General features: G+C 40.5%; 1 long non-coding RNA gene across 9 annotated transcripts; it reads right to left on the bottom strand.

The window, feature by feature from the left end:
• Positions 1-15175: 15175 nt before the first annotated feature.
• LOC148874640 (uncharacterized) lies at positions 15176-42285 on the bottom strand. Of its 9 annotated transcripts, none has more exons than XR_016105872.1 (11): positions 41976-42187; positions 41680-41853; positions 41293-41533; positions 41023-41190; positions 40477-40694; positions 40156-40372; positions 39959-40067; positions 39747-39862; positions 37596-37845; positions 15759-16237; positions 15189-15662 (listed from the first exon to the last, which is right to left on the bottom strand). It is a non-coding gene; the product is annotated as an uncharacterized LOC148874640 (long non-coding RNA). The 9 variants fall into 9 exon arrangements; XR_016105875.1 differs by having other exon boundaries at positions 15759-16233; XR_016105874.1 differs by lacking the exon at positions 15759-16237 and having other exon boundaries at positions 15176-15662.
• Positions 42286-72089: the final 29804 nt, after the last annotated feature.

The following is a 72089-nucleotide window of genomic DNA, read 5'->3' as shown; positions in this document are numbered from 1 at the left end:
TCAGTATCTGATTATCTGTCCAAAAAATCCGAATTATCCAACGGTAACGTAATCATGCAATAATATGGGGAGCTCTTTTTTTTTCTTTGGAACGATGAGAAATTAGAAAAAAAAAAAAAAAATCGCACATGATCGACGTGTATGGACGTCATGTGGGTCTCAAATTTGGGTCTACACGAGATTCCTTGTACGTTATGCTTCATGACTTTCGTTTTTTTTTTTTTTTTTTTCTGCAGAAATGCTTCATGACTTAATTCATCAATGCTTGCGCCATCCGAATGAACCGGTAATTGTGCATAATTTCATTAATAGTTAAAAAAATGATAATTTCAGTATTTTTATCTAAACTCATTATAAAAATATAAATAACCAAAGTATTGTGTGTTTGTAGATTTAAATTTTTTATTTTCATTTTCATTGTCAATACATGTCCATTAGTGTTTAATATGATAAATGTATGGTATTGGATATGTGCACAATTTTTTTGTATTTTCTATTCTTTTGTTTTTATCAATTTGTTTAGTTTTTATCGTATAATAATGACATCATTTGTTAACCATTTGATTTGAAAGAAAAAATATCTCATTTTAGTCCAACTTTAAAATTTTTATTATATTCTTGTAATTTATTTAAAAAATAGTTATTGTTTATAACACTTATCTTTTGTTTAATGTGATAAATTTATATATTTTTAATAGTTATTATTTAAATATGACACACCATTGGTTGACCCATTTTAACCGAATAGTTGAATCATTAGGAGTGCAAGTTGGGTGGGTTTGGGTTGGATTTAAATTCAACGCAAGCCCAACCCCTAAGCCTAATTTGTCAAACCCAAATCCAACCAGATTGGAAGTTGATGCACTTAGGTTGGGCTTAAGCCAAGACCAAACTCATGTTGCTAAATCAGCCCATACTATGAATAGGAAAGGTCAAGGCGCTCGCACATGTATATGAATAGGAAATGAGCAAAAATGTAGCTGATCCGTCTCTTACAACTCAAATCCATCATTTGTTGGACTGTATCGTCCATTTGTTCGTATAAATACCCCAAGAATATAGATTCCAACGGAAGTTGATGACCGTTGGCAGGGAGCATGGCAAGCGAAACCAATGTCGTGCACTAGCCATAATCGGGCAACTCGGGGAAGAGAAAATGGGATGCAATGTACAAAATGAAAGCAGCAAGATGGCACTGGCTATCTGCCCCCTATACCATCACATCCCCCTACCATGGGTCTCAAACCAATACTCCACCCATGCCTCGAGTGGCATCTTACCCCGGGCGGTTGACTAATCGACTTGGGCTTTGAACGTGGGAAACTGTAGGTGGTGGGCAAACATTGACCCACCAACGGGTAATGCCAACAAGGCAACAACGTCTTCTACGGTGATAGTGAATTCACTAGATGCCCCCACGAATGTATAGGTCTAGCAACACCAATACTCGAGAAGGGGCATCACATACTTTACCCCCTCTTTGCCGGGAATATCCATGTAGCAATCCACAAAATAGAGGAGCTCGGCATCTTGCAGTAGACGGCAGTATATTGGATTTTCCAACACATAGTGTGCCCAATTTGAATAACTCACCAGGGACTTTGAGGTATCGGTCCTTGGTTCCTGACACTTGAATGACATCGACTGATCCAAGCATCTGTAGAGGCACATCAGTCACTACCGTCAACGACATCAAAAACCCCACCCACACCCCTTGTTACTGGCATAGGGGGCCAAAAACCCTTCCCACTGTTGGCCACCCTGGCCACCTCTCGCTCGAATAGCATCTCCGTTTTATCAACAACTCTAACGAATTCCACGAACGGGCACTCAGTGTTCTTTTGGTGAGGAGCCATGGTCAAAGGATGAATGAGCAAGGAGTAGAATAAGGAAGGAAACTGATAGAGAAAGAAAGCTAAAGACAGAAACAGAGAAAGCGAAATGATCGAAAATAACTGAGAATATAAAGGGGAACTATAGAATGCGTATCACCCTTTTATAAAACCCTCACAAGTGTAGGGAATGCCAAACGGCACTAGGGAAGACTAATAGACATGATTACAATCTTTCAGCCAATGCTTAATGGAAAAGCAAGGTATATAAATTTATGACTATACCCTCAAAAGGGCGGGACAAAACAACACATTAATTTAAAGGAGGCACAACGTTAGGAACTGCTACTTTAAATGTTTAATCTCTTATCTGAGCCACACACGCGGACAATTTGCATTTATGAAGATACGACAGTGAGGAAACGTTCTAATGATGACTACCACGTCATCGACACATAACATCTTTCCCGTCCCATTCAACGGTAATTGAATGCGAAAAGTCACAAAGTGAAAAATTACCAATTCACACTGTATATCCACAACAAACACCACTTCGACAAACACAGGGGGTTGAACGCCTATACTTCACTATTTTTGCTTGTCTTTCGACAATTTCCTTCCTGTCATTAGGTAGGGGGCTTAGAACTTTGCTAACAAACCAAGCATAGAATTGCCTACCGATAGAAAGAAAATTGTCGAAAGATAAGGGGGATAAATCATAGAATGGATGAAAAACTAACCCAAAATGAACACCCAAAATCCCCATCCGAAGTTATCAATAAGCCAAATACATGACTGCTTATTGACTAGCTCGTAGTTTGTTAACAAGTACGGGGCTAACAAAAGATCCAAACAAATTTTCCCTTACCCGCAAAAGATCCAATCAAAACAGGAACAATCACCAGGCCCAACGCACAAAAAATTAGCATGTCACTGACCCCTCTTTACATTGATCCATCACAAAACCTTAAGGAAAATCTGAAGGCAAAATGCTTATCAGTAAGATTCCACTTACTAATGATAAGTAGGGGGTTAATGTAGGTACATATTGATCGCTCAGACCATCAAAGTACAAAGGATACCAAATTGATACCACATGGACGCTTGCGATGAGTTCATAACTCATCAATGCCTTGCGATGAGCTTATAACTCATCGGACATTTGCGATGAATAATACATGACATCACACGATTGTGACAAATTCGTACTTGAGATGGGTTATGATGAACTATGGCTAGCATGAACTGGCGATGAACTTTAAACGCGTGCAGTTCTACGACGATATTCGGACACGTGAGGAATTGCAATGAATTTGAGACCATTACAGAACTACGGGATCACTGTAGACAGTGAATAAATATCGGTTACACGTGCGTCTTTAAGTTACACACGTGATAAGGCACCATGTGGATCTAATAAAAGTGCGCCTGCTAAATGTTGATGTCACCAATGCCATGTTGGTTAAATGGGTCACGAAAGGAAGTAGCATACACGGATTATGAGAATCCTCAGACAAAAGGAAAGTTCATCCTTAAGAGGTCTCATAAGACAAGTGGCGAAACCCTAGCAGTGCTCCTTAATAACTGACAACAAATCCAATATTCCCTTTCCTAATGGGAATCAAATACTTTTGTCTCCTTCCTTTCGGGACCTCAAGATCCCTCCTTATAAATGAGGATTCATCTCATAACAAGATCTTCATTCCATCACTCATTCGATCCTACCCTCTCTTATCATTCCCATTTGCCCTAGCCTCAAACCTACCTCCTGCCTTCGGTATTCCTTTGTCTTTCAAGGAGACCACTCCTCGTAGTATGAAATGGAGCAAAAGGAGCTTTTAGAGATTGAAATGCAAAGGCAAAGTTTGGCAAAGATCGCTCGTATGAGGAGCAAGTGGTATGCTGATTGAGATGTATATGTAACATTATATCATGTAAAAAAACATTGAGATTTTTTAATGAAAGAGGATTTGGTTTTATTCTTGTGTGATTTTATTTCTCCTTAATTTTTTGCTAATTGTGGCCCCTTTTGTTTTTTATAATGCATGAGGCAAGAGTAGTAGTGTTAATGAGTCTATCAAGCTGAATGCAACACCAGTAGACCCTTTTGGGCAGAGCGTGATGCCAGTAGGCCATTTGGGCTATGTATATGCTTAGAGGATTTGGGCTCTTATTTAGTGATGATGAGGCCCATGGATTCACTTTGTGTGTGAGCTTGAGACATTTTGTATTTGTGATGAGTAATGTGCGCACTGTTTATTGGATGTGTAGTATATTTAGGGTAGTAGTTTGATGTCTCTACCTACTTTGTATTTGTTTGACTGTAGCAGTAAGTTGAGCGCTGAAGCTATCTTGTATTAGGTTGTTGCTTGGAGTATTGTCACTTTGTTGTCGACAATTTACTACCTTGGCATAGCAGGTAGCTTAGCTTATCATCACAATTGTGAGTCATAATCAAGTTATTTTCATTGTTATGAGATGGGATAAAGGAAGACCAGATGCAGGAGGTGGGGTAAAGGCTAGGGCAAACGTGGATGATAAGATAATCCCATTGTTATGAGATGGACCCCTATTTATAGGGAGAGATCCCAAGGTCCTGAAAGCAAGGAGCCAAAAGCATTTGATTCCAACTAGGAAAGGGAATATTGGATTTGCTGTCAATTGTTAGGGTTTCACCACACGTTCTACGTGATATCCTTGGAATGAACTTTCCTTTTGTCTGAGGATTCTCATAATCCACATTTGTTACTTCCCTTTGTGATCCATTTAACCAATGTGGCACGAGTGACATCATCATTTAGTAGGTGTGCCTTTACTAGATCCATGGGGTATCCTGTTATGCACATAATTTAAAGACGCACGTGTAACTAATATTTATTCCCTGTCTATAGTGATTCTACATCTGTCACGACTCTGTAATGGCTTTGAATTCATCGCATCCCTGCATGTGTCTAAAGCTCATCACAAATCTGTGTGTCTAAGGTTCTTCATAGATTTATGCGTGTCTAAAGTTCATTGCAAATTTATGCGTGTCTAAAGTTCATCGTAGGTTTATGCTAGCCAAAGTTCATCATGACCGTTTTGGATACGAGTGTGTCATAGTTATGTGATGGGTCATATATTCATCGCAGATGTCCGATGAGTTGTGAACTCATCACAAACGTCTGTATGGTATTAATTCGGTACCCTCTGCACTCTGATGGTTTGAGCGATTGATAAGCATCTTTGCCCTCGGATTCATCTTCAAATTTTGTGATGGAAAGGGATTAGTATGCATTGTGGCATATTGATCTTTGTGTATTAAGTCAAGTGATCGTCCCTGTCTTGATTGGATATTTCGCGACCAGGGAAAATTCATTTGGACCTATTGTCAACCCCCTGTTTATTGACAAGCTGTGAATCAGTCAACAAGCAATCATACATTCGGCTTAGTAGTATCTTCAGATGGGAATTGAGGTGTTCTTTTTGGGCTAGCTTTTCATTCATTCTGTGATTTAGCCCCCTTGTCTCTATTGATAATGTGCTTTTTGTTAGTAGGCAACTCTATGCTTAGTTTGTTAGCAAAATTCTCAGCACCCTGCCTATTGAAAGGAAGTAAATTGCCAAAAGACAAATATGAAATGTTAGAGTATAGGCATCCAGCCCCTATCTTTGGCGAAGTAGTGCCCGTTGCGAATATACAATTTGAGTTGGTTGTGTTCCATTTAGGTGGCTTTTCATATTCAATCACAATTGAAGTGATAGGGAAGATGTTATGCGCCTGTAACGTGGCGGTCATCATTAGGGCTTTTCGTAATTGTCGTCTCCATATAAATGCACTGTGTTCGCGCGTGTGGCTCAAAGGGAGGATGTAACTTTTAAAGTGATGGTTGCCAACGCGACGCTACTTTTAAATTAATGCGCCAGTTTGTCCCGCCCGACTAGGGGTATGACTGTAATTTTATATAGTTATTTTTCTATTAAGCATCGGTGGGGAGATTTGTAATCATATCGTTTCATCTTCTACGATGCCATTTAGCATTTTGGACATGTGCGAGGTTTCTATAAAAGAGCGCTATGCCTTCAACTCTTCTTTTCTGCATTCTCTATTATTCTCAATCAGTTTGCCCTCTTTGTTTCTATCTTTACCTCTATAACAACCATTCACAATCCATTTCCTCCATTACTCCCCTATCTTTTTACCATGGCCCCTCGCAAAATGAAAACCGAATGTCCATTTCTTGAGTTCGTTAGAGTCATGGATACAACAAAAATACAGTCCACAATGCTAGTCCCCTAACCAAAATTGTTTCTATCTGTGTCTCAGGCGGACATGTGAAGAAAATGGCTCCTCGTCTGCATAGGAAGGAGCTTAGGAAAGTTGATTTAGTAATAATTTATATCTTTGATGCATTTGTTTTACTACTATTGCAATTACCATGGATTATACTGATCTATTTACAATCATTTGTGTTGAAGTGAGTGGAGTCGATGGCACTTAGCCTGATACAAAGACCCTATAAGTCTCATCTGAAGGTGTTGTGGGTGAAAAGGTATGGATAATATGGGAATTTGTATGGTTTTCTTATTACGATTATCTCACTGTACTAATCGTTTGTGGTTTATCTCATTGTAGATAATTTTTGATGTGAATCCTTCTACGGTGCCAATTTTGCCCATTATCAGGTGGCTGGTGTGTGAGTTGCAATCCTTGATGCCATTGTTAACAATGTTGCACCTGTCTCCGATGCACGAGAAGGGGTAGAGACCCTTGTAGGTCTACAAAATCAGCCCCCTAGCGAGCTCGTGGGCCAAACAAAGTTTATTTTAAAGGGTCTTCTAGCGATTGGACACATGAAGAGCCGATTTTTGGGTTAGGGCAATCTACCAAGGAGGGGCAGGATCGAACTGTAATGGAAATGCTGCCTAAGCCTGCGCACAAAGCAACGACAACAGTCACTAGTCATGATGAAGAAGTTGCGCCTACCGCTCCTGCCAAGGCTGATATCATTGGGGCTGCACCTGTAGAGGACATGGGGGCTCTGCCACAAGTTGAATCTGTGAGCTCAGACATAGCATCGCCACCCAAGGTCCTGTCGCATGACGAGGAACTCACATTAGTGTGGCAAGAGCTCAAGGAGTATTGTGAGAAGCATGAGGTCGCTCATCTCGGTTATTCCATTGTGGACCCAATTGCTATCCAGGGCCTCCGTAGAAAGGACAAGTATGTTGTATTGAGCTCCATTTCAAAGGCCACTTCTGTTATTATTCAAAAGGGCAGACTTCCATCTACCGACATTCCTCCGGTGGTTATAGGAACGTCGTCGAATACAATCACGGCCATGATGAACTGCATCATGGACCAATCCATAGAAGAGCTGTCATGGTCTACATTTGCCCAATGGTTAAGGACCTGTGAGTCCTTCGCCGCACTAGGTTTTCGAATGAATCATGTTAGAAGAACTGTCGTAGTCTACATTTGCCCAATGGTTAAGGACCTATGAGTCCTTCGCTGGACTAGGTTTTCGAATGAATTAGGTCGAGGAGAGAGTTGTGCTAATATCTCACGTGTTCTAGAAGGCTGATCTCAGGGGGTCGTAGTCCCTTTCCACTCGATCTCTAAAGGATAATCGTTTGCATCTCAAGGTGGTTGAAGCGAACCTCTCGAAGACGATCGAGAAGTTAAATGCTTTACTTAATGAGTGTGATCGTCATAGTGTCGCAATACGAGGCAAAATAGAAGGAACTATTAAATTTTGAAGAGCGAAAGCAAAATCTAGCAGAGATAAGCGAAATGAGGAAAGAGTTGTATGCGGCATGAAGTGTATAACAAGAGGATGTAATTTTCCCGAATTATGTAATGAAAATCATTTTGTTATACTTTTATGTAGTTTGTCTCGAGTTTTTTTTTAATTATAATTTTATCAACAGAGGGGTTTGGGTGGGTTTGCCTGTCGAACCTTAGCTCTAGTAATCCTTAGTGGGCTACTAGTAGCGCTTGTAGACCCTGTATGCTTCATGAATGCGAGTTCCTTAATTTTCACTTTGGCAGCCTTGTGCAAGGTCCCTCATCATGGTTGTTGCTTCAACGCAATTGCTGCACGTAACTATTTATATACTTGAAAGGATAACTAGTTGTGAAGAAAAGATTAAAACTTGTTGCAGACAATAAACTTGAGTACTATCCTCTTTGTTGAGGAAATGTAACTATGACGTTTTGTAACAGTTGAGTGTTGCCTACGAACAACAGATTGCACCTCTATCAACACATGCAAAAGTAAAATTAAGGGTTGCCACATGTGATGAATCATAAGTATCATGTAAGACGAGTTGCATAAATACCATCTCATGTAGTTAAGTATAAATTTCAGTGCAAACACTATTTTGTAAGGAAAGATGAATGTTACCGCAAATGTTTAGATTTAGCATTTGTGTAAGTCGAGGCAAATGTCATTGCAAAAGCCCAAATTATGTTCTTAGGCGAGCAAAGAACAATTTCAAAATGTAAAGCCTGTCATAACGAAAGGGTTAAGTAACATCATTCAAGCATCTAAGTGTCATTGAGTGTGAAAGAGTCATCACAGTAATTTAAAGAAAAGGAGTTAGCTACGTACGCATCGATTAGACCTTGTCGCATGCTAAGATGTCATCGTACCGCTGCGAGAATCGGTTATCGGCCAAACTTTAACATGGTGACAAGAAAATAGAGCTTCCTCACTTTATGGGGAAATAAAACCTATTATGCACGTGAGAACTGAATATCATCGCATTCAGAAAATAATTCATTACAGTTGGGCTTGTTAAGTTCCAATGTAGTTGAGAAAGTTAGATCCCTCCACATTAGCAGAAGTTGGGTTTTGTCGTGTTTGGGCCTACTAAAGTGTCATTGCATATGCATAATCAATCGTATAAGTTTTATTGTTTATGTGAAAGTTAATCGCTATATTTTATGTGCTCTCGGAGAGGGCACATTTGCATGTACCAATAAATATAGATGAGGTTCAACAAGTATGCGGGGTATAGATCAATTCGTTCCTGGATTTTTCAGGGTAGTCTATCGCACATAAGAAAGTTGTATTGTTAAGATGCCTTATCATGTGTAATGCGGTTAGATTTCTCCTATTTTCAGGGTAATCATATGTATTCACAAGGGTAATATACTCAGAATTTATCGTCATACCTATGTCTGACATGCTTTTTCTTAGGAGTGCCAGGGTGACTTATCACAAGGTGTAATGTACCTATCTTTCTTTGCCATTGCTCCTGCATTTGCTTTGGCACATGAGTGTGCACCTGGGTTTGTTTGGGCCTTTGCATAGAGCATGCGACACCGTGTAACCGACCACGTGATCCAAGAACCATCCAGGGTAAGTATATGTGCGAATGGGGTTGCCAGGGCCTTTGCATGGTGCATACAACATCGTAGAACTGGTTATGAAATCCTGGAATCAGCTAGAGTAAGTATATGTGTGCCTGGGATTGGTAGGGCCTTCGCATAGAGCATGTGACATCATGAAACCGACCACGACATCCTGAAATTGCCAGGGTAAGTATGTGTGTGCTTGGGGTTGCTAGGGCCTTTGCATGGAGCATGCAACATCGTGGAACTATCCACAACATCCTAGAACTATCTAGCATAAGTGTAAGTAGGAGGTGGTCAAGCTAGGTGAGGGGTGGTCTCCTTGAAGGAGAAAGGAAGACCGAGAGTAGAGGATCAACCGAGAAGGCTAGGGCAAGAGAGGGGAGTGACGAGACAGCTGAACAGGGAGTCCAATGATTGAGTGAATCAATGGTCGAATGAATCATCTCCATTATGGGGAGAATCTCTATTTATAAGAAGGGATCCCGAGGTCCTAGAAGGGAGGAGCCAAAAGTATTCGATTCCTAACAGGAAAGAAAATATTAGATTCGTTGTCGGTCATTAAGGAGCACTACTAGGGTTTTGTCACATGTCTTATGAGATCTCTCAAAGGTTGACTTTCCTTTCACCCGAGGATCCACATAATCCACACGTGCTACTTCCTTTTGCATCCTACTTAACCGACATGGTGCTAATGACATCATTGCATAGCAGGTGGCCCCTTTACTAATCCTAAATGGTGCTTCACCATGTGTGTAATTTGAGGTTGTATGTGCAGTTGATGTTTGAGTTCGGTTCATAGCGATTCACAGCTCTATAATGGTATCGGGTTTATCGCAAGACCACACTCATTCAAAGTTCATCGCAGAACCGCCTATCTATGAGGTTTATCTTAAAGTCATGCACGACCAAGGTTCACCGCTGAAACGCGTGCATATAAAATTCATCGCGGGTTCAACTAAAACCTATTTTTTGGTTCATATCAGACACAAGTCCATCGCGAATGTGTGGTTCATTATGTATTCATCATGAGTTTGCGATGCATTATAAGTTCATTGTAGACGATCGATGAACTATGAATTGATCACAAGCGTTCATATGGTATCAATTTAGTGTCTTCTGTGCTCTGAAGGATTGAGCGAGCACTATGTACCTACATTAGCCCATTGCTATCAGTAAATGGAATCTTATCGATAAGCATTTTTGTCCTAAGATTTGCTTTGAGGTTGATATGAATTGATGTGTGAATTGGTCTATTGGGTCAGGAGATTGACCCTAATTGTTGGTTTGTCTTTTTGGGTCTTGGTTGGGTGGGAAGAGAAGTCTGTTTAGATCTTAGTCAACCGCCTACTTGTTGACAAGCTGGGAGTTGGTTAGTTTGGCAGGCATGTGTCTGGCCTATTAATGGATTTTGGGCAAGAGTTGGATGTTTCTTCACTATTAGTTTTTACCCATTGTATGATTTTCCCCCTTGTCTTTTGATAATTTGTTTTCCTCCAGTGGGTAAACCGTCATCAAATTTGTGAATCTTAGCCTCTTGCCCACTGGCAGGAAGGGAATTATCAAAAGACAAACAAGGTGCTCTTTAGGTGTGGGCGTTCAGCCCCCTTGTGTATAGGGGCACTGTTTCTATACCCGGTTTCCTCCTATTCGAGTGCCCGATGTCCTTTCATATGCTGTCACCATTGAGGGATGAGAAGGATAATCAGGCGCTGATGATGTGGCATCTATCATTAGCACCTCTTTTAACCATCATATCTTATTAAATGTGATTTGTTCGCACATGTGGCCCTAACATGATATCTGATATTTAAAGTGGCGATTGATGTCATAGCATTGTGTTTAAATTAATGCATTGTTTTGTCCCGCCTTTTGGAGGACATATTTGTAAATTTCATTATATTGCTTTCTTGTTAAGCGTCGACTGAAGACCTGTACTCATGCCTACTCATCTTCCCTTGCGCTGTTTGTCATTCCCAACATGTGAGAGGCATGTATAAAAAGACAGCGAGCCCCCTTCAAATCTCTACTTCATCTTCTTGCTATCATCTTTCTGTTCACTCTCTGTGTCTGCTTTGTCTGTCCTACAACCCTTTTTGTGTTTTCATTCTTGTTTTCTAGTCTAGCTATTATCTATCAACTATGGCTCCATGCCAAAGGAAGACTGAGTGTCCCTTCATCTACTTTGTCAGAGAGGTCAATAAAATAGAGTTGTTGTCAGTGCACGAATTGGCCATAGCGGCCGATGGAGGACGGGGTTTCTGGCCTCCGATGCTCATGACTAGGGGTAAAGGTGGTGCATTCGATGTTGTCGGTGACACCTAGTTGATGTGTCTTTGTGGCCAGATCGGTTAGTTTCGTATAAATGTTAGGAACCTAGGACTGACAACTCAAAGTCCCCTAACAGTTATACCGCATAGACACAACACATCTTGGAAAATCCAATGTATTGTCAAATGCTATAGGACTCTGGTCTTCTTCGGTTCATGGACTGCAAAATGGGTCTTTGCAGTAGAGAAGGGGTAAAGTATGTAAAAACCTTTTTGGAACACTGGTGTTGTCATACCCACACATTCGTGGGTGTGTTCGGTGAGTTCACCGTCATCGTGGAGGATGTTGTTGCCTTGCTAGCGTTGCCTATAAGTGGGTCTGTGTTTGCTCAACATCTCCAACACCTAGAGTCTATTCTTGCCGAAAGTAGGCAGCTCTACGATGAGCTCTTCGATGAGATTGCCGTGTCGAAAGCACTAGTGGACCAATCGTTTGTCTGGGGTAAAATGCCATCGGAAGCGTGGTTGGAATATTGGTTCGAGTCCCACGATAGGATGGATGTGATGGTGCGGGGACCTGATAGCCAATGTCACCTCTCCACTTTCATTCTCTTTGTAGTCTCCCATTTCCTCTTCTCGAGGTTACGAGATTTTGGATTGTGCACCATTTTGGTGCCCCTCACCGTCCTTGTTGCCAGTGGCCACCAACTGCCCTTAGCTTTTATGTTTCTGGGTTATTTGTATGAGCAAATGGATGACACCATCTAGCAGATAATGGACCCAAGTTGTAAGAGGCATATTAGCTACATCTATGCCCCTTTCCTGTGGACGGTTTTGTGTGAGCGCTTTGACCTTAGTGTCACATCTTGCACTCTTTCCCCGATGCATGTTGTTGTTTCCACCATGGAGGGAGATGCGTCTAAAAATAAAGTGATTGAGGTCTACAGGGGGGAAACAGTGGCTTCATGCTAATAGGCATAACCAATTCAAAATAAGTTAAATTGACTAGAAGATGGCTTCCCTCGACGGGTTTGTATGGAGGCCGTATGTTCAAGTTATGCATGCAATGCCATTATGTATTGGCATTTTGGTTCCAAAAGGCGGTGATTAGCATTGCACCGTGGGGGTCAAGAGTCCTGCTGTAGGCATAATACAACTAATAGCCTAGCCTAGTGTCATAGCGTACCTTGATCGCACCGATGAGGATCAACTGACTGTTTACCGCTTGGACCGGGTACTTTGATAGTTTGGTTATGATGATATGGGTGCCCAATTCTTGTGGTCCTTTGGAGAAGATGTGTTATGGGTTTGACACCATGACCTTGCATTTCTAGCGTGTTCACAATTCCTTATCACGGGGTATTTGGGGGTGTAGAACTATAATTCCCTCCACTTTGCTCATCTTTGTGCATTGCTCGGGGGTTTTCAAATGATAATGACATCAAACCCTTGCCTGTGCCATGTCTTGGCTCCACTCGAGGGTCATGTGGCTAACTAGGGTCAGAGTCCAACCAGTCCTCCATTGCATTCTCCAAGGAAGGTGAGCACAAGGTGAGAGGAAAAACATAGTTTTTGAGGAGGGGGAGAGTAGCTGCCCTCCTATAACCAAGAAGCCTGGGTCGGCGAGGGTGTATCACATACCAGAGCCACAGGCTCCTGTTTTAGATGTGGCCTCATCGCGGGCCAAGGAACACCAAGATGGGAGCTCACCACCGCCAGTCTGAGAGAAAGTTGAACAAGACCCCCCTGGGGTGAAGAACGTGCCTAACACAGAGTCAACACAATCAGCAACCTTGTACCTATCGAGAAGGTTACTATCGTCTGCCTCTTGGGCGGGCGTTTAAAGAAAATGGCTCCTCGCCCTCGAAGAAAGGAGCCTGAGAAGGTTGACTGGGTAAGAACTCGTACACCTACGTAATTATGAAATGTTATTTGCGATCAATTAAGTTGTTTTTCTATTTCTTTTGCTAATATATTTACAATCTTTTGTTCTGAAGCGTGTGGTGGCAGAAAGTGCACAGCCTGGTGCGGAGGCCCCAGAGGCCCCTTACGAGGGTGTTGTGGGCAATAAGGTATGTGTAGCATTATCGTTTGTATTAGATTTTACTGTGATTAGGTTGTCTATTGATTGTTTGCAAATGTCTATTGTATCGCAGATGCCCTTTGACATATATCCCCGTACAATACCAGTTTCACCTTTATCAAGCAGTTGGTGCAAGACTTGTAGTCAACACAGCCCCCAATCAGAACTAGGAGGCTACTAAAAGCGGTGGTGCCGATGGCGTTACCCCAGCCACCGTCACGCGGAAAGAACAAGTTTCCATGGAGGCACCGAGGGAGATGCATGCTCAAATGGTTCCTGGGGTCCCGATTACTCCGAAAGGTCCATCAATCAGCGATGCATTTGAACGTCCTGAAGGTCCCATCTCTCAATCGCGACAAAGTGGCATTGTGGTACAGAAGACAATCGCGGCCAAGGTGCTAGTCAAGGAACCACATGAAACATGAGTGCCCGAAGTTCATCATGATGAAAAGGCCACACCTGCTTATACTATTGAGGCCAAAGTTTCCGTTAACATGGAGGTTCAACCTGAGAGTGGAGCCAAGGGATCTAGGGTGGTACCGCAGATTGAAGGGTTGACATACAAGGAAGATCTTGTGCTGGTTCATGAAGAGCACACGGAGTATTGTAACAAGAACGATATTGCCCCCTAGGGATACGAAACCATAGATCCGGTCCATATCTGGCGGCATCGTAGAAATGATAATTACTATGTGTCAGACTTGATGGCAAAATTTGCTGTAGTCGTCATTCGGAGTGGTTGGTTACCCTCTAATGACCTTCCTTCGGTAGTCATGGGGCCCACCCTGAACACCATTGTGACGCTGATGGACCACATCATGAACTGGCCCTGTGACATACTCTTGTGGCCAAAATTTTCTCAATGGTTGAAGACCTGCGAGTGCTTTTTTGATACTGGCTTCCAAATGGAACAGATTGAAGAATGGGTTATTCTGTTGGCCCATGTGTTTTAAAGGCTGGTCTTAGAGGATCGCAGTCTATTTCCAGTCGTTTGTTGAAGGGATGTGTGTCTCCACACTAGTCTTTCAAAAGATACTGAGAAACTGGAAGCCCTCATGGAGGAGTGTGGTTTCCAGCGAAAGATAGTGGCCGAATATGGAGCAAAGATAAAATATTTGATGGACTTCGAAGAGCGTGAGCAAGCTCTAGAAAATATAATTAATATGAGGAAAGATTGGGCTGTTGTGTGAATACCCGTAGTCGCTTGCTTTTGTAAATCATTTTTATGAGAAGGAAAGATGTAATTTTTGTCCTATGCTGGTTTCCCAGTGCTTTGGTTATTTTGTGTTCAAGCCTTTATCGCAGCGCTAGTGGGCTACCAGCCTCGGTGTATTGTGTTCAGGTTCTAGTGCATATCAACCCCAACCATAGGGGAATGTTTTCTCATTACTCTAGATTTTGAGTGTCATCAGTTATTAGAAAGTCCTTGCATCAACTTTTGATAAAACTTTATCACATGTTGAGACATTATGAGTTTAGGATGAGACTTCATTTCGTATTAATTGTAAGAAAGAATCTCTGAGTCGAAGTTTTTTCCTGTGTAATATTGGGTCACATTCCCCTAAAAAGTTATAAGACTAAGAATCGTCTCAACTTATACTGGTTTCAGTACTATACGATAATGAAATTTAAGGTTGGGTGCCTTGTGAACTTTATTGCAAATGAATACCTCCGTAAGTATACTAGACTTTAATCGTAATCAAGTATTAATGTAAGTACAACTGGCTTTTGATTGTAGTTGATTATCATTGTATGTATAGTGTGTATTTAACCACAAACCGTTAGAAATAATGAGAACCGAGTGTTGTTCCTATTCCAAAACATCCTCAAGAGCAAAAGGGTTATCTGAAGTGGGATGTGGTTTCTTACCAATCGGGGCGAATGTCATCACGCCTTGAGAAAATAGGTCTATGTGCGAATGATACGGTTGGGACTTTAGTTAGAGTGGAGATATTTAACATAAGGTATGTTCATATCGCAATCACACCTGTAAAAGCGATTATAGAATCATGAGCCTTAGACCTTTGCCGCCCTTGCGATAAGTTTTGGTCGTCACACGAGAAGACTACTTGAGCTCTCTTGTTGAAGTGAAACATCATTAATTAGGGCCAGTGCTGCTTTGGGCACAGTATTGTTGCCTACACATGGAATGGGTTAATTTATTCCCCATTAGACCACTGCATTTATAAATTAGATAAAGTACCTGCACTTATAAGTTAGCCAAAAGATCATACCTGATGTCACCAAAGAATCCCTAGGGATGCTAGGGGATGTGTGAGCGCGCTTGGGGTGGTTAGGGGATGAGAGTGCACACCTGGGGTTGCCAGGGAATAAGAGTGCACGTCTGGGGTTGCTAGGGCCTTCCTGGGGTTGTTAGGGAATAAGAGTGCGCGTTTGGGGTTGTCAGGGCCTTCTTGGGGTTGCTAGGGAATATGTGAGTGCGCTTGAGGTTGCCAGGTCTTCCTGGGGTTACTAGGAAATTTGTGAGCATGCCTAAGGTTGCTAGGGCCTTCTTGAGGTTGCTAAGGAATATAAGGGGGTTGCTAGGGAATATGAGCACTCCTAGGGTTTCTAGGGCAATCATAGGGTTTCCATGGAATATGAATGAAAGTCTGGGGTGGGCATGGGATATGAAAGCGCTTCCGGGGGTTGCCAGGGCCTTCTTGGGGTTGCCAGGGAACATGAGTGTGTGCCTGTGGTTGCCACGGCCTTCCTAGGGTCGCCAGGGAATAAGTGAGCATATAATTACTTATATGTATGAGAGACATATCCAAGATTTAGCACACACATAGTATATAACATGTATTGGCAAAGAATCATATCCTTATTGCATTTTTATAATACATGGGTACATCATAACTTTATTGCAAGATTTAAAGCTTATTGAGAAAATGCATCCTATCGCAAAATATGAATTGTTAACATATGCCTCATGAATTCCTCGCACTTTATTTACAATCTAAGTACACTAGTTATAATCACATAAGAACTTGTAGGATTTCTAAGAATGAGTAATATATTTGATGCATTCATTTTTAAAAGAAATACATGTAACAATCACATCATATCTTATACAACTTATTCAAAATAAGGCTTCAACTAGTTGTCATTCTCCATCTCTCATCCTCCTCCCTAGTGTCTGTGGTTTTAGCGCATAATAGCCAGACGGCTGAGCTTCCTTGATCATGTATGGTCCATCCCAAGTAGGAGCAAATATCCCAGTAGATTTGCCTTGTCTAACATGGAGTGATGTCTTAAAGAATTTGTCTCTTGCTCTAAATTTTCAGGGCTTCACTAGTTTGTTAAAGTTTGTGGCTAAGGCTTGTTTGTACTTGATTTGTTTTTGTAACAACTTTTCCCTTTCCTTGTCAATACCGTCTAGTTTTTCGTCAAGGAGCTGATCCATGTCTTCTGTTTTGAATCTCTTTCCCATCTCGAAGGCTACATGAGCGGAGACCGTCTGTATCTTTGCATGTAGTACTGCTTCTTGGTCGTATACTAGGGAATAGGGCGTTGCCTGCGTACTTTTCTAATTGTGGTGCGATAAGGCTAGAGAGTTTCTGACAACTTTTTTGACTAGTCCTTCTGATTGTTAGCCACTGTCTTGCTCAACATTCTTAATAAAGTCTTGTTAGTGGCTTTTGCTTGCCCATTCCCTTGTAGGTAATACATTGTGGACATTCCTAACCTTACTTCGTGCTGCCCTAAAAGGTCTCAAACTTCCTGATTTTTGATGGATAAGCCATTGTCCAAATCCTCATTGGGACTCCGAATCGATGAACTACATGTTGGTTGAGGAAGTTCGCTATATTTTCTACACAGATTCTTCATAAAGGTACAACCTCCACCCACTTAGTGAAATAATTTGTGTCCACCATTATGAAACAATACCCCCTGGAGGGTGGGTGGATCTTGCCTATGTGGTCTACTCCCCAGGTGTGGAAAGGCCAGGGCATGATGACGGGGTGGAGGTTGTTAGCAGGTTTGTGTATCCTCTTGGCATGCACCTAGCACTTATGACATTTGCGCACGTGCTTCTAAGTATCTTCTACCATGGTGGGCTAGAAAAAACCTATGTGTAGGATGTGATTGTACAAGGCTACTTGCCCTTGATGTGTGGTGGGTTCAGAGCTGTGGGCCATTTCTAATGCTTCTTCTACTTCCTCACTAGTTAGACATTACAGAGGCTTTCCACTGTGAGACTTTTTGTACAACATTCCTTCCTAAAAATAAAACCTCTTGGCCCTCGATAAAAGTCTCCTCCTCATTGCCGGGTCAACTGGCAACGTGTTGTCTTTTAGGTAATTAATATACATGCTCCTCGATTTTCCTTCCCCACCGTGAAGCATTCTCTTCCATCTATTTCTGCGATGCACTTCTCATATTTGTTCTACACCCTAGCTGCGTTTGTCTTCATCACTGGCCAGTGGTACCGTAATCTCTATAGCCTTTTATATAGTGTGTTGTTTATGTCCCCGTAGTACGCTCTATGGGTCTTTCTTGGGACTATCTTTGCCTCCTTCGACCCCAAACACCTCGTTCTGACCCCATCTGCTAGTCGATAGTACAGTGCCCCATTCACCAATTAGAATTTCAGAATCACCTTGCTGTCCTGTGTTACACCCTTGGATTACTTAGCTTTTGTATTATGTTATGTCTGCAATCATCTGCCATGATTTCATCCTCTTTTTCTACCTAGTGCCCAAATTTTTCGATTGATGGCTCACAAGGTGTTTGAATAGTGATGTCGATCGTATCTTTGTTGGGTTGGATTTTTTATCCCAGGGTGGTTAGCACATTGGCAAATCTATTTTTTGCTCTGTTATGATGTTCAAAGATTACTTCCAGATCACGGGTTAGTCTTTGTATTAAGGTTCTATATGGCAAGTATAAGTAGGAAGTGGTCAGGCTAGGTGGGGATGGTCTCCTTGAAGGATAAAGGAAGATCGAGTGTGAAGAATCAACTAGGAGGCTAGGGTAAGGGGAGTTATGAGACGGTTGAGTAGGGAATCTAATGATTGGGTTAATCAATGGTTGAATGAATAGTCTTCATTACGGGGAGGATCTCTACTTATAAGAAGGGACCTTGAGGTCCTAGAAGGAAGGAGCCAAAAGTGTGTTGTTCTATTAGGAAAGAGAATATTAGATTTGTTGTCAGTCATTAAGGAACATTGCTAAGGTTTCGCCACATGTGTTTATGAGATATCTCAATGGTTGACTTTCCTTTCACTTGAGGATTCTCATAATCCATGTGTGCTATTGCCTTTCACAACTTATTTAACCAACTTGGCGCTAGTGACGTCATTGCATAGCAGGCGGCCTTTTATTAAACATACATGGTGCCTTATCACGCGTGCAACTTAAAATTACATGTACGGTCAGTACTTATGTCTGGTTCTCAACGAACTACAGCTTTGTAACGATCTGAGGTTTATTGCGAGACCGCTCTCCTTCGGAGTTCATCATCGAACTGTGTGTGTTTGAGATTTATCACAGAGTCGTGCGCATCCATGGTTCATCGCAGAACCAAACGTGTATAAAATTCATCGTTGGTTTAACTAGAACCTATTTTAAACTCGTGTCAAGTGTAAGTCCATCGTGATCATGCGATGAGCCGTGTGTTTATTGCAAATGTATGTTACACTACAAGTTCATCACAGGTGGTTGATGAGCTAAAGATTGATTGCATACATCTATATGGTATCGATTCAGTGTCTTCTAGATTTTGAAGGACTAAGCGAGCACTATGTACCTACATTAGCCCCCTGCTTATTGGTAAGTGGAATCTTATCAATAAGCATTTTGCCTTCACATTTGCCTTGAGGTTCTGTGATGGGTTGGTAAGTATTTGTGCACTAGGTCTAGAGATCTACTCCATTTTGCGATTTCATGTGGTTGAAGGAAAGTTCATTTGGGCTTTTGTCAACTGCCCTGTTTGTTGACAGGTTGGGAATTAGTTACTTAAGCAACCGTGTGTGTCTTTGTGTGTTAGTGGCTTTGGGCAAGAGTTAGGTGTTTGTTCTTCGATTGGTTTTCATCCCTTCTGTGGTCTAGCCCCCTGTCTTTTGATGATTTGCTTTCTATCGGTGGGCAACTTTGTATTGGATTTGCGAGCTTTAGCCCCCCTAACCATTGGTAGGAAGGAAATTAGCAAAAGACATTCACGTTGTCGCTTCAGTGTGGGCGTTCAGCCCCCTTGTATGTCAAAGTAATGTCTTCTGCGGCTACACGGTACCGGTTAATGGTGTAAGGTTCAATGACTTATCATATTCAATGACTGATGGAAGTCAAGGAAGATCTTAAGTAATGAGGATGTGGTAGGGATCATTAGGTTTTCTTAACTGTCATATCATAATAAATGCGGTCTATTCGCTCGTGCAATAGGGATGTGATATTCGATATTTAAAGTGGCGGTTGATGACAATGACACTTTGTTTAAATTAATGCGCCATTTTGTCCTGCCTTTTAGAGGGTAGATGAGTAAGTTTCACTTACTTTTTTGTTACGCTTCGACTGAAGGGCTGTACTCATGCCTGCTCATCTTCCCCGGTGCCATTTGTCATTCCCAACATGTGAAAACCACTTATAAAGAGACAACAAGCCCGATATCTCTTTACTTCGCCTTCTTGCTATCGTCTCTCTTTTCTCTTTCTGTGTACTCTTTTGTCTACCTTGTAGCCCTCTTTGTGCTCTTGTTCTTGTTTCACATCCTAGTTGTTTTCTGCCAATCATGGCTCCTCATCAAAAGAACAATGACTATCCTTTCGTCAACTTCGTCAGGAAGTGGAAGTTACTATTGGAGAGGGAAACAACTGTGGTGGACATCGTGGGACGGGGTTTTTGGCCATCGATGCCAGTGTTTAGGGGTAAAGATGGTGTGTTCAATGTCATCAACAACACGGATTTGATGTGACTATGTGGCCATCTGGATCGGTCGGTGTTGTACAACACGGATTTGTTGGATGTTGTAGGATGCCAGTGTTCTTCAGTTTGTGGATTGTTACACAAATCTCTCTTATAGAAAGGGTGAAATATGTAAAGCCCCGCTTGAAACATTGGTGTTGCCATACCCACACGTTCATGGGCGCATTCGGGGAGTTTACCATTACTATTGAGGATGTGGTTGTGTTATTGGCATTACCCATCGAGGGCTTTGTATCTGCTCAGCATCTCCAACACATTGAATCCATTCCTTTTGATTTAAGAGGGATGTGCGATGAAATCATCGATGAGATTGCCTCGTACAAAGCCTTAGTGGACCAGTCTTCTGCCTGGGAAAAGATGCCTTTGGAGCAGTGGTTAGAGTATTGGTTCGAGTCCCACGATAGGGGGAATGTGATGGTACGCAGGGCAGATAGCCAATGCCACCTCGCTGCTTTCATTTCGTATATTGGTTTTCGATTTCTTTTCCCGGGATTTCCTGACTATGGGTAGAGCATGGTTTGGTCCCCCTTGTCCTAGCTGCCAGTGGCCATCAACTACCCTTGGCCTTTATGTTCCTAGGTTATTTATGTGAACAGATGGATGACACTGTCCAACAAATTATGGACTCGAGTTGCAAGAGGCATATCAGTTATGTATGCACACCCTTCCTATGGATGTTTTTGTGTGAGCGCTTTGGCCTCAGTGTCACACCTCGACCTCTTTCTCTGATGCGTATATCTGTTGCCACTATGTAGGGGGACGAATATGAGGGGAAGGTAGTTGAAGTTTGCAGGGGAAAACACTAGTTTCAAGCTGACATGCACAAGCAGTTCAAGATGAGTGAAATTGACTTGAAGCCGGCTTCGCTCGATGGGTTCATATGGAGGCCGTATGCCCAGGCTGTGCCCCACTCAATGCCACTCTATGTCAGTGTTGTAGTTCCCGAAGACAGTGACCCACAGTGTGATGTGGGGGTCGAGAGTTTTGTTGCAAGCATAGCACGATTGATAACGTGGCTTTGTGTCATTGCTTATCTTGATCGCACAAGTGAGGCTCAGCTTGCCTGTTACCGTCCAGACTAGGTACTTCGTTAGTTTGGCTACTATTGGTACATAGTGCTTGCTTAGTCCCTAAAAGCACAATAAATACTGGATTGATACCATACAAACGCTTGCGATTAGCCCATAGCCGACCTTTCCCTGCGATAAACCTACAATGAACCTACGGTGCATCGCGATGCATTGCAGGTCTGCAATGAACCCATTACCAGCACAAGCCCACAACATATACAAGCTGAACCCACAAAGGGGTCCGAGCGTACCCGACCTCGCAATAAACCTTGGGCTGTTATGGAGTTGTGGTTCACTAAAACCAAGACCGAATATTGGTTGCATGTGAAACTTTAAGTTACACGCGTGACCATGTTCCACATCAGTTAAGTGAGATGTGAAAGGCGGAAGTACACATGAGTTATGAGGATCTTTGGAAAAATGAAAATCAACCTTCAAGAGATCCCATAAGAACATGTGGCAAAACCCTAGCAATGCTCCTTAATGACCGACAATGAATCCAATATTCTATTTCCTAATAGAAGACAAACACCTTTAGCTCATTCCTTTAAGGATCTCGTGGTCTTCCCTATAAATAGAGATCCTTTCCATAACGAAATTCATTTATCCAATCATTGATTAGCCCTATCATTGGATTCCCTACTCACCTATCTCTTCACCCTCTTCGCCTTAACCTTCTGTTTGATTCCTTATCCCCGGTCTTCCTTTGTCTTTCAAGGAGACCATCACCTCTATCCTAACCACCATCTTACTCACATTAGAATCTCTAGTTCCATCCTTGATCATAGAGGATGGCTGCATGAGGGATCAACCTTACACCAATCATTAAGGAGCGTGATAACGTCCTTGAGGATACTAACCCAGGAGTGGAAAATCAATTTGAAATGAAGGCAACCAATCAAGTTAACATTGGGATAATCTCAAACAAGGTATACAAATTTGAGGACTATTTCAAGGCTCTGTTCGAAAAATTTGAATGAGCACAAGAAGAGACAAGGAATGCCCTACAGGTCCTCCTCCAGCAAATAGCGCCAGCTGAACAATCTCCCCACACTCTAGCCGCCACCCCCATGAGCATCCCCATCAGCCATCTTGCTTCCAACCTCAAGCCTTCTGCACCGAAGCAACCCATTAGATCTAATCTCACACCCGTGCAAACAGGATGGAACTTTGTAGGGCAATCAATGATTCTTCCCCAACTAGATCCAACAGTAGAAACCCCATTAAGTCAAGATGAGTTGAGAGAGTATGTCCAGGAGCTAGTGGTAGAGAGTCATAACTAAGTGTAGGATTTTGCCATCTTACAGAAGCCATACTTTGATCGAACCTTGTACAAGCCTTTCCCCTTCGGTTACTCCCCTATGTAACACTGGCCACAATATAACGGGCAGAAGGGAAGCCCACAAGAGCTCATGAGTAAGTATGAAGATGCCTTGGGATCCTTCCTCTTGTTGGGAATCTCAAGGTCTGTGAATTCTTAAAATCCTTGACTGGCACAACGTATACCTGGTTCGTCAGCCTCATTGTAGGAAGTATCAACTCATGGGCTGAACTGGCAAAGAGATTCTTGTCAAAATTGTTCACTTTGGAAAGGAAGCTGACAATGGCTGACTTAAGAAACACAGAGTAGAGCTTGGGAGAGGACCTCTTGGCGTATGTTGTGAGGTTTCAAAAATTGACCCATTCCATCTTCGATGAACACACCACGGAGAAGAGCTTTGTCAAGTAGTGCATATAGGGAATGCAGCATCCCTACAAGATAGACATTGAGAACGTAGAAATAGAAACATTCAGCCAATTGTGGAGGTGCACGGAGAGGTCAAACTGCACAGCTAAGAACACCCTAAACCAGCCTATACCATATTGGAGAAGTGAAGCTTATGTAGTCGATTGAAAGCCCTAGAACAACGGAGGGCCCAGGTAGGGGCCCTATTATCGCAACACTACCCAAGGAAGAAGGAATAACCTACTGATCCCTCCTCCCTTCCACTGCACAAAGGAGGAGGTAATTATGATAATCAATAAACTAGTTAAAGACAGAGTGATCAATTTTCCGCCGCCACCATCAGGAATAGACCAGGAAAAGGACAGACGTGACGGAAGATGGTGCAATTATCACCACTTGCCAAATCATGACTTGATGGATTGCTTCTCTCTAAGAAGGTTATTTGTGCAGAAGGTAAAACTAGATGAGTTCGTAAAGAAAGATCCAGTGTAGGTAGAAACTGACCCCCTCCCGGCCCATACCCAAAGGGGGAATATCAATGTAGTGGGGGTTCCAGGTCAATACCAGCCCGACATGCTGATTGAAAAACTTGAACAATGCCCGAAGCTCCAACACTTTTTCACTAAACTAGGGGCAAGCACCTCGACAAGAAAACTAGCCATCAAAGCAGTGCTAGAGGTCTTTAGGAGACCATTAGAACCTTACTAACCCGATCGAACCAATGTGGAGTTCACACTAGAGGACATGTTAGCAGCCCCCACCAAAATTGACCCCTATACGTTTCATCGTGAGTAGGGGGGTTCGAGATGAGACGATATATGGTCGATCTCGGAAGCTTTGTCAACTTGATCTATATCCATACATTGAAGCTGATGAACATACCATGGAGGTAACTGACTTCAATGGGAACACGTCCGTCACAGAAGAATCTATTGAACTACAGGTAGTGATTGGGCCGTTCTCCATCTCACAAGAGTTCCAAGTCATCTCATGGAAGGCTGCTTACCATGTCGTCCTAGGACGATCCCTAATACACGGCCTAGCCTTGGTCCCATCAACACATGAATAATGCATAAAGGCCAAGCACAAGGGATGTGTGATAAGAATCCCGGCCACCAAGGTACCTTTTTTGATAGAACAGAGGCTCATCTACAAGATGCGATCCACTACATAGAGCTCATAGACGAAGGAGAGATAAGAAAAGCTAAGGTGGAAGGGTTGCAGTTACCAAACCCTACACAAGATGAATCCCAGGCAACGAGATTATTGTTTTCCTACTTTATCTATGTATGTTGGATTTGTTGAATTTACTACAAGGAGTTTACAGTTCTAATAAGGATTGTTAGTGGTTATAGATTTGAATTGATCCAAGTTCATTGGTTTGTTTGAGTAGGCCTGGGTTTGCTATTTAAATGAGATTATTGTTTTCCTACTTTATCTATGTATGTTGGATTCGTTGAATTTACTACAAGGAGTTTACAGTTCTAATAAGGATTGTTAGTGGTTATAGATTATGACGATCATTGGATGGTTGGTGAGGGCTTGGTTAATTTTGGAAAATGTTTAATTGGTTCTACCTGCTTTGGCTAGAATCAATTTTGTGGGATTTGATTGAATGGTTTAATTAACCTTAGGTATAATCAATGTTTACCAGATGAGTTTATGTATGTTGAGTTGGTTTCACTTGTATATGAATCGGTTCGTTTGAAAATGAGTCATCAAAAATTGTTAGCTTCTACTTTCAACCTTGTTGTCTTTAAATTGGCTTTTTTTGATAGTTTGCATTTGCTTGGATTATCTTTAAGTTGATTTCAACTACGCTTTGCGTAGTTGGTCTTTTCTAATTAATGCCTCGATAGTTTACAAGGATTTGTTAAATAATGTGGATAACTTCTTACCAGGCTTCAGTTATAAGTGTGAGTGGTTGGATATATCTAATCTAGATATGATGGGTTTGTTTAAGGTAGAATAGTGACTTTAGAGTTGAAATAAGCATGATTCTTATCGGTTGATTTTACTATATTAGGTTTCTGCTTTGAATTGTTTTAGTTTGTTTAAACGGTGCTATTGTTTTTATTGATCCTTGTTTCTTGGCTTTGTTTTGATATAAGCTGGACGAGTTTCATTTTTTAAAGGAGTTGAGTTGATTTCCTAATTTATTTTAATTTGATGGTTTTTTTATTTAGAATATCGTGATTGGAATTGTTTTAAGCCCGATTCCTATACGTTAAATTGATTGTCAAATATTTCCTTTGAATTCTTTTAGATCGTTGACAAGGTATTATTTGGATTGATCCAAGTTAAATGGTTTGTTTGAGTAGGTCTGGCGTTCCTATTTAAAAGAGATGATTGTTCTCCTATTTTATCTAAGTATGTTGGATTCGTTGAATTTACTACATGGAGTTTAGAGTTTTAAGAAGGATTTATAGGGGGTCTAGATTTGGTCGATCATTGGATGGTTGGTGAGGGCTTGGTCAGTTTTGGAAAATGTTTAATTGGTTCTTCCTGGTTTGGCTAGAATCATTTATGTGGGATTTGATTCAATGGTTTGATTTATTCTAGGTTGTTTAAACGGTGGGATTGTTTGGAATGATGCTTATTTTTTGGCTTTGTTTTGATTTGAGTAGAATTGGTTTCATTTTTTAAAGTAGATGAGTTGATTTCCTAATTTCTCTAAATATGAGGGTTTTTTTTTTTAATTTAGAATATCGTAATTAGAGTAGTATTAAGCCCAATTCCTGTACGTTAAATTGTTTATGTCAAATATTTCCTTTGAATTATTTTATACCGTTGACAAGGTATTGTATGGATTGATCCAAGTTCATTAGTTTGTTTGAGTAGGTCTGGGTTTGCTATTTAAACGAGATTATTGTTTTCCTACTTTATCTATTTAAGTTGGATTCGTTGAATTTACTAGAAAGAATTTACAGTTCTAATAATAATTGCTAGTGGGTATAGATTATGTCATTCATTGGATGGTTGGTGAGGCTTGGTCATTTTTGGAAAATGTTTAATTGGTTCTACCTGTTTTGGCTAGAATCAGTTTTGTTGGATTTGATTGAATCGTTTGATTAACCTTACGTATAGTCGACGTTTACCAGAAGAGTTTATCTATGTTGAGTTGGTTTCACTTGTATTTGGATCGGTTCATTGAAAATGAGTCATCAAAATTTGTCTGCTTCTACTTTCAACTTTGTTGTCTTTAATTTGGGTTTTTCTTTATAGGTTGCATTTGCTTGGATTATCTTGAGTTGTTTTAAGTTGGTTGGTCTTTTTTAGTTTATGCCTCGATAATTTACAATGGATTTGTTAAATAATGTGGATAACTTCTTACCAAGCTTCTGTTAAAAGTGTGTATGGTTGGATTTATCTTATCTAGATATGATGGGTTTGTTTAAGGTAGAATAGTGACTTTAGAGTTGAAATAAGCATGATTCTTATCGGTTGATTTTACTATATAAGGTTTATGTTTTGAGTTGTTTTAAGTTGTTTAAACGGTGCGATTGTTTGTATTGATCCATGTTTCTTAGCTTTGTTTTGATATGAGTAGGAGTGGTTTCATTTTTTAAAGGAGTTGAGTCGATTTCCTAATTTCTTTTAATTTGATGAGTTTATTTAATTTAGAGTATCGTGATTAGAGTTGTTTTAAGCCCGGTTCCGGTACGTTAAATTGTTTATGTCAAATATTTCATTTGAATTCTTTTAGATCGTTGACAATGTATTATTTGGATTGATCCGAGTTAAATGGTTTGTTTGAGTAGGTTTGGCGTTCCTATTTAAAAGAGATGATTGTTCTCCTATTTTATCTAAGTATGTTGGATTCGTTGAATTTACTACATGGAGTTTAGAGTTCTAATAAAGATTGATAGTGGGTCTAGATTTGGTCGATCATTGGATGGTTGGTGAGGGCTTGGTCAGTTTTGGAAAATGTTTAATTGGTTTTTTCTACTTTGGCTAGAATTAGTTTTATGGAATTTGATTGAATGGTTTGATTAACCTTATGTATAATCAATGTTTACTTGATGATTTTATCTATGTTGAGTTAGTTTTACTTGTATCTGAATCGGTTCGTTTGAAAATGAGTAAAAAATAATTGTATGCTTCTACTTTCAACTTTGTTGTCTTTAATTTGGCTTTTTCTTGATAAGTTGCATTTGCTTGGATTATCTTGGGTTGTTTTAAGTAGACTTCAGCTACACTTTGTGTAGTTGGTCTTTTTTAGTTAATGCCTCGATAGTTTACAATGGATTTGTTAAATAATGTGGATAATTTCTTACCGGGCATCTATTATAAGTGTGAGTGGTTAGATTTATCTTATATAGATATGATGGGTTTGTTTAAGGTAGAATAGTGACTTTAGAGTTGAAATAAGCATGATTCTTATCGGTTGATTTTATTATATAAGGTTAATGCTTTGAGTTGTATTAAGTTGTTTAAACGGTGTGATTGCTTGTATTGATCCTTGTTTCTTGGCTTTGTGTTGATATGAGTACGACTGGTTTTATTATTTAAAGAACTTGAGTTGATTTCCTAATTTCTTTTAATTTGATGGGTTTCTTTAATTTAGAATATCGTTTTTAGATTTGTTTTAACCCTGGTTCTTGTACGTTAAATTGTTTATGTCAAATATTTCTTTTGAATTCTTTTAGATGGTTGACAATGAATTATTTGGATTGATCCATGTTAATTGGTTTGTTTGAATAGGTCTGGCCTTCCTATTTAAAAGAGATGATTGTTCTCCTATTTTATCTAAGTATGTTGGATTCGTTGAATTTGCTACATGGAGGTTAGAGTTCTAATAAGGATTGATAGTGGGTCTAGATTTGGTCCAACATTGGATGGTTGGTGAGGGCTTGGTCAGTTTTGGAAAATGTTTAATTGGTTCTTCCTAGTTGGCTAAAATCATTTATGTGGGATTTGATTCAATGGTTTGATTTGTTTTAAGTTGTTTAAACGGTGGGATTGTTTGGATTGATGCTTGTTTCTTGGCTTTGTTTTGATTTGATAAGAACTAGTTTCATTTTTTAAAAGAGTTGAGTTGATTTCCTAATTTCTCTAAATATGATGGGATTTTTTAATTTAGAATATCGTTATTAGAGTTGGGGAATGATAGGTCAATTTTGGAAAATGTTTAATTTAAAAGAGTTGGGTTGATTTTTTAATTATTTAAGTTTGAGTAGGTCTGGGTTTGCTATTTAAATGAGATTATTGTTTTTCTACTTTATCTATATAAATTGGATTTGTTGAATATATCAGAACGAATTTACAGTTCAAATAAGGATTGTTAGGGGGTATAGATTATGTCGATCATTGGATGGTTAGTGAGGGCTTGGTCAATTTCGGAAAATGGTTAAATGGTTCTACCTGCTTTGTCTAGAATCGGTTTTGCGGGATTTGATTGAATGGTTTGATTAAGCTTAGGTATAGTCGTTGTTTACCAGATGATTTTATCTATGTTGAGTTGGTTTCACTTGTATCTGAATCGGTTCATTCGAAAATGAGTCATTGAAAATTGTCTGCATCTACTTTCAACTTTGTTGTCTTTAATTTGGCTTTTTCTTGATAGGTTGCAATTGCTTGGATTATCTATAAGAATTAATCCGCAAATAAGATTTTAGTTATGATGTCTTTGAAGGCATTAAGGGTGATTCACAAGGTAAAAATACTTGGATATTTTCTTGTCATATTCCCATAATGATATTAGAAGGAATTGGAGGGAGGTGGCTTTATCCATTTCACGGAAGAGTAAAACACAAAAAGATTAGGATCCACTGGAAGACTATTACATAATATTAAATTTTGATGGAAGTAACTCAAGCAACCCAGGACCTCTAGGCATGGGAGGTGGTTCCAAGTTAGAAAAAGCACAAGATGGATAAGTGGGAAAAAGCAAAAGATGAGAACGCAGAGTAATCGTTGAAGGGAACTCTCAAGTGTTGATAGGGTGGCTAAAAGATGAGAAACAACAGTATGGAGCTATAGAGATGTATTAAAGCAAATTAGTAACAATAAAGAGAAAAAAATTAAAGTAGCCAATAATTGACATATAAAGAAGAAAATATGTCTATAGACCAAAACATATAGTAACAAGTTGGAGTTCTATGATATTTGTGCTCCAACAGTGTTGAAGTGTCTATTATTTATTTCTTTTCTATTTATCTTCAACGGGGGTATAGTTGGTATTTTACTTATATTATGTAATATAATTTATCTCTTTTCTTAGTTAAGAGCAAAGGTGTAATTTGTCATTTCATTAGTAAATCAATAAAAGAGGCAGCAGTTAGAGAAACAAACTGACTCTCGATCTCTACTGCTTTCGGCCCTAGTTCTTCTCATATCTCTCTCTGGAACACAAATAGTTACTCTATGAAATCACAGGTCATATGAACATTCTAGGCATTATTGACCACTTTCAGACCCACAAACTCCATTTCACTTTCATGAGGTGGAGCACTCTCCCTCTCCATTTGAGTCCTTTAAATATCCGCAAAAGTTTGCCAAAAAACAGCTTACCAGCACCAGGTCTCAATGACTTAAAGTGCAAGGTTTTCCCCAAAAGGCAGTATAAAGAATCGGAGAGAAACCCATGCGTCTCACTCATAAATAAAATCCAATATATTCACCATAAATAACAACTAAGATCATTTTTGTTCCAGCCAAGACAAATCCACAACCCTTTTATCTTTCCCATACCTGCAAATCCTTGGCTCCAACAACAATCTGTGACACCCCTAATTGTGAGAATATAATGTATTCCTACTGGAAATAAAAGACGGGTTGTCCAAAAGTTGGACACTACATAATACACCTTTGATTTCAGAAAACTGGCTGATCACTATATTACTTATAAGGACTTGGGCAAATTCCCTCACATGGCAGTAATCTAAAAGTCGCCCTGTCACCATTTCCAACATTAGTTTCTACCACACCAGTAATTCAGGAACACAAATAATTACTCTATGAAACCACAGGTCATATGGATATTTTTAAGTTACAGGCATTATTGACCACCTATAATAACTTCCTCCATAAGTTACAGGTCATATGAATATTCCAGGTTAGAAAAAGCAAAAGATGAGAAAAAGCACAAGATGGATAAGTGGGAAAAAGCAAAAGATGAGAAAGCAGAGTAATCGTTGAATGGAACTCTCAAGTGTTGATAGGGTGGCTAAAAGATGAGAAAGCAGCAGTGTGGAGCTATAGAGATGTATTAAAGCAAATTAGTAACAATAAATAATTGACATATAAAGAAGAAAATATGGCTATAGACAAAAACATATAGTAACAAGTTGGAGTTCTATGATATTTGTGCTCCAACTTGAAGGGGAGTGTTGAAGTGCGTACTATTTATTTCTTAAGTTACAGGCATTATCGACCACCAACCCATATTTATCTATAATAATTTCCTCCATAACACCTTCCTACTTTCTTTCAGCTCTATATAGTCAAATGCTAAATGGTGATTTTCAGGCCCACAAACTCCATTTCACTTTCATGAGGTGGAGCACTCTCCCTCTCCATAGGAGTCCTTTCTAATCTCTCAAACCTCTAAGAAATGATGAATATTCAAGAAAAATATTAAATATCCGCAAAAGATTGGCAAACAGCTTACCAGCATCAGGTTTCAAGGACTTAAAGTGCAAGATTTTCCCCAAAAGGCAGTATAAAGAATTGGAGAGAACCCCATGCGTCTCACTCATAAATAAAATCCATCAATATATTCACCATAAATAACATCTACCAGTACAAAAGATCATTTTTGTTCATCTTCAGATGGAACTTCATACCCTCCCAATTAACCCTTGGGTTATTCTTTGCCCAGCACTCCCTAACTTTTTCTTTGAATCTTGGGTGATAAAGCCACATATTCTCAAACTGGAAAGGAGATGGACCCCTTCCCCTTAAATTGTCTTTGGACAATGAGATTGGCCAATGATCAAAAGTTATTCTCGGTAAAGGCTGCCAAGGAGCATTGTTTCATCAAGGACTGCTATGAACAGATTGGAAATAATGTAGTTGGAGCTACCAAATTCAGAAGGAACGCAAACAACTGGGAGTTGGAAGAGCTGAAAAGGTGGAGAGATTGCTAGAATTGAAAGATCCACCTATTTTATTGCCATGGGAAAGGGTATCTCGTGTTAACTATTTTGGATTAGTCCACCATAATTCCACAAGGAAAAATTGCGGGAATCTAGTGAGTACAAACAACCATAAGTTGTTGAATCAAATTTTTATAATAAAGATACACCCCATTCTTGCAATCTGGAAAGATACTTGCAGATCATATGGGTAAAGTATATGAATTGCTATCAAAGTTCACAATTGCAAGAGATTGGGCACCCATATTGACAAGAAAAGCAATGCATATTACGCCTAATGTTTCATTATAAAAATGAGTCTTAAACAAAATAAATCCATTTAAAGTAATCAAATAATAACAGCATTAGAAGATATTTACACTTGCAACAACAGATTGAGTGCCCATATTGACAAGAAGATATTCACACAACATTAAACAAGAATAAATCCATTTCAAAGCATGTGGTAAACTTTCAAATGTTTCTTTGCTGGTGTTGGTATGGATTAAAATTCTAGTACTTCGTCAAAACCAGCAAGTGGGCACAAATTCATGACAAATTGCATTTTCTTGGTCTCTTACAAGCTAACAACCAAGCTGAGCATATCTCCAATTAATAACTAATTGCATTCAATCTCATCCAAAAATCCAATAGAAAAGATTTTTTTTTCAATTGGTAATTTTTTGAGGAGTTAGAGTAATGTGTCCAACATTAATTTGTCAGAGAGGTGAATAAAGTTTTGGACAGTGCCATTATTGCTAAAAGATCATGATCGTTGGTAAAGCGCAAACCTTTTCCTTCTGAACAATTAAATGACCAATGAAAATTAAGAAGCACCGGTGAGAAAATTGGACATACTGATTTGTACTCAAAAGGGAGCTAGAAAGTTAAAAATCTGCCCAGGGAGAGGAAGAGAGAGAGAGATTGCACGAATGAACCAAAATTCAAAGGAAAAATAAAAGAAAAAAAACCACAATATTCAAGCATCTAATGAGTCCCTAAAAATCTACCCAGGGAGAAAAAGAGATTGCACGAATGAACCAAAATTCAAAAGGAAAATAAAAAAGAAAAAAAAAACATGATATTAAAGCATCTAACAAGTCCCTAAAACTACCTCAAATATCTATTATTAATGGCATCATTACAAATAATTAGATATTTAGCAACAATTATGGAAGAGAGATTTTTAGCAATTTTTTTTAATAAGAATAAATAAATAAAATTATTTAACTTAATAATATAAATATATAAATGATTAGGCAATAAAATAAGAGAAACAAAGAATTAAAATTTCCTAGTCATGCTTTGGGATTTATATGAGGGTCGGCCTCAAGCTTAAGGTCTAGGCTTGATGGCCAACCTAGGCCTTTTGCTGATATGAAGGCAAAGACCGACTTGAACCTGGCACAGCCCGTGGACCGGTTTAATCCCAACTGAGACCTAACCTATTGATAGCCCTAAATATTAGGCTCGGAGAGAGAGAGAGAGAGAAATAACTTATTAGTTAAACAAATTATTAATTACTTGAATAATTTAGTAAATTAAATAAATAGAAATCTAATTTACTTAATTTATTAAAACAAATAAATGAATAATTTGGTTTAGTAAAATAAATAAGTAAAATTTTATTATTGGGATGGGACAGGTACAGGATATCCCACACCTTATAACAAAAATACACCACATTCTAGCAACCTTGAAAGATTCTCGCTTTCAAAATTCTGCATGCATTAGGATCTAGACATTCTAGGGCATCATTCAGCTTAAATAATCACCAACCGAATTGTGCAAGTTATCTCTAACCTTCACTCAGTTCGGTTATTAATTAGCAGATCCGAATTTCTAGAGTCTTTCTCAAGCACTCTAGAACACCCAAGAATCAAGAACAGATCGACCAAACAGAATTAAGATTGCCTAAATTCTTTCTCAAGCAATTCAAACATTACAAAAATCAAAATCAATTCGGTTAGCAGTTCTAACAATGAAATTTCTAATCAAGAAACATCAAAATTGCATCTAATCCATTCGAATGAACCTATAAGCAAAGACATCAGCCATAAACTGATCATCCCCCCTTATTCTCACCATTTACCGGATGATTTTTTAGGAGGAGAATGCTATGAATAGTCGGGAAACTTGTGTAAGTATTCTGATCAATTCCTATGAACTACCATTCTTATCACATACATAAGAACCAAGGAAAGGGAGAATATGAGATTCTTCAAGTTCCAACATTCACTTCCATTCAATATGTAAATCAGCTCCTTAACCGCCAAAATTAACCATCACTTTGCTAGGTCTCAAATCTGTCACTGCACCTCATTGAATGTTCAACTAACTTTTGTCCCTTTGAACCTCAGTCGTCACCGATGTTTTTTTTCTTTTCTTTCCCCCCTTTTTTTTTTGTGTGAGTGCATTTTATGCTCCATCTCACATGGGGTATTTTCTTCTTTCTTCTTTTTCTTTTTCTCTTTTTTTTTTTTTCTTTTGGTGTGAGTGCATTTTATGCTCCATTTCACACTGGTCACAGGCTTGAGGCAGATAACAATACTCATATTCCAAGTTGCTAGTTTACTATTCAGCTGAGAATAGCAGAGTTGGGACTAAACTCATATCATAAACCGCTAGTTTTACTATTCAGTTCATGACAGCAGAGTCAATTGGACTTTGTCCTTTTTCTTTTTTTTTTCTTTTGCCTTTTTCAATTATTGAACCTCACGCATTAGCAATTCAGATATAGACTAGCTTAAGTGATCATTAATAAATCAATCAAGTGCATCATACACATGAAGGTAGTTAGGGCTGGTCATGATGAAAGTCATATTCAGCTCCCTTAACTTCATGCATTGTGCTCAGTTGGATCATTCACAATAATAAAAACTAACACATATAGTAGTCTCCCTCAACTCATTGTATTCCCTCTTTGAATTCACCTAATAAACAGTAATGATCTCGAGGGGATTTTCAGTTTATTTGGCCTGTCAATGCATGTATATAAGTATTGGGCTGATTGAAGTGCATAGCCATAATCTAACTCCCCCACACTTAAAATGAATATTGTCCTCAATGTTCCTAGTGTTAAAGAGCAACAATAAATCGGAAATTATTTGGGCTAGATCTCTTTTGAGTGAGATTAGGGTGAAAGTAGAGGAACCTATGATGTTATACTATGACAATTAGGCTGCAATCAATATTGCCCACAATCAGAGAAGGGATAACAAGCAGAGAAGTTTGTTTGCCTTATGTCTCTTCAGAGTTGCAGCTGGCTCATGTTCTCACTAAAGGGGTGGCAAAAAACAAGCTTGAACATAATCTACGCAAGTTGGGAATGTATGACATTTACTCCCGACTTGAGGGGGAGTGTTGAAGATTAATTAGTTTTATGATGTTTTTCTAAGTAGATGTTTTATGTTACTTGTTGTTAGATAGGAGGTGGGGACCACAGTAGTTATGTGAGTACAAATTTTATTATGTTTTTGAGTGTTATATATGTTGTTTTATGTTTTGCCGCCCTATAAGGGCATAGTTGTCTCTGCACTATTCTATTATTTTAGTATAAATAACAAGTGAAGGGGGCGGAGAGATTATTGCTCTCTTTTTTTTTTAACTTCTCTTCTTCTCTACTTCTCCTTCTCTCTTCAAGAAACTACTTTCTTTCATATCATTTTTTAGTTCAGAAGATTCCTACTAAGACAACTCAAGACTCTGGAGTTACAACAATGAAAAAAGGAAATATAAATGGTTGACCAAGGATATGGAAGTTCGATGCACATGGATAAAAAGAAGTGTTAATTCTTTTATTGATTATCTAGACAAGGGTGAATAGGAATTCTATTTTTTGGGCTCAATTGTAACTATTGTTGTATTTTCGGTGACAGTTGTGGGGAGTTAAGATACTTTAGCTCCCCTTCCATGTACTCATTTTTTAATCATTTAATGAAATCTCATTGTAACTATTGTTGTATTTTGGGTGACAGTTGTGGGGAGTTAAGATATTTTAGCTCCCCTTCCATGTACTCATTTTTTAATCATTTAATGAAATCTCGGTTATTGACCAAAACAAAATATATATGATTGCAAAACAGAAAAAATCACCTAGGTGTGAATTGTATCTATTTTCCTATTAAATGACGTCCCCAGAAAGTAATCTCGGTATCTATAAAACACTTATCTAAACTAAAATTCCAAATAATAGTCATAAGGAGATTTACATAAAACTCATTCAATTAAAGAAAAATCAACAAATATATAAATCAATAATAGATTTACATAAACTTACCTGGATTTAAGATTATCAAAGGATTATACTAAAAGATTGTATCCTTGAGAACTTTTGACATATATAAAATTAATCAAATTGGGGATATAATAAACAGGTAAAGAAATTGATAACAGAATAGTCTACTACACCTGCTTTCCATGTATGTACAATGTTCAAACCAATTAAAATTAAAAGTATATATAACAAAAACTAAAACATTGATTAAAAATCATACCATCAATATAGACGGTTTTTACTGATCAAAAGCAATGCTAGAAATATGTTTTGGTAAAGGCATTAATGGAAATATGTTGCTGGCTGAAAACTTGTAATCCAACCAAAACTACAAGCTAATTAAGGCTTACCAAGAAAAAGGGGAAAAAAAGTCATCATAATGCTCCATACATACTTTAAAGCTATTTACCAATATAAGAAAACTGTAACTTTAAATATCACTTTTAGAGTTACAACATTTGCAACCACTTCTACTAATATCCTCAAGATGATAATGGCTAATATAGAAAAAACAGCATCAACAGTTCACACTGAACGGATACAAAGGTCATGGCATTCACTTCTTGTATCTTGTTTGTATCTAAACAGATTTGATGCAGTAGCCCTGACTTAGGATTCAATGGTTGTGCCATGGTTGCCTACAATTGGCAGCCGGTGTTGTCAAAGGGTTGCCCAAAACAGTGGGCCAAGCTATAATGGTCGCAGGGTTCATCTAAATAATCCTTTGTTGAAACAGTGAATTAGGATCTAGCCATGGTTACCATGTGCATTGTCACTAGTTCTAAGGTGGTGGAGGAAAGAAAATGCTTCAAGTGCTGTTTAGTGGGCTGCTTTGTGGAAGAAGTGGGACATTGTAATAGGGCTGCAAGTCACACACCTGATTTGAAGAATTTAAAAAATTACTAACCCAAGCCCGTCCAAGTTGCACCCCCTAGATTGCAGGCAGGTGGTAAGTTGGGTGGTCCAAAAAATGGGGAAACACCTCAGTGATGAGGGTCAAACATCTAGTAGGGGTTCTTTTCCTCTTCATCTTTCCCTTGAGCAGGGAAGCAGACACATCCAAGGTTTCCTCTCTTAATGGTGTAGGTGTGCTATAAAGTATTGGAACTTGTGTGTTGGAGTGTCCAATAATGACACTGAAGAGGTAGAAGACAATAGGTTCCTCTACATATATATGGTCTTTCCCACTTCTTATGGAACCTAAAATTTATTAGAACGATGGTAGGGGTGCAACTTGGCCAAGCTCGGCTTGGGCTTTTGCAAAACATGAGTTCCAAGAAGGCTTTCAAACCCCCACCAGCAATGTTTTTAAAATTGAACCGGACAATGAACCGATCGGGGGTCCGATTGCCAAGTCAAGGTTCGACCATTCAAACTGAATGGATGGCCCGTTTTGACAAAAAATAAAAAATTATAAAATAAATAATTAACAGACAAACCGTTGGACGGTTCGACCACTTGGGTCAGTGGTTTGCTGACCAAATCAACGTTTTTTGGGGAAATAATGGTTCTGGGGTAAAACAGAACCGGTCACCTGACTAGTTCCTAGTTTTTCCAGTTTGATTATCCAGTTCGGTCCAGTTTTGAAAACCATGCCCACCAGTTTCCCTAGGTCATACCTAGCTCATAGAAGCCCAAGCCCAATACCAAAAATTAAAAATAAAAGACTATAAAACCTAAATGAAAAGTTAAAATGCAAAACATAAGTTCCAGGAAGGTTTTCAAGCCCAACCAATTTGCCTAGACCAAACCAAACTCACATAAGCTGAAAGTGGTGATAGGATTAGCTTGAACTAAGCTTGGGTTGGTAAACTTGGGCATTGACTTTGATTGTATTAGGCCTAGATTTAAGGTTTAGGTCATGGGGTCAGGCCTAAACTTGGTTCAACCCCGCCCCCAAGGTTATAGGTCATATTTGTTTCTGCTTCATAATAACTCATAGAACATAAGAGTAGAATATCATACATAGACAAGAGATAACAGCAGAAAGTACTCACAGATTGTGCTTCTTCTTGATGTGTCAATGGCCGATTGGGGCGATAAGTATGGTTTTGACACTTTGCCCAAAGCCAAAAACGCTGGAACTGCACTGGTATACCAAACTCTTTTGCAACATCCTCCTGTTGATAGTTATATTAGGTTGACAACCACCAAATCATCAAGGAAAGACCACAACTCTAACAGTTATATTAGGTTGACAACCACCAAACGCTGGAACTGCACTGGTAATACCCCCTTTCTAGCATCCTGAAAGAATCAAATAGTAGTAGTCCCTTTAATAACCATCTTCAAGCAGCATACTTAATCCAATCCAAATGAAAAGAAAAGATAAATAAAAAGATGCTAAATGTCATAATTTTTTGTTCAATTACCAGAATTAAGCATTAAACTAAATCAGTTCACATGGCTAAAAGCTAAAAAATTTTATTATTATTTTTAATAAATCACAAGTTATTCAAACAAATCACTGCATCGAAAATTAAGACATTTGTATTTTCTCATTTAATACAATGTAGATTTTTATTTTGATTGGCAAATATAACTAGATAATATTGCATGCCACCACAATAACAACCTATTATCCATCCCCAAAAAAAAAGAATAAAAATGCTCAAACAACCAGCAAACCCTCTACGCAAGGAGGGACTCATAATACAAGAAATTCCAAATGAATAGAAGATCATTATAAAGGAGATATAAATTTATTTGTGGGGAAAGCAAGTGTAGGGTACAATATGTGCATGGAGGCATGGAGGATTTTGGTTTGAGGCAAGGTTCAAAATATTGCAACATTGAGGGGGGGGGGGGGGGGGGGGGGGGGGTCTCCTTATGTTCAAACACTAAACACCCCCCAACATGTCCATCATTAAAAAACTCAGACAGAAAAAAAAAAGTTTCAACTATTTGAATTACATTATGTGAAAAGAAAAAATGTGCATCATGCATGTCAGTATTTTAAACCATGGTCATTGGAGAAGAATGAAACAAGAGATATAGTTTTAAAATCTGTAACAGCTAATAATATGACAATACTAAAGACATTTTAAAAAAGAATGAACATTTAACAACAATTTTTTTGATAAATGAACATTTAATAACATTTTTTAATAATAAGAAGAATAAAATAAGGCTTTCATTAAATATAAAAAAGGTTACAATTTCACATGAATGAACACTAAATAGCATTTAAAAGTGGGTCAAACTCAAGTCAAATAGATTTTTCCTTACTACAAGACTAAAATAAATTAGGTGTAAAGACTTGCTATTCCAAAAGGAAAGCTACCAAATGGAAGAAAAATAGAAAAGAAAATAGATGCCCAAGAAATGTTTTAAGGACTCACAATTTAAGGGCCCATAATTTGAAAAGGCTAGAAGAACATGGATTGTAGTAGTAACTAGTAAGAAATGATTTAAGGGCTCATTATTTAACATGTATGAAACTGAAGAAAACGGAATAATGAAACAGGATTCATGTAGCCAACTCCATATGGTAGAAACTTGAAACAAGGCTTAGATAATGATGACTACAACAACTATAACAATGTTCTCCCTTTATCCTCTTGTTCAATTTCTGCAACAAAGGAAAACTATTTCATTTGAAACTATTTCTATCTTTCAAATCAGAGTAATCCCCTCAAAGAAGGCAAAAGCACAAGGGAGGAATACCATGACCTAATGAGAATGGAAAGAGCTTATTAATAAACTGTATAGCTGGTGCAATGGCAAAACAAGGGGCAAATGGGATTCAACTATTTTGCAGTCAATTGTCTGAATGTTGAATGTAATGAGAAAAGGAAAGGACTAGGTGGCAAATACTAGTCTAAAGCTAAGGAATATATTGCATGTATTATATGTGACATTTTTTGTTCCATGTTTAATAAAATTTAACAGTTACCCATCAAATGAATAAGATAAATTAATATGCTATCAATGGTAGGTTAGCATTTAACGTACCATTTGCTTGGGGAAAAAACTAAAATGCTGCATTTTGGAGGGGATGGGAAAAAGGTCATCAAAAATCAAAAACAACTAATTGCCTTAAGATTCATCAAAAAAACAACTAATTGCCTTGAGCCACTTTTTATTCAAGTATTTAGACACAGAAGTTCTATAAGCTTTTCACATAAATTGTTATCCAGCCTTTATACCTGTAGCCCATGTTGCTCAGCATGATACTTGTTATCACCTTCAAGACGTTCAACTTCTACATACTTATCAAAAAAAGCATAAACATCTTTACAGCCCTTGACATCAAGCTGAAGATCTGTCATTTATACATGGACACTTTCAGCACCACAGGAGATTGGCAAGGGCAATAAAATCCATTCTACAATTCAGATTGAAATTAAAACAAAAATACCATAAATGACTCCTTCCTTGTAGACTTGTAATCTACATTGATGCATTCAATGTAGTTCATATGGTGCCCTTCAAATAATTGCTGTATTGTACCCTCTACAACAGGTCCCCTGAACACCCAAAAAAAATCAAAATCAAAATAGTCCTGGCAATGAGATGAAACTTTCTAAAAAAAAGATTATGTTCACCAAAAAACACCTTCATTTTGTCTTCAAGCTTTTCACACAAAACCTTATTAAGTTCCTGCACACCATGCTGCATGAAAGAATCATGTGTCCCATCCAAAAGACTTGGTAAGCTCTTTTGTTGCAACACTGTTGTCACTGTACTGGAGCTTGTAGAATAAGCTCTGCAGAGCCAGAGGGATGCTTCCCGATGGCATATCATTCTCAGTTGTTGGCATGTGGTATACAGCCTGATATATAAATTCCAGACAAAAAAAGGTTTTCTTCTTCATAAGATGATAAGTTACACTGAACTAGATAAAGAGAATTTCTGCATGTATACTAAGTTTCTAACCTTTCTGAAGTAAGGAATATGGTAAGTCTGGAGCAGAGAATTCATGTAACAGGTTGCTCCTTGGTTCTTAAGTCCAACATAACCCGTTTCCCTTTTTGAATCATATGTCCAATAATCCACAACCCTACGGACTGCAACCTCAGCTTCAACTATACATCATTCACAAGATACCCTCTACTTGGGTCATATAGCTCACTGAGAGGCATGAATGATGTGCACTACAACAGCACCAAACCCGTAACTTAACATTGTACTTAACAAGCATATGGTATCGACTATTGTACAAGCAAGGGCAGAATAATGAAATAAAGAAAGATAGCAAACTCCAATCTTGTTTGAAGTTTACAGGCTTTATCATGCACTTTTTAGATAATCTTCAGGGTTCATGTGAAAAGAACCTAATAGAATATTAGGTTAATAGGTTTTACTTCTTTGTACTTTGGCATGGAACAGAATATTGAGAAAACTATCAAAAAACTAGTGGCAGGACCAAAATATTCTTGAAAACTGAAAAGAACTAACAACTGAAACAACATGTATACTTACCCTTCTATGAAGTCCTGCGTGCCAATATTGACTACTGTACACCCAATAGCCTTAGCAGAAATGAGGGATAGTGTAAGATTTTCATTCCTTTCCCAAGGGTTCAGCACCCTCTTTGTATTGATTGCCGGTTCATCGGTTGTCCCAGGGACTGCCACATTGATAAGTTTACTACATCAAAGAATATGCCTTCAGATTACAAAGCCCCAAAACCAAGAAAGAAAAACTAGCTCCAAATTCAAATTAAAGCAAAGGGCTTAACAGGGAAATCACCATAGAAGAACGCCATATTTTACAATCTCAAAGAAATCATTAGTGGAAGGATCTATAGGAAGGTATCTCTTCAAGACTGATCTTCTGCTAGGTGGTTGTTTATAAGAGCAACATAGGACGTTTTCTCAGATCCACTGATGGTGTGAAGAAATGTAATCGTAGCAGCCTTCAGAAATGCAGTCGAATTCTTTGCTCCGCTGCCAATTCCAGCATTCACATGCGATTGCAGTTTCAAATAGACCTGTAACGATATGATTTGCTCACTCTACTTAAAATCCTTAACCCCAGTACCGGTTTCTCAACCCAAAACCATAAACTGCATGAAAAAAAATGAATTCAAATTCAACGGTTACGCATTCAAGCTGCAGATCCTATAATAGTACTGACCCGAAGGAAGACTTAAAAATCCTCTACCTCCTCGTCCATGTCCCGATACGATTCAAGCAAACACGCAGCCCTCTTTTCCTCAGTCAAAGACTCTCCAACGGTTTTCAGCTTTGGCATCCTGGAAGGCAAGTGTCTAATTGTCACTCGCCCGAGCTCCCTCTTCATTGAGAGGAGCTGCAGAAACCAGTCGCCAACGTTGCAGGTTCAAATGCAAGACCAAGAAAACAGACAAAACATCGAAGTAACCCACAAACAAGAAAGCTACTTGGGTTTTAGGGTTTTTGAGGATTACTCACATAGGAATTCAAGCTGCGAAGCTCCACCTGAGTGAACTGGCTCTGGAGCCATGGATCGCCATTCGCAGGTAAGTCTGAGGAAATCGAGTGGTTTTGTTCTCTATTTTCTCTTTTCTAGAAGCATGATATCGACCTCTTCTCTGAATGGAAAACACCAACTCTTTTATAGTAATTACCACGTCCTTCACCTCCATCCAATGCAGCCAGACAGAAATACTTATCAAAACGGGAATAAGCAGCCAGACAGAAAAAGAGACGGAATTTTTAGAACGTCCGAAACCTGTTGATGGGTCGGGCTCGGGCTAGCTTTTGTCAAAATTCTAATGCCGAGATAGTGTAAAGTTGGGTCCCAAGCCTGGATTATGAAAGTCCACGTTATGTGCACCTGTGGGTTCACGGGATATTTGAACCCGCCAATCACAAGCTACCACATCGGCATTTCGAAAAAAAAACACTAATATTTACGGGTGTTCAGCTGTTAGCTGAACAAATCCGGTTCAACCACCCACGAAAAGACTATGGGTTTTATTTCGAGGAGGGGTAGTTTGGGTATTTCTTGACTAAAACTCAGAGAAGGTCTATTGCACATGCTAATACTTCACTACTTCCCATTCATACCAGGAGCAGATCTCATAGACTACCTTCAATGGTAGACCCAACAGACGGTCTACCGTCTTGGGAACTATCCAGGTTAAGGTGGGGAGTGGGGAAGCCCACACTACCCGATCGAAGGTCTTCACTTTTCAAAGATACCGGTCCGGTTCGATTTGATCGGTCCAGTATAACCCGATTAAACAAAAGAATTGAAAGTGTCAGTTGGACCAGTCTGGTCTTGCCCACTAGTCAAGCAAGTACAGTGTTGGCGCTTTCAACACCCACGGGGAGGCTCAGCTTAGCAGATTGACAATCTGATCCAATCGGGTTTTCGGAAAAGAATGATTTCGTGTTTTATCAGTATCCGATTATCTGTCCAAAAAATCTAGATTATCCAACGGTAACGTAATCATGCAATAATATGGGGAGCTCTTCTTTTTTCTTTTTTTTCTTCTGTAGAAATGCTTCATGACTTAATTCATCAATGCTTGCGCCATCCGAATGAACCGGTAATTGTGCATAATTTCATTAATAGTTAAAAAAATGATAATTTCAGTATTTTTATCTAAACTCATTATGAAAATATAAATAACCAAAGTATTGTGTGTTTGTAGATTTAAATTTTTTATTTTCATTTTCATTGTCAATACATGTCTATTAGTGTTTAATATAATAAATGTATGGTATTGGATATGTGCACAATTTTTTTTTATTTTCTATTCTTTTGTTTTTATCAATTTGTTTAGTTTTTATTGTATAATAATGACATCATTTGTTAACCATTTGATTTGAAAGAAAAAATATCTCATTTTTATGCAACTTTAAAATTTTTATTATATCTTGTAATTTATTTAAAAAAATAGTTATTGTTTATAACACTTATCTTTTGTTTAATGTGATAAATTTATATATTTTAATAGTTATTATTTAAATATGACACACCATTGGTTGACCCATTTTAACCAAATAGTTGAATCATTAGGGGTGCAAGTTGGGTGGGTTTGGGTTGGACTTAAATTCAACGCAAGCCCAACCCCTAAGCCTAATTTGTCAAACCCAAATCCAACCCGATTGGAAGTTGATGCACTTAGGTTGGGCTTAAAACAAGACCAAACTCATGTTGCTAAATCAGCCAATACTATGAATAAGAAAGGTCAAGGCGCTCGCACATGTATATGAATAGGAAATGAGCAAAAATGTAGCTGATCCGTCTCTTACAACTCAAATCCATCATTTGTTGGACTGTATCGTCCATTTGTTTGTATAAATACCCCAAGAATATAGATGCCAACGGAAGTTGATGACCGTTGGCAGGGAGCATGGCAAGCGAAACCAATGTCGTGCACTGGCCATAATCGGGCAACTCAGGGAAGAGAAAACGGGATGCAATGTACAAAATGAAAGCAGCAAGATGGGACTGGCTATCTGCCCCCATGTACCATCACATCCCCCCTACCATGGGTCTCAAACCAATACTCCACCCATGCCTCGAGTGGCATCTTACCCCGGGCGGTTGACTAATCGACTTGGGCTTTGAACGTGGGAAACTGTAGGTGGTGGGCAGACAACGACCACCAACGGGTAATGCCAACAAGGCAACAACGTCTTCTACGGTGATAGTGAATTCACTAGATGCCCCCACGAATGTATGGGTCCAGCAACACCAATACTCGAGAAGGGGCATCACATACTTTACCCCCTCTTTGCCGGGAATATCCATGTAGCAATCCACAAAATAGAGGAGCTCGGCATCTTGCAGTAGACGACAGTATATTGGATTTTCCAACACATAGCGCACCCAATCCGAATATCTCACCAGGGACTTTGAGGTATCGGTCCTCGGTTCCTAACACTTGAATGACATCAACTGATCCAAGCATCTGTAAAGGCACATCAATCACTACCGTCAACGGCATCAAAAACCCCACCCACACCCCTTGCTACTGGCATAGGGGGCCAAAATCCCTTCCCACCGTCGGCCACCCTGGCCACCTCTCGCTCGAATAGCATCTCCGTTTTATCAACAACTCTAACGAATTCCATGAACGGGCACTCAATGTTCTTCTGGCGAGGAGCCATGGTCAAAGGATGAATGAGCAAGGAGTAGAATAAGGAAGGAAACTGATAGAGAAAGAAAGCTAAAGACAGAAACAGAGAAAGCAAAATGATCGAAAATAACTAAGAATATAAAGGGGAACTATAGAATGCGTATCACCCTTTTATAAAACCCTCACAAGTGTAGGGAATGCCAAATGGCGCCGGGGAAGACTAATAGACATGATTATAGTCTTTCAGCCAATGCTTAACGGAAAAGCAAGGTATATAAATTTATGACTATACCCTCAAAAGGGTAGGACAAAACAACACATTAATTTAAAGGAGGCACAACGTCAGGAACTGCTACTTTAAATGTTTAATCTCTTATTTGAGCCACACGCGTGGACAGTTTGCATTTATGAAGATATGACAGTGAGGAAACATTCTCATGATGACCACCACGTCATCGACACATAACATCTTTCCCATCCCATTCAATGGTAATTGAACGCGAAAAGTCACAAAGTGAAAAATTACCAATTCACACTATATATCCACAATAGACACCACTTCGACAAACACAGGGAGTTGAACGCCTATACTTTACTATTTTTGCTTGTCTTTTGACAATTACCTTCCTGTCATTAGGTAGGGGGCTTAGAACTTTGCTAACAAACCAAGCATAGAATTGCCTACCGATAGAAAGAAAACTGTCAAAAGTAGGGGGGCTGAATCATAGAATGGATGAAAAACTAACCCAAAATGAACACCCAAAATCCCCATCCGAAGTTATCAATAAGCCAAATGCATGACTGCTTGTTGACTAGCTCGCAGTTTGTTAACAAGCAGAGGGCTAACAAAAGATCCAAACAAGTTTTCCCTTACCCGCAAAAGATCCAATCAAAACAGGAGCAATCACCAAGCCCAATGCACAAAAAATTAGCATGCCACTGACCCCTCTCTACATTGATCCATCACAAAACCTTAAGGAAAATCTGAAGGCAAAATGCTTATCAGTAAGATTCCACTTACTAATGATAAGTAGGGGGTTAATGTAGGTACATAGTGATCGCTCAGACCATCAAAGTACAATGGATACCAAATTGATACCACATGGATGCTTGCGATGAGTTCATAACTCATCAGTGTCTTGCGATGAGCTTATAACTCATCGGACATTTGCGATGAATAATATATGACATCGCACGATTGTGACAAATTCATACTTGAGATGGGTTATGATGAATTATGCTAACATGAACCGGCGATGAACTTTAAACGTATGCATTTTTACGATGATATTCGGACGCGCGAGGAGTTGCAATGAATTTGAGACCATTATAGAACTACGAGATCACTGTAGATAGGGAATAAATATTGGTTACACGTGCGTCTTTAAGTTATACATGTGATAAGGCACCATGTGGATCTAATAAAAGTGCACCCGCAAAATGTTGATGTCACCAATGCCATGTTGGTTAAATGGGTCACGAAAAGAAGTAGCATACACGGATTATGAGAATCCTCAGACAAAAGGAAAGTTCATCCTTAAGAGATCTCATAAGACACATGGCAAAACCCTAGCAGTGCTCCTTAATAATTGACAACAAATCCAATATTCCCTTTCCTAATGAGAATCAAATACTTTTGGCTCCTTCCTTTCGGGACCTTGAGATCCCTCCTCATAAATGAGGATTCATCTCATAACAAGATCTTCATTCCATCACTCATTCGATCCTACCCTCTCTTATCATTCCCATTTGCCCTAGCCTCAAACCTACCTCCTGCCTTCGGTATTCCTTTGTCTTTCAAGGAGATCACTCCTACGTAGCCTAGCCACCTCACCTACACTTTCCATACTGCCCCAAGGTTGGTGTAGATTGGGGTGCAGTTCTCTTAACAGTGTGCATCGTCCTTTCTTCGCACTTCCATAACTAGCTGAAGGTTTTAATCTCCATGTTCTCTATGCCTATCTTATAGGCAGGTTGCATGCATTGCACGCATTGTTTGACAAAACTCTTATCGGTAACATATTCGTTGAAAACAAAGTGGGTCAATTTTTGAAATCGCATCACGTAAGCTAGAAGATCTTCTCCCATATGTTGCTCCATGTTGTGTAGGTCAACCATCGTTAGCCTCCACTCCAAGGTGAACCATTTTGACAAAAACCTTTTGGCCAACTCCACCCACAAGTCAATGCTATCCGCAGTGAGGTTAACGAACCAGGTGTATGCCCTGTCAAGGACTTAGAGAACTCTCTGACTTTCAAGTATTCGTCAAAAGCAAAGAACCCAAGGACATCCTCAAATTTGTTCACATGCTTTGGTGGGCTTCCTTTATGCCCGTCGTACTGTGGCCACTGTTGGGGAGGGACATAACCAACAAGATATAAGGTTTATAGAGGATCTTGTTAGAGTAGGGCTTTTGTAGGACAAGTGAGGACTGGGCTCGGCTTTGACTCTCCGCCACCAGTCCTTGGACATACTCCTTTAATTCGTCGCGACTAAGTGGTGACTCTATTACTGGGTCAATCTGAAGAGCGACTCGGGACTGTCTGATGGTGGTGGGTTGACTGGTCTGTACGGGTACAGGGTTGACTCTGGTGGGTTGCTCAACATGGCGGGGTTTAAATTGGTGGAATGGTGGCTGGTGGGGACAGATGCAGGAGGAGTGGCTAGGGTGAAAGGGGACTATTCAGTTCTGGCCATTTTCTGGAGGAGAAGTTGCAGAGTGGCCCTCATCTCTTATTGCATCTGCTCTAAGTGATCAAAATGGGTCTCAAAGTCGTAGACCTTGTTTGAGAGTATTTCGACGTCAACCTATTTGGTTGACTACACACCATACTGGTCCTTAACTTTTGGGTTAACATTCTCCTTAGTGTTGTCATGCTCTTTAGGGATTGGAGAAAGTTTAATCCTATAAGCAACCATCCTCTGTGATTAATGAACTAACCAAAGATTCTAATGTAAGTGTGGTGGTGAGGCTACATACGAGGGTCTCCTTGAAGGACAAAGGAAGACTAGGTGTAGGAGGTAGGCAAAAGGCTATGGTAAATAAGAATGATAAGATGATGATTTTGTTATGAAATGGACCCTTATTTATTGGGAGAGATCCGAGGTCCCGGATGGAAGGAGCCAAAAGCATTTGATTCTCATTGGGAAAGGGAATATTGGATTTGTTGCCAGCTTGTCAGGGAACACTACTAGGGTTTCACTATGTGTTTCACAAGATATCTCAAGGATGAACTTTTCTTTCGTTCAAAGATTCTCATAATCTACGTGTGCTACTTCATTTTGTGACCCTTTTAACCGATGTGGTTAGAATGACATCATTATTTACCTGGCCCGCCCTTATTAGGCCAATAGAGCATCCCATCACACATGTGTTTCTAGCATTTATTCCTAGTTCGCAGTAGTTATGTGCTTATCGCGGTTCTGTAACAACTTCGAAGCTCATCATAGATCTGCACGTGTGCAAAGCTCATCACAAGTCTGTATTCATAGGTTTGTGCGGGCCAAAGACCATCATGACCCATTTCAGGTATGATTTTATCGCAATCATGCGATGAGTTATGAACTCATTGCAAATGTGTGATGAGTTATTGATTCATCACAGGAATCTATGTGGTATTAATTCGACACCCTTTGTGCTCTATTGGTCTGAGTGACCACTATGTACCTATAAACATTGTTGTGCTTTTGTCACTTCCAGTTGGTAGGCGGTGTCTGTCCATCATTTGTAGTTTACGGAGTTCGTCCCTACCAACCCATCTAATATTTGTGCGGACTTGATGAAGGAAGTCCAAGATTTCAAATCTTAAGTGGACGAATCGACTGCCCGTGGGAAGATGCCAATAGCTAAGGTGGAATTATGGTCTGAAGGGGAGACAACCTGTGTCACCTTGCAGCTTTTGTTATCTATGTGACATTTCGATTTTTGTTCCCAAGTACCCCGGATTATGGCTTATGCACAGTGCTGATTCCCCTTATTGTTATTGCTATTGGCGATCATCAACTATCACTGGACTCCATGTTTTTGGGTTATCTATTTTACCAGATGGATGGCATTGTCCATCAGATGATGGATCCTAGCTACAAGCAGTGCCGGAACTATGTATTGCCCCCTTTTTGTTCATGTTCTCCTACAAGCGTCTACAACTAAGTGTTACCCCTCGCCGTTTGTCCCCAATGACTATTGCCATCGCTACTCTAGAGGAGGGGCTTGTACGAGGAGTCCGCAATTCAATGCCATTCTACATTGGTGCCAATGTTCTTGAGGATGACGACCAACAATGCATTGTGGAAGCTGATAGCCCTCTTGCCCTTGTGGCTCGTCTTGTGCTATGTATGGCCTGGTGTCGTTTTGTATCTTGATTGAGCCAGCGAGGCACAAGTGGCAGCTTACCGTCCTGACCAACTTCTTTGATAGTTCGGATGTGATGGTATGGGCTCGCAGTTTTTGAGATATTTTGGTGAGGATGTGTTTTGGAGACGTCGGAATGTGCTGGCGTTTCCAAATGTCTCCCGATTCCCTATCGCAGATTTCAAGAGGGTCAAGCAGTGCGAGTCCTTGCACTTAACATATATGTGCTCATTGTTCGGTGGGATGTAGAAGTTTATGGCTGCAAATCCCCATCCCCGTCACGTCATGGCTCTTCCTCCGATCGGATCATGCAGCGGAGCAGAGGCAAGAAGAGGTCCCTTCCCAGCTAGGTTCTTCACCGGTGATAGCAGAGGAGCGCGAGTTTATGGGCGTTGTTTGGCAAGGTAAGAGTCTTGCCATCGAGGAGGGTGAAGGCAGCCGACCCCTTGCATCTAAGAAGTTTAGGACGACAAGGGTGCCTCGCTTTTTCTAGCTGTCAATACTAGGGGAGATTCATGAAACCAGGTCTAACTTGCATCATCTTGGGCTGAGGAGCACCAATTTAGGGGTTCTCCATGGGACCACCTTGAGGAGGTTGTAGAAGATCCTCTAGCCCCTGCTTCTGATTCAAGGGAAGTAATTAATGCAGAATCAGTGCAGTCTGCAATGCAAGTTCCTCCTAGAAAAGTTGTTTTTGTTCCTATCACCAGTGGGTGGGTAAAGAAGCTTGCTCCGTCCTCGTAGGAGGGAGTTTGAGAGAGTTGGTTTGGTAAGTTTATACAATTTTTGCGATGTGTTTAGGTTACTATTTCTTTTACTATGTGTGCTAACTTGTACTATTTTTACAGTCCATTGTATTGAAGCAGGTGGAGGTCAATGAGACTCACCTCGAGGTATAAGTTCCACAAGTCACACCTGAGGGCATTGTGGGTGAAAAAGATATGTGCCGTTTAGATATTTATTTGATGTTCCATTGTTCTTTATTTCCTTACACTAATTGCATCTTGTTTGTTCTATCGCGGGGAGTTCTCAATGTCAACATTATTGATGTGGTAGTTTCGCCTGTTATTAGGTGTTTGGTGCAAGAGTTGAAGCCTCTTCAACTCCCTCTTGAGGGGCAAGAAGCAACTGAGGAGCATCCCATCGGCTTGGGAGATGCCAAGGCCGATGAGAAGGGGAATGTTGGTGACTCTGCATCGGTTGCTCCTGTGCGAGAAGAAGAAACTCCTATGGGCTTGCAGGAGCAGCCCCCAGTAGTCCAGTGGGTCATACTGAGGGTGTCCAAGGGGATCAACCAACAGTTACAATGCCAAGACATCACTTTGGGAGTCCGATGTATGTGAATCATCGACCCAGGAGCCAGACATTGTTTCAGGGCAGCCCACTAAGGAATAGCAAGAGTAGAAACCTATTGTTGTTTTGCCTAAGTAGGTGTGCAAGGCTAGTGCCAAAATCTCATCATGAAGAGGAACTTGTAACCACTAGCCATGTGGAGATTGGAGTTTGTGGAGATGTACTAGTAGTGCTTCCCTAACATCCTAAGGCTTCAGCAGTTTAACCTGTAAACTTGGAGACTCAGTCTAAAAGTGATCTTATGGATGTTGAGATATCATCGCCGCCCGAGGCTCTATGACATGACGAAAAGCTTGCATTGGTGCGCTAGGAGCTTCAAGAATACTATAAAAAGCATGATGTCATGCCTCTTGGCTACTATGTCGTAGATCTAGTCTCTATTCAATGTCTTCGCAGACACGAGAAGTACTTTTTTTCAAGCTTTGTAGCGAAGACCGCGACTCTAATCATTCAGAAAGGTTGGCTACCATCTGGTGACATCCCTCCGGTGGTTATAGGGACATCATTGAATATGATAGCGACAATGATGAATTACATCATGGACCAATCCATAGATGAGCTTTCATGGTCTGGTTTGCCCACTAGCTGAGGACTTGTGAGTCATTTTCTACTTTAGGCTTCAAGATGGACCATATCGAGGATAGGGTGGTTCATCTGGCCCACATATTTTGGAAGGTTGGTTACAAGGAGTCCCATCCCTTAACTATTAAAGCTTCAAAAGAGATTCGTCAGTGCCTCAAGGTTGTCGAATTGAATCTAGCAAAGGCCATATAAAAGTTAGATGCCCTACTTGACGAGTGTGCTTGCCAAAGGAAGGTAGTATCGTAGTATGAAATGGAGCAAAAGGAGCTTTTAGAGATTGAAATGCAAAGGCAAAGTTTGGTGAAGATCGCCCGTATGAGGAGCAAGTGGTATGCTGATTGAGATGTAACATTATATCATGTAAAAAAAACATTGAGATTTTTTAATGAAAGAGAATCTGGTTTTATTCTTGTGTGATTTGATTTCTCCTTAAATTTTTGCTAATTGTGGCCCCTTTTGGTTTTTATAATGCATGAGGCAAGAGCAGCAGTGTTAATGGGTCTATCAGGCTGAATGCAACACCACTAGACCCTTTTGGGCAGAGCGTGATGCCAGTAGGCCATTTGGGCTATGTGTATGCTTAGAGGATTTGGGTCCTATTTAGTGATGATGAGGCCCATGGATCCGCTTTGTGTGTGAGCTTGAGACATTTTGTATTTGTGATGAGTAAAGTGCGCACCGTTTATTGGATGTATAGTATATTTAGGGTAGCACTTTGGTGTCTCTACCTAGTTTGTATTTGTTTGACTGTAGCAGTAAGTTGAGCGCTGAAGCTATCTTGTAGTAGGCAACTCTATGCTGTGAATCAGTCAACAAGCAATCATACATTCGGCTTAGTAGTATCTTCAGATGGGAATTGAGGTGTTCTTTTTGGGCTAGCTTTTCGTTTATTCTGTGATTTAGCCCCCTTGTCTCTATTGATAATGTGCTTTTTGTTAGTAGGCAACTCTATGCTTAGTTTGTTAGCGAAATTCTCAGCACCCTACCTATTGACAGGAAGTAAATTGTCAAAAGACAAATATGAAACGTTAGAGTATAGGCATCCAGCCCCCTATCTTTGGCGAAGTAGTGCCCGTTGCAAATATACAATTTGAGTTGGTTGTGTTCCATTTAGGTGGCTTTTCATATTCAATCACAATTAAAGTGATAGGGAAGATGTTATGCGCCTGTGATGTGGCGGTCATCATTAGGGCTTTTCGTAACTGTCGTCTCCACATAAATGCACTGTGTTCGCGCGTGTGGCTCAAAGGGAGGATGTAACTTTTAAAGTGGTGGTTGCCAACGCGACGCTACTTTTAAATTAATGCGCCAGTTTGTCCCGCCCGACTAGGGGTATGATTGCAATTTTATATAGTTTACTTTTCTATTAAGCATTAGTGGGGATATTTGTAATCATATTGTTTCATCTTCCACGATGCCATTTAGCATTTCGGACACGTGTGAGGTTTCTATGAAAGAGTGCTATGCCTTCAACTCTTCTTTTTACCATGGCCCCTCGCAAAATGAAAATCGAATGTCCATTTCTTGAGTTCATCAGAGTCGTGGATACAACAAAAATACAGTCTACAGTGTCGGTCCCCTAGCCAAAGTTGTTTCTATCTGTGTCTCAGGCGGACGTGTGAAGAAAATGGCTCATTGTCCGCTTAGGAGGAAGCTTAGGAAAGTTGATTTAGTAATAATTTATATCTTTGATGCATTTGTTTTACTACTATTGCAATTACCATGGATTATACTAATCTATTTACAGTCGTTTGTTTTGAAGTGAGTGGAGTCGATGGCGCTTAGCCTGATGCAAAGTTCCCATAAGTCTCATCTGAAGGTATTGTGGGTGAAAAGGTATGGATAATATGGGAATTTGTATGGTTTTCTTATTACATTTATCTCATTGTACTAATCGTTTGTGGTTTATCTCATTGTAGATGATTTTTGATGTGAATCCTTCTACGGTGCCAATTTTGCCCATTATCAGGCAGCTGGTGTGTGAGTTGCAATCCTTGATGCTGTTGTTAACAATGTTGTGCCTGCCTCCGACACACAAGAAGGGGTAGAGACCCTTGTAGGTCTACAAAATCAGCCCCCTAGCGAGCTCGTGGGCCAAACAAAGTTTATTGAAAAGGGTCTTCTAGCGATTGGGACACATGAAGAGCCGATTTTTGGGTTAGGGCAGTCTACCAAGGAGGGGCAGGAACGAACTGTAATGGAAATGTTGCCTAAGCTTGCGCACAAAGCAACGACAACAGTCACTAGTCATGATGAAGAAGTTGCGCCTACCGCTCCTACCGAGGCTGATATCATTGGGGCTGCACCTGTAGAGGACATGGGGACTCAGCCACAAGTTGAATCTGTGAGCTCAAACATAGCATCACCACCCAAGGTTCTGTCGCATGACGAGGAACTCACATTAGTGTGGCAAGAGCTCAGGGAGTATTATGAGAAGCATGAGGTCGCTCATCTCGGTTATTCCGTTGTGGACCCAGTTGCTATCCAGGGCCTCCGTAGAAAGGACAAGTATGTTGTATTGAGCTCCATTTCAAAGGCCACTTCTGTTATTATTCAAAAGGGCAGACTGCCATCTACCAACATTCCTCCAGTGGTTATAGGAACGTCGTCGAATACAATCACGACCATGATGAACTGCATCATGGACCAATCCATAGAAGAGTTGTCGTGGTCTACATTTGCCCAATGGTTAAGGACCTGTGAGTCCTTCGCTGCACTAGGTTTTTGAATGAATCGGGTCAGAAGAGCTGTCGTGGTCTACAATTTCCCAATGGTTAAGGACCTGTGAGTCCTTCGCCGCACTAGGTTTTCGAATGAATCAGGTCGAGAAGCGAGTTGTGCTAATATCTCACGTGTTCTAGAAGGCTGGTCTTAGGGGGTCATAGTCCCTTTCCACTCGATCTCTAAAGGATAACCGTTTGCATCTCAAGGTGGTTGAAGCGAACCACTTGAAGGCGATCGAGAGGTTAAATGCTCTACTTGACGAGTGTGGTCATCATAGTGTCGCAATACAAGGCAGAACAGAAGGAGCTGTTAAATTTTGAAGAGCGAAAGCAGAATCTAGCAGAGATAAGCGAAATGAGGAAAGAATTGTATGCGGCATGATGTGTATAACAAATTGATGTAAATTTTTCGAATTATGTAATGAAAGATCAATTTTTTATGTTTTTATGTAACTTGTCTCGAGTTTTTTGTTAATTATAATTTTATCAACATAGGAGTTTGGGTGGGTTTGCCTGTTGAACCTTAACTCTAGTAATCCTTGGTGGGCTACTAGCAGCGCTTGTAGACCTTGTATGCTTCATGAATGCGAGTTCCTTAATTTTCACTTTGACAGCCTTGTGCAAGGTCCCTCGTCATGGTTGTTGCTTCAACGCAATTGCTGCACGTAACTATTTATATACTTGAAAGGATAAGTAGTTGTGAAGAAAAGATTAAAACTCGTTGCAGACAATAAACTTGAGTACTATCCTCTTTGTTGAGGAAATGTAACTATGAAGTTTTGTAACAGTTGAGTGTTGCCTGCGAACAGCAGACTGCACCTCTATCAACACATACGAAAGTAAAATTAAGGGTTGCCGCATGTGATGAATCGTAAGTATCATGTAAGACGAGTTGTGTAAACATCATCTCATGTAGTTAAGTATAAAGTTCAGCACAAACACTATTTTGTAAGGAAAGATGAATGTTACCGCAAATGTTTAGGTTAAGCATTTGTGTAAGTCAAGGCAAATGTCATTGCAAAAGCCCAAATTATGTTCTTAGGCGAGCAAAGAACAATTTCAAAATGTAAAGCCTGTCATAACGAAAGGGTTAAGTAACATCATTCAAGTGTCTAAGTGTCATCGAGTGTGAAAGAGTCATCACAGTAATTTAAAGAAAAGGAGTTAGCTGCGTACATGTTGATTAGACCTTGTCGCATGCTAAGATGTCATCGTACCACTGCGAGAATCGGTTATCGGCCAAACTTTGTCACCATGTTAAAATTTGCTACCATGTGAAGGGAAAATAGAGCTTCCTCGCTTTATGGGGAACTAAAACCTATTATGCACGCGAGAACTGAATATCATCGCATTCAAAAAATAATTCATTACAGTTGGGCTTGTTAAGTTCCAATGTAGTTGAGAAAGTTAGATCCCTCCACATTAGCAGAAGTCAGGTTTTGTCGTGTTTGGGCCTACTAAAGTGTCATTGCATATGCATAATCTATCGTATAAGTTTCATTGTTTACATGAAAGTTAATCGCTATATTTCATGCACTCTCGGAGAGGGCACGTTTGCATATACCAATAAATATAGATGAGGTTCAACAAGTATGTGGGGTATAGATCAAGTCGATCCTGGATTTTCCAGGGTAGTCTGTCGCACATAAGAAAGTTGTATTGTTAAGATGCCTTATCATGTGCAATGCGGTTAGATTTCTCCTATTTTCAGGGTAATCATATGTATTCACAAGGGTAATATACTCAAAATTTATCATCATACTTGTGTCTAACATGCTTTTTCTTAGGAGTGCCAGGGCGACTCATCACAAGGTGTAATCTACCTATCATTCTTTGCTATTGCTCCTGCATTTGCTTGGGTACATGAGTGTGCACTTGGGTTTGTTTGGGCCTTCGCATAGAGCATGCGACATCGTGTAACTGACCACGAGATCCTAGGACCATCCACGGTAAGTATATGTGCGATTGGGGTTGCCAAGGCCTTCGCATGGTGCATACGTAGAACTGGCTACGACATCCTGGAATCGGCTAGAGTAAGTATATGTGTGCCTGGGGTTGCAAGGGCCTTCGCATGGAGCATGTGACATCATGGAACCGGCCACGGCATCCTGAAATTGCCAGGGTAAGTATGTGTGCACTTGGGGTTGCTAGGGCCTTTGCATGGAGCATGCAGCATTGTGGAACTAGCCACAACATCCTAGAACTATCTAGGATAAGTGTAAGTAGGAGGTGGTCAAGCTAGGTGGGGGGTGATCTCCTTGAAAGACAAAGGAAGACCGGGAGTAGAGGATCAACTAGGAAGGCTAGGGCAAGAGAGGGGAGTGACGAGACAGCTGAACAGGGAGTCTAATGATTGAGTGAATCAATGGTCGAATGAATCATCTCCATTATGGGGAGAATCTCTATTTATAAGAAGGCATCTCGAGGTCTTAGAAGGGAGGAGCCAAAAGTACTCGATTCCTAACAAGAAAGAGAATATTAGATTCATTGTCGGTCATTAAGGAGAACTATTAGGGTTTCGCCACATGTCTTATGAGATATCTCAAAGGTTGACTTTCCTTTCACTTGAGGATCCTCATAATCCATGTGTGCTACTTCCTTTTGCATCCTACTTAACCGACATGGTGCCAATGACATCATTGCATAGCGGGTGGCCCCTTTACTAATCCTGAATGGCGCTTCGCCATGTGTGTAATTTGAGGTTGTACGTGCAGTCGATGTTTGAGTTCGGTTCTTAGCAATTCACAGCTCTGTAATGGTCTTGGGTTTATCGCAAGACCGCGCTCATTCAAAGTTCATCGCAGAACCGCCTGTATATGAGGTTTATCTTAAAGTCATGCACGACCAAGGTTCGTTGCTGAAACACGTGCATATAAAATTCATCGTGGGTTCAACTAAAACCTGTTTTTGGGTTCATATCAGACACAAGTCCATCGCGAATGTGTGGATTATTATGTATTCATCGTTAGTTTGCGATGCATTATAAGTTCATCGTAGACGATTGATTAACTATGAACTGATCACAAGCGTTCATATGGTATCAATTGAGCGAGCACTATGTACCTACATTAGCCCCTTGTTATCAGTAAGCGGAATCTTATCAATAAGCATTTTTGTCCTAAGATTTGCCTTGAGGTTGACATGAATTGATGTGTGAATTGGTCTATTGGGTCAGGAGATTGACCCTAATTGTTGGTTTGTCTTTTTGGGTCTTGGTTGGGTGGGAAGAGAAGTCTGTTTAGATCTTAGTCAACCCCCTACTTGTTGACAAGCTGAGAGTTGGTCAGTTTGGCAGGCATGTGTCTGGCCTATTAATGGATTTTGGGCAAGAGTTGGATGTTTCTTCTATATTAGTTTTTACCCATTGTATGATTTTTCCCCCTTGTCTTTTGATAATTTGTTTTCCTCCAGTGGGTAAACCGTCATCGAATTTGTGAATCTTAGCCTCCTGTTCACTGGCAGGAAGGGAATTATCAAAAGACAAACAAGGTGCTCTTTAGGTGTGGGCGTTCAGCCCCCTTGTGTATAGTGGCACTATTTCTATACCCAGTTTACTCCTATTCGAGTGCCCGGTGTCCTTTCATATGCTGTCACCATTGAGGAATGGGAAGGATAATCAGGCACTGATGATGTGGCAGCTATCTTAGCGCCCCTTTTAACCGTCGTATCTTATTAAATGCGATTCGTTCGCACATGTGGCCCTAACATGATATCTGATATTTAAAGTGGCGGTTGATGTCATAGCACTGTGTTTAAATTAATGTGTTGTTTTGTCCTGCCTTTTAGAGGGCATATTTGTAAATTTCATTATATTGCTTTCTTGTTAAGCGTCGGCTGAAGACCTGTACTCATGCTTACTCATCTTCCCTTGCGTTGTTTGTCATTCCCGACATGTGAGAGGCATGTATAAAAAGACAGCGAGCCCCCTTCAAATCTCTACTTCATCTTCTTGCTATCATCTTTCTGTTCACTCTCTGTGTCTGCTTTGTCTATCCTACAACCCTTTTTGTGCTTTCATTCTTGTTTTCCAGTCTAGCTATTGTCTATCAACTATGGCTCCTTGCCAAAAGAAGACTGAGTGTCCCTTCATCTACTTTGTCAGAGAGGTCAATAAAATAGAGTTGTTGTCAGTGCACGAATTGGCCATAGCGGCCGATGGAGGGCGGGGTTTCTGGCCTCCGATGCTCATGACTAGGGGTAAAGGTGGTGCATTCGACGTTGTCAATGACACCGAATTGATGTGTCTTTGTGGCCAGATTGGTTAGTTTCGTATAAATGTTAGGAACCTAGGACTGACAACTCGAAGTCCCCTAACAGTTATACCGCATAGACACAACACATCTTGGAAAATCCAATGTATTGTCAAATTCTACAGGACTCTGGTCTTCTTCGGTTCATGGACTGCTACACGGGTCTTTGCAGTAGAGAAGGGGTAAAGTATGTAAAAACCCTTTTGGAACACTGGTGTTGCCGTACCCACACATTCGTGGGTGTGTTCGGTGAGTTCACCATCATCGTGGAGGATGTCGTTGCCTTGCTAGCGTTGCCTATAGGTGGGTATGTGTCTGCTCAGCATCTCCAACACCTAGAGTCTATTCTTGCCGAAAGTAGGCAGCTCTGTGATGAGCTCTTCGATGAGATTTCCGTGTTGAAAGCACTAGTGGACCAATCGTTTGCCTGGGGTAAAATGCCATCGGAAGCGTGGTTGGAACATTGGTTCGAGTCCCACGATAGGATGGATGTGATGGTGCGGGGACCCGATAGCCAATGTCACCTCTCCACTTTCATTCTCTATGTAGTCTCCCATTTCCTCTTCTCGGGGTTACCAGATTTTGGATTGTGCACCATTTTGGTGCCCCTCACCATCCTTGTTGCCAGTGGCCACCAACTGTGCTTAGCTTTTATGTTCCTGGGTTATTTGTATGAGCAAATGGATGATACCATCTAGCAGATAATGGACCCAAGTTGCAAGAGGCATTTTAGTTACATCTGTGCCCCCTTCTTGTGGATGGTTTTGTGTGAGCGATTTGACCTCAGCATCACATCTTGCACTCTTTCCCCGATGCATGTTGTTGTTTCCACCATGGAGGGAGATGAGTCTAAAAATAAAGTGATAGAGGTCTACAGGGGGAAACACTGGCTTCATGCTAATAGGCATAACCAATTCAAAATAAGTTAAATTGACTAGAAGATGGCTTCCCTCGATGGGTTTGTATGGAGGTCGTATGCTCAAGCTATGCATCACACAATGTCGTTATGTATTGGCATTTCAGCTCCAAAAGGCGGTGATTAGCATTGCACCGTGGGGGTCAAGAGTCCTACTATAGGCATAACACGACTAATAACCTAGCCTAGTGTCATAGCGTACCTTGATCGCACCGACGAGGATCAGTTGACTGTTTACCGCCTGGACCGGGTACTTTGACAGTTTGGTTATGATGATATGGGTACCCAATTCATGTGGTCCTCAGGAGAAGATGTGTTCTGGGTTTGACACCATGACCTTGCATTTCTAGGGTGTTCGCAATTCCTTATCACAGGGTATTTGAGGGTGTAGAACTATAATTCCCTCCACTTTGCTCATCTTTGTGCATTGCTCGGGGGTTTTCAAATGATAATGACATCAAACCCTCGTCTGCGCCATGTCTTGGCTCCACTCGAGGGTCATGTGGCTAACTAGGGTCAGAGTCCAACCACTCTTCCATCGCATTCTCCAAGGAAGGTGAGCACAAGGTGAGAGGGGAAACACATAGTTTTTGAGGAGGGGGAGAGTAGCTGCCCTCCTATAACCAAGAAGCCTAGGTCGGCGAGGGTGTATCACATACCAGAGCCATAGGCTCTTGTTTTAGATGTGGCCTCATCGCGGGCCAAGGAACACCAAGATGGGTGCTCACCACCACCAGTCCGAGAGAAAGTTGAACAAGACCCCCCTGGGGTGAAGAACGTGCCTAACACGGAGTCAACGCAATCAATAACCTTGTACCTATCGAGAAGGTTACTACCGTCTGCCTCTCGGGCAGGCGATTAAAGAAAATGGCTCCTCGCCCTCGGAGAAAGGAGCCTGAGAAGGTTGATCGGGTAAGAACTCGTACACCTGTGTAATTATGAAATGTTATTTGCGATCAATTAAGTTGTTTTTCTATTTCTTTTGCTAATATATTTACAATCTTTTGATCTAAAGCATGTGGAGGCAGAAAGTGCGCAGCCTAGTGCGGAGGCCCCAGAGGCCCCTTACGAGGATATTGTGGGCGATAAGGTATGTGTAGCATTATCATTTGTATTAGATTTTATTGCGATTAGGTTGCCTATTGATTGTTTACAAATGTCTGTTGTATCGCAGATGACCTTTGACGTAGATTCCCGTACTATACCAGTTTCACCTTTTATCAAGCAGTTGGTGCAAGACTTGCAGTCAACACAGCCCTCCAATCAGAACCAAGAGGCTACTGAAAGCGGTGGTGCCAATGGCATTACCCCAGCCACCATCACGCGGGAAGAACAAGTTTCCATGGAGGCATCGAGGGAGATGCATGCTCAAATGGTTCCTGGGGTCCTGGTTACTTCGAAAGGTCCATCAATCAGCGATGCATTTGAACGTCCTGAAGGTTCCATCTCTCAATCGCGACAAAGTGGCATTGTGGTACAGAAGACAATCGCGGCCAAGGTGCTAGTCAAGGAACCACATGAAACATGAGTGCCCAAAGTTCATCATGATGAAAAGGCCACACCTGCTTATACTATTGAGGCCGAAGTTCCCGTTGACATGGAGGTTCAACCTGAGAGTGGAGCCGAGGGATCCAGGGTGGTATCGCCGATTGAAGAGTTGACATACAAGGAAGAGCTTGTGCTGGTTCATGAGGAGCTCACGGAGTATTGTAACAATAACGATATTGCCCCTAGGGATACGAAAACATAGATCAGGTCCATATCTAGCGGCAACGTAGAAATGATAATTACTATGTGTCAGGCTCGATGGTAAAATTTGTTGCAGTCGTCATTCAGAGTGGTTGGTTACCCTCTAATGACCTTCCTTTGGTAGTCATTGGGCCCACCTTGAACACCGTTGTGACGCTGATGGACCACATCATGAACTGGCCCTGTGACAAACTCTTGTGGCCAGTATTTTCTCGATGGTTGAAGACATGCGAGTGCTTTTTTGATACTGTCTTCCGAATGGAACAGATTGAAGAATGGGTTATTCTGTTGGCCCATATGTTTTGAAAGGCTGGTCTTAGAGGACCGTAGTTTATTTTCGATCATTTGTTGAAGGGATGTGTGTCTCCACAAAAAAATAGTCAAGGCCAGTCTTTCAAAAGATACTGAGAAGCTGGAAACCCTCATGGAGGAGTGTGGTTGCTAGCGGAAGATAGTGGTCGAATATGGAGCGGAGATGAAATATTTGATGGACTTCGAAGAGCGTGAGCAAGCTCTAGAAAATATAATTAATATGAGGAAAGATTGGGTTGCTGTGTGAATACCCGTCGTCGCATGCTTTTGTAAATCATTTTTATGAGAAGGAAAGATGTAATTTTTGTCCTATGCTGGTTTCCCAGTGCTTTGGTTATTTTGTGTTCAAGCCTTTATCGCAGCGCTAGTGGGCCACCGGCCTCGGTGTATTGTGTTCAGGTTCTAGTGCATATCGACCCCAACCGTAGGTGAATGTTTTCTCATTACTCTAGATTTTGAGTGTCATCAGTTATTAGAAAGTCCTTGCAACAACTTTTGATAAAACTTTATCATATGTCGAGACATTATGAGTTTAGGATGAGACTTCATTTCGTATTAATTGTAAGAAAGAATATCTGAGTCGAAGTTTTTCCTGTGTAATATTGGGTCACATTCCCCTAAAAAGTTCTAAGACTAAGAATCGTCTCAACTTATACTGGTTTTAGTACTATACGATAATGAAATTTAAAGTTGGGTGCCTTGTGAAATTTATTACAAATGAATACCTCCGTAAGTATACTGGACTTTAATCGTAATCAAGTATTAATGTAAGTACAACTGGCTTTTGATTGTAGTTGGTTACCATTGTATGTATAGTGTGTATTTAACCACAAACCATTAGAGATAATGAGAATTGAGTGTTGTTCCTATTCCAAAACATCGTTAAGAGCGAAAGGGTTATTTGAAGTGGGATGTAGTTTCTTACCAATCGAGGCGAATGTCATCACGCCTTGAGAAAATAGATCTATGTGCGAGCGATTCGGTTGGGACTTTAGTTAGAGTGGATATTTAACATAAGGTATGTTCTCATCGCAATGACACCTGTAAAAGTGATTATAGGATAAGCATGAGCCTCAAACCTTTGCCGCCCTTGCGATAAGTTTTGGTCGTCACACGAGAAGACTACTTGAGCTCTCTTGTTGAAGTGAAACATCATTAATCAGGGCTAGTGCTGCTTTGGGCACAGTATTATTGCCTACACATGGAATGGGTTAATTTATTCCCCCTTAGAGCACTGCATTTATAAATTAGATAAAGTACCTGCACTTATAAGTTAGCCAAAAGATCATACCTGATGTCACCAAAGAATCCCTAGGGATGCTAGGGGATGTGTGATCGCGCTTGGGGTGGCTAGGGGATGAGAGTGCGCACCTGGGGTTGCCAGGGAATAAGAATGCACGTCTGGGGTAGCTAGGGCCTTCCTGGGGTTGTTAGGGAATAAGAGTGCGCATTTGGGGTTGTCAGGGCCTTCCTGGGGTTGCTAGGGAATATGTGAGTGCGCTTGGGGTTGTCAGGTCTTCCTGGGGTTACCAGGGAATTTGTGAGCATGCCTAGAGTTGTTAGGGCCTTCCTGAGGTTGCTAAGGAATATGAGGGTGTTGCTAGGGAATATGAGCACTCCTAGGGTTTTCAGGGCGTTCCTAGGGTTTCCATGGAATATGAATGAAAGTCTGGGGTGGGCATGGGATATGAAAGCACTTCCGGGGTTGCCAGGGAACAGGAGTGTGCGCTTGTGATTGCCACGGCCTTCCTGGGGTCGCCAGGGAATAAGTGAGCATATAATTACTTATATGTATGAGAGACATATCCAAGATTTAGCACACACATAGTATATAACATGTATTGGCAAAGAATCATATCCTTATTGCATTTTTATAATACATGGGTACATCAAAACTTTATTGCAAGATTTAAAGCTCATTGAGAAAAGACATCCTATCGCAAAATATGAATTGTTAACATATGCCTCAAGAATTCATCACACTTTATTTATAATCTAAGTACACTAGTTATAATCACATAAGAACTTGTAGGATTTCTAAGAATGAGTAATATATTTGATGTATTCATTTTTAAAAGAAATATATGTAACAATCACATTATATCATATACAACTTATTCAAAATAAGGCTTCAACTAGTTGCCATTCTCCATCTCTCATCCTCCTCCCTAGTGTCTGTGGTTTTAGCGTGTAATAGCTAGACGGGTGAGCTTCCTTGATAATGTATGGTCCATCCCAAGTAAGAGCAAATATCCCAGTAGATTTGCCTTGTCTAACATGGAGTGATGTCTTAAGGAATTTGTCTCTTGCTCTAAATTTTCTGGGCTTCACTAGTCTGTTAAAGTTTGCGGCTAAGGCTTGTTTGTACTTGATTTGTTTTTGTAACAACTTTTCCCTTTCCTTGTCAATACCTTCTAGTTTTTGTCGATGAGCTAATCCATGTCTTCTGTTTTGAATCTCTTTCCCATCTTGAAGGCTACATGAGCGGAGACCGTCTGTATCTTTGCATGTAGCACTGCTTCTTGGTCGTATACCAGGGAATAGGGCGTTGCCTACGTACTTTTTTAATTGTGGTGCGATAAGGCTAGAGGGTTTCTAACAACTTTTCTTACCAGTCCTTCTGATTGTTAGCCACTGTCTTGCTCAACATTCTTAGTAAAGTCTTGTTAGTGGCTTTTGCTTGCCCGTTCCCTTGTGGGTAATATGTTGTGAACATTCCTAACCTCACTTCGTGCTGCCCTAAAAGGTCTCAAACTTCCTGATTTTTGATGGATAAGCCATTGTCCAAATCCTCATTGGGACTCCGAATCGATGAACTACATGTTGGTTGAGGAAGTTCGCTATATTTTTTGCACAGATTCTTCGTAAAGGTACACCTCCGCCCACTTAGTGAAATAATTTGTGTTCACTATTATGAAACAATACCCCCTGGAGGGTGGGTGGATCTTGCCTATGTGGTCTACTCCCAAGGTGTGGAAAGGCCAAGACATGATGACTGGGTGGAGGTTGTTAGCGGGCTTGTGTATCCTCTCGGCATGCACCTAGCACTTATGACATTTGCGCACGTGCTTCTAGGTATCTTCTACCATGGTGGGCTAGTAGAAACCTATGTGTAGGATGTGATTGTACAAGGCTACTTGCCCTTGATGTGGGGTGGGTTCAAAACTATGGGTCGTTTCTAATGCTTCTTCTACTTCCTCACTAGTTAGACATTACAGAGGCTTTCCACTGTGAGACTTTTTGTACAACATTCCTTCCTAAAGATAAAACCTCTTGGCCCTCAATAAAAGTCTCCTCCTCATTGCCAGGTCAACTGGCAACGTGTTTTCTTTTAGGTAATTAATATACATGCTCCTCCAGTTTGCCTCTCCCACCGCGAAGCATTCTCTTCCATCTACTTCTGGGACACACTTCTCATAGTCGTTCTACACCCTAGCCGCGTCTGTCTTCATCACTGGCCAGTAGTACCCTAATCACTATAGCCTTTTGTATAGTGTGTTGTTTATGTCCCCATTCTGTGGGTCTTGCTTAGGACTATCTTTGCCTCCTTCGACCCCAAACACCTCGTTCTGACCCCATCTGCTAGTCAATAGTATAGTGCCCCATTCACCAATTAGAATTTCAGAATCACCTTGCTATCCTATGTTACACCTTTGGGTTACTTAGCTTTTGTATTATGTTATGTCTGCAATCATCTGCCATGATTTCATCCTCTTTTTCTACCTAGTGCCCCAATTTTTCGATTGATGGCTCACAAGGGGTTTGAATGGTGATGTCGATCGGATCTTTGTTGGGTTGGATTTTTTATCCCAGGGTGGTTAGCACATTGGTGAATCTATTTTTTGCTCTGTTCTGATGTTCGAAGGTTATTTCTAGATCACGGGTTACTCTTTGTATTAAGGTTCTATATGGCAAGTATAAGTAGGAAGTGGTCAGGCTAGGTGGGGATGGTCTCCTTGAAGGACAAAGGAAGATCGGGTGTGAAGAATCAACTAGGAGGATAGGGTAAGGGGAGTTATGAGACGGTTGAGTAGGGAATCCAATGATTGGGCTATTCAATGGTTGAATGAATAGTCTTCGTTACGGGGAGGATCTCTACTTATAAGAAGGGATCCTGAGGTCCTAGAAGGAAAGAGCCAAAAGTGCGTTGTTCTATTAGGAAAGAGAATATTAGATTCATTGTCGATCATTAAGGAACATTGCTAAGGTTTTGCCACATGTGTTTATGAGATCTCTCAAGGGTTGATTTTCCTTTCACTTGAGGATTCTCATAATCCACATGTGCTATTGCCTTTCACACCTTATTTAACCAACTTGGTGCTAGTGACATCATTGCATAGCAAGCGGCCTTTTATTAAACATACGTGGTGCCTTATCACGCGTGCAACTTAAAATTACACGTACGGTCAGTACTTATGTCTGGTTCTCAACGAACTACAGCTTTGTAACGATCTGGGGTTTATTGCGAGACCGCTCTCCTTCGGAGTTCATTGTAGGACTGTGTGTGTCTGAGATTTATCACAGAGTCATGCACATCCAAGGTTCGTCGCCGAACCAAACGTGTATAAAATTCATCGTCGGTTTAACTAGAACCTATTTTAAACTCGTGTCAAGTGTAAATCCATCGCGATCATGGGATGGGCCGTGTGCTTATCGCAAATGTACGTTACACAACAAGTTCATAACAGGTGGTTGATGAGCTAAAGATTGATTGCATACATCTATATGGTATCGATTCAGTGTCTTCTGGATTCTGAAGGATTGAGCAAGCACTATGTACCTACATTAGCCCCCTGCATATTGGTAAGTGGAATCTTATCGATAAGCATTTTGCCTTACACATTTTCCTTGAGGTTCTGTGATGGGTTGGTAAGTATTTGTGCATTGGGTCTAGAGATCTACTCCATTTTACAATTTCATGTGGTTAAAGGAAAGTTCATTTGGGCTTTTTTCAACTGCCCTGTTTGTTGACAGGTTGGGAATTAGTTACTTAAGCAACCGTGTGTCTTTGTGTGTTAGTGGCTTTGGGCAAAAGTTAGGTGTTTGTTCTTTGATTGGTTTTCATCCCTTCTATGGTCTAGCCCCTTGTCTTTTGATGATTTGCTTTCTATCAGTGGGCAACTTTGTATTGGATTTGTGAGCTTTAGCCCCCCTTACCGTTGGTAAGAAGGAAATTAGCAAAAGACATTCACGTTGTCGCTTCAGTGTGGGCGTTCAGCCCCCTTGTATGTCAAAGTAATGTCTTCTACGGCTACACGGTATCGGTTAATGGTGTAAGGTTCAATGACTTATCATATTCAATGACTGATGAAAGTCGAGGAAGATTTTAAGTATAGAGGACGTGGTAGGGATCATTAGGTTTTCTTAACCGTCATATCATAATAAATGCAGTCTATTCGCTTGTGCAATAGGGATGTGATATTCGATATTTAAAGTGGCGGTTGATGACAATGATGCTTTGTTTAAATTAATGCGCCATTTTGTCCTGCCTTTTAGAGGGTAGATGAGTAAGTTTCACTTACTTTTTCGTTACGCTTCGACTAAAGGGCTATACTCATGCCTGCTCATCTTCCCCGATGCCGTTTGTCATTCCCAACATGTGAGAGCCGCTTATAATGAGACAACAAACCTGATATCTCTTTACTTCGCCTTCTTGCTATCGTCTCTCTTTTCTCTTTCTGTGTACTCTTTTGTCTACCTTGCAGCCCTCTTTGTGCTCTTGTTCTTGTTTCACATCCTAGTTGTTTTCTACCAGTCATGGCTCCTCGTCAAAAGAACAATGACTATCCTTTCATCAACTTTGTCATGGAAGTGGATATAGTAGAGATACTATTGGAGAGGGAAACAACTATGGTGGACATCGTGGGATGGGATTTTTGGCCCTCGATGCTAGTGTTTAGGGGTAAAGATGGTGTGTTCAATGTCATCAACAACACGAATTTGATGTGACTGTGTGGCCGGTTGGACCGGTCGGTGTTGTATAAGTGTCAAGAGCCAAGGACCGATGACTCCAAATCGCCCAACAACTATAGTTCTTGGGCAGAGTTTGTACTTGAAAACCCTATGTATTGTTGGATGTTGTAGGATGCCGGTGTTCTCCGGATTGTGGATTGTTACACAAATTTTCTCATAGAAGGGGTGAAATATGTAAAGCCCCGCTTGGAACATTGGTGTTTCCATACCCACACGTTCATGGGCGCATTCGGGGAGTTTACCATTACTGTTGAGGATGTGGTTGTGCTATTGGCATTACCCATCGAGGGCTCTGTATTTGCTCAGCATCTCCAACACATTAAGTCCATTCCTTCTGATTTAAGAGGGATGTGCAATGAACTCATCGATGAGATTGCCTCGTACAAAGCCTTAGTGGACCAGTCTTCTGCCTGGGGAAAGATGCCTTTGGAGCAGTGGTTAGAGTATTGGTTTGAGCCCCATGATAAGGGGAATGTGATGGTATGCAGGGCGGATAGCCAATGCCACCTCGCCGCTTTCATTTCGTATATTGGTTCTCGATTTCTTTTCCCGGGATTTTCTGACTATGGGTTGTGCATGGTATTGGTCCCCCTTGTCCTCCTAGCTGCTTGTGGCCATCAACTACCCTTGGCCTTTATGTTCCTAGATATTTATGTGAACAGATGGATGACACCGTCCAACAAATTATGGACTCGAGTTGCAAGAGGCATATCAGTTATGTATGCACACCCTTCCTTTGGATGTTTTTGTGTGAGCGCTTTGGCCTCAGTGTCACACCTCGACCTCTTTCTCTTATGTGCATATCTGTTGCCACTATGTAGGGGGACGAATATGAGGGGAAGGTAGTTGAAGTTTGTAGAGGAAAACACTAGCTTCAAGCTGACATGTACAAGCAATTCAAGATGAGTGAATTTGACTTGAAGTCAGCTTCGCTTGATGGGTTCGTATGGAGGCCGTATGCCCAGGCTGTGCCCCACTAAATGCCACTCTATGTCAGTGTTGCAGTTCCTGAAGACGGTGACCAACAGTGTGATGTGGGGGTCGAGAGTTTTGTTGCAAGCATAGCACGATTGATAACATGGCTCTATGTCATTGCTTATCTTGATCGCATAAGTGAGGCTCAGCTTGTCTGTTACCGTCCAGACTAGGTACTCCATCAGTTTGGCTACTATTGGTACATAGTGCTTGCTTTGTCCCTCAAAGCACAACAAATACTGGATTGATACCATACGAACGCTTGCGATTAGCCCATAGCCGACCTTTCCCTGCGATAAACCTACAATGAACCTACGGTGCATCGTGATGCATTGCTGGTCTGCAATGAACCCATTACCAGCACAAGCCCACAACATATACAAGCTGAACCCACAAAGAGGTCGAGCATACCCGACCTCGCGGTAAACCTTGGGCCATTATGGAGCCATGGTTCACTAAAACCGGGACCGAATATTGGTTGCATGTGAAACTTTAAGTTACACGCGTGACCATGTGCCACATCAGTTAAGTGAGATGCGAAAGGCGGAAGTACACATGAGTTATGAGGATCTTTGGGAAAAGGAAAGTCAACCTTCAAGAGATCCCAAACATGTGGCGAAACCCAAGCAATGCTCCTTAATGACCGATAACGAATCCAATATTTTATTTCCTAATAGAAGACAAACACTTTTAGCTCATTCCTTTAAGGATCTCGTGGTCTTCCCTATAAATAGAGATCATTTCCATAGCGAAATTCATTTATCCAGCCATTGATTAGCCCTATCATTGGATTCCCTACTCACCTATCTCTTCACCCTCTTCGCCTTAACCTTCTGTTTGATTCCTTGTCCCCGGTCTTCCTTTGTCTTTCAAGGAGACCATTACCTCTATCCTAACCACCATTATACTCACATTAGAATCTTTGGTTCAATCCTTGATCATAGAGGATGGTTGCACGAGGGATCAACCTTACACCAATCATTAAGGAGCATGACAATGTCCTTGAGGATACTAACCCAGGAGTGGAAAATCAATTTGAAATGAAGGCAACCAATCAAGTTGACATCGGGATACTCTCGAACAAGATATACAAGTTTGAGGCCTGCTTCGAGGCTCTATTCGAAAAATATGAATGAGCACAAGAAGAGACAAGGAATACCCTCCAGATCCTCCTCTAGCAAATAGCCCCAACCGAACAATCTCCCCACACTCTAGCCGCCGCCCCCATGAGCATCCCCATCGGCCATCTTGCTTCCAACCTCAAGCCTTCTGCACTGGAGCAACCCATTAGATCTAATCTCGCACCCGTGCAAAACAGGACAGAACTTTGTAGGGCAATCAATGATTTTTCCCCAACTAGATCCAACAGTAGAAACCCCATTAAGTCAAGATGAGTTGAGAGAGTACGTCTAGGAGCTTGTGGTAGAGAGCCATAACTGAATGTAGGATTTTTCCATCTTACAGAAGCCATACTTTGATCGAATCCTGTACAAGCCTTTCCCCTCCAGTTACTCCCCTACGTAACACTAGCCATAGTATAACGGGCAAAAGGGAAGCCCACAAGAGCTCATGAATAAGTCCAAAGATGCCTTGGGATCCTTCGCTCTTGTTGGAGATCTCAAGGTCTGTGAACTCTCAAAATCCTTGACTGGCACGACATATACCTGGTTCGTCAGCCTCATTGTAGGAAGTATCAACTCGTGGGCTGAACTGGCAAAGAGATTCTTGTCAAAATTATTCACTTTGGAAAGGAAGCTGACAATGACTGACTTAAGAAACACAGAGTAGAGCCTGGGAGAGGACCTCTTGGCGTATGTTGTGAAGTTTCAAAAATTGACCCATTCTATCTTCGATGAACACAGCACGGAGATGAGCTTTGTCAAGCAGTGCATACAGAGAATGCAACCTCCCTACAAGATAGACATTGAGAACGTAGAAATAGAAACATTCAGCCAGCTATGTAGTCGATTGAAAACCTTAGAACAACGGGAGGCTCATGCAGGGGCCCTATTATTGCAGTACTACCCAAGGAAGAAGGAATGACCTGCTGATCCCTCCTCCCTTCCCCTGCACAAAGGAGGAGGTAATTATGATAATCAATAAACTAGTTAAAGACAGAGTGATCAATTTTCCGCCGCCACCATCAGGAGTAGACCAGGAAAAGGACAGACGTGATGGAAGATGGTGCAATTATCACCAATCGTCAAATCATGACTTGATGGATTGCTTCTCTCTAAGAAGGCTATTTGTGCAGAAGGTAAAACTAGATGAGTTCATAAAGCAAGATCCAGTGTAAGTAGAAACTGACCCCCTCCCGGCCCATACCCAAAGGGGGAACATCAATGTAGTGGGGGTTCAAGGTCAATACCAGCCTAACATGCTGATTAAAAAACTTGAACAATGTCCGAAGCTCCAACACTTTTTCACTAAACTAGGGGCAAGCACCTCGACAAGAAAACTAGCCATCAAAGCAGTGCTAGAGGTCTTTAGGAGACCATTAGAACCTTATCGGCCCGATCGAACCAATGTGGAGTTCACACTAGAGGACGTGTTAGCAGCCCCCACCATAATTGACCCCTATACATTTCATCGTGAGTAGGGGGATTCGAGATGAGATGATATATGGTCGATCCCGGAAGCTTTGTCAACTTGATCTCTATCCATACATTGAAGTTGATGAACATATAATGGGAGACAATCAAAGGGTTACCTATGGAGGTAACTGACTTCAATGGGAACACATCCGTCACAGAAGGACTTATTGAACTACAGGTAGTGATTGGGTCGTTCTCCATCTCACAAGAGTTCCAAGTCATCTCAGGATAGGCTGCTTACCATGTCGTCCTAGGACGATCCCTAACACACGACCTAGACTTGGTCCCATCAACACATGATCAATGCATAAAGGCCAAGCACAAGGGATGTGTGATAAGAATCCCGGCCACCAAGGTCCCTTTTTTGATAGAATGGAGGCTCATCTACAAGATGCGATCTACTACACGGAGCTCACAAACGAAGGGGAGACAAGAATAGCCAAGGTGGAAGGGTTGGTGAGGGCTTGGTCAAGGTGGAAGGGTTGGGTTTGCTATTTAAACGAGATTATTGTTTTCCTACTTTATCTATGTATGTTGGATTCATTGAATTTACTATAAGGAGTTTATAAGGATTGTTAGTGGTTATAGATTATGTCGATCATTGGATGGTTGGTGAGGGCTTGGTTAATTTTGGAAAATGTTTAATTGGTTCTACTTGCTTTGGCTAGAATCAGTTTTGTGGGATTTGATTGAATGGTTTAATTAATCTTAGGTATAGTCAATGTTTACCAGATGAGTTTATCTATGTTGAGTTGGTTTCACTTGTATCTGGATCGGTTCGATTGAAAATGAGTCATCAAAAATTGTCTGCTTCTACTTTCAACTTTGTTTGGCTTTTCTTGATAGGTTGCATTTGCTTGGATTATCTTTAAGTTGATTTCAGCTATGCTTTGCGTACTTGGTCTTTCCTAGTTAATGCCTTGATAGTTTACAATGGATTTGTTAAATAATGTGGATAACTTCTTACCAGGCTTCAGTTATAAGTGTGAGTGGTTGGATATATCTAATCTATATATGATGGGTTTGTTTAAGGTAGAATAGTGACTTTAGAGTTGAAATAAGCATGATTTTTATCGGTTGATTTTACTATGTCAGGTTTCTGCTTTGAATTGTTTTAGGTTGTTTAAACGGTGCGATTGTTTGTATTGATCCTTTTTTCTTGGCTTTGTTTTGATATGAGTTGGACTGGTTTCAGTTTTTAAAGGAGTTGAGTTGATTTCCTAATTTATTTTAATTTGATGGTTTTTTTTTTATTTAGAATATCGTGATTAGAGTTGTTTTAAGCCTAGTTCATGTACGTTAAATTGTTTATGTCAAATATTTCCTTTGAATTCTTTTAAATTGTTGACAAGGTATTATTTGGATTAATCCAAGTTAATTGGTTTGTTTGAGTAGGTCTGGACTTCCTATTTAAACGAGATGCTTATTTTCCAACTTTATCTAAGTATGTTGGAATTGTTGAATTTACTACATGGAGTTTAGAGTTCTAAGAAGGATTTATAGGGGGTCTAGATTTGGTTGATCATTGAATGGTTGGTGAGAGCTTGGTCAGTTTTGGAAAATGTTTAATTGGTTCTACCTGCTTTGGCTAGAATCGGTTTTGTTGGATTTGATCGAATGGTTTGATTAACCTTACATATAGTCGACATTTACTAGATGAGTTTATTTATGTTGAGTTGGTTTCACTTGTATCT

Source organism: Nelumbo lutea, chromosome 1, assembly GCF_056320005.1.
Source record: "Nelumbo lutea isolate HS-2025 chromosome 1, American lotus-T2T, whole genome shotgun sequence".
In the NCBI taxonomy this organism is placed as follows: domain Eukaryota; kingdom Viridiplantae; phylum Streptophyta; class Magnoliopsida; order Proteales; family Nelumbonaceae; genus Nelumbo; species Nelumbo lutea.
This window is presented reverse-complemented; position numbering and strand designations above follow the sequence as displayed.